Here is a 65,000-nt window from a genome sequence, read left to right as displayed (position 1 = left end):
TAAAGTTTTATTTACCTTTTTGATGGTCGTTGATGGCTTATGGAAGGAGAGTCACCTTCCATAAGGACTGTTGGTGCTGTTCGGTCGTGTGCTTCCGCCGAAGATCACTCCGCCAGCCGTGGTGCGTGTGTATTATGAAAATAGTGCTTATTATAAGGTTTAATTTTCATAAATTTGACGTTTGTAAGACGGAAAGTTTGTAAGTGAAGGTGTTTGTAAGTTGAGGTCTCACTGTATGTAGCTTTATTGCATCAAGCCATTTTTACAGTACAAGTGTCCATTTTTTTAACATGCGATTATTGAGAATTGAAAAGCCTGACAGCTGTTTCTGAAACTTTGCAAAAAGAAAAAGAGAGAGACATCATCAAGTCCCCCCCGCCCTTCTCTCAATGTCCATCCGTCTCCATTTGTTTCCCTGTCCGCCCACACCGTTTCCCCCCGCTGTCATTTTCTGAGCAAAGCACGAAATGCCGCGAAGCATTTTGGCAGTTTGACCTCAAAAAACTGCCGACACCTGTCCGCAGCTCATTTATAACTTTTACTCGCCCGCTTTTCCACAAGGCAGCGCCTGGACAGAGCGGAGCTTTTAACTTGTCGTTGAGTGATTTCCATCCGTATGCTGTGCACCGCTGATCAGATGTCGCAGCGTCGCAGCAGACATGAAGATGAATAGTCTCCAGATTTTACGAAGACTAATGACACAACTAAAATTAACGTCAAGAAAATGTATATTAAAATGTATATATAATAAATTTCTCAAAACTATATAAAATTAATTGTTACATTCATCTTTGGCAATGTATTTGACTTTTGGCTTGAATAGCATTGCTTGGCCACTTTCAAATCACCCCAAAATTAAAAAAAAATATTTAAAAAGCACATAAATAAATACAGTAAAGTCTCGTTATATCGATATTCAAGGGAGTCCGAAAAAATATCGATATAACCGGGACTATCGATATATCCGACCCTGTTTGCATGTAATTTTCTCCGCGTGTGCATAGAAATAGTATTGATATAACCGGGACTATCGATATATCTGATATCGATATAACGAGACTTTACTGTATGTCAGCAAATAAATGAATAAATGAATAAATAAATAGAAAGACAGATAAATAAATAAATGACTAAACAGACAAATAACTAACTAACTCACTAAATAATTATATGTGTAAATAAATAAATAAATAAATAAATAAATAGTTATATCCAAAAATAATAAAATGCATAAATAATTGCATACATAAATACATACATAAATAGATAAATGCATGACTACATTAATAAATAAAAACATGCATCAATCTACAAACGAACAAATAAATAAATACATAAATAGATATGTGTATAAATAAATAAATAAATAAATACATGAATGCATGAATGAATACATAAATAAATACACAAATAAATAAATGAGTAAATGAATAAATAAGCATATAAATAAATGAATAACCATACAAATAAATAAATAAATATATTCCTAAGTATATACAGAAATATATACCCAAATATATACATGAATAAATAAATAAATAAATACACGAACAAATAAATGCAAAAAACGAGTAAATGAATAAATAAGCATACAAATAAATGGAGAACTATACAAATAAATAAATACATAAATAAATATATTCATAAATATATATACATAAATAAATAAGTAAGCAAATAATTAGATGAATAGACAGAGATAAATACATAAATCTGCATAAATAAATAAAAACAAACATGAATAAATAAATAAATAAATAAATAAATAAATAAATAAATAATAAATACCTAAATTTTAAAAACGAGTAAATGAATAAATAAACATACAAATAAATGGACAACTATACAAATAAATAAATACATAAATAAATATATGTGTGAATAAATATATATATATATATATATATATATATATATATATATATAAATAAATAAATAAATAAATAAGCAAATAATTAAATGAATAGACAGAGATAAATACATAAATAAATCTGCATAAATAAATAAATATAAACATGAATAAATCCACATAAATAAATAAATAAATAAATAAATAAATACATACATACATACATACATACATACATACATACATACATACATACATAAATACCTTTTAAAAACGAGTAAATGAATAAATAAACATACAAATAAATGGACAACTATACAAATAAATAAATACTTAAATATATGTGTGGATAAATAAATATATTCATATATATATATATATATATATATATATATATATATATATATATATATATATATATATATATATAAGCAAATTTCCCCATTGCGGGACGAATAAAGGTATTCTGATTCTGATTCTGATAATTAAATGAATAGACAGAGATAAATACATAAATAAATCTGCATGAATAAATAAATACAAAAATGAATAAATAAATAAAAAAATAACAAAAAAATAACAAAATTTTAAAAACGAGTAAATGAATAAATAAACATACAAATAAATGGACAACTATACAAATAAATACTTAAATATATGTATGAATAAATAAATATATTCATAAATATATATATATATATATACATAAATAAATGAGCAAATAATTAAATGAATAGACAGAGATAAATACATAAATAAATCTGCATAAATAAATAAACACAAAAATGAATAAATAAATATGTAAGTAAATAAATACATGAATAAGTAAGTAAATAACGAAATACATAATGATAGTTACTCCATTCACAGCACTTTGTCTGCATCATTGTCTGTTTGAAAGTATTCTACAAATCCAATGGAGGAGAATCAATAAAAACTGCATGAGACACACAGTCGATGACACGCCACTCAAACCCAGAGACAGTCAAACGCCTTGCGCGAACACGCAAGGTGGCGAAAAGATCACGGCGAGCACAAAAAAGCTGAAAATGAGCCCTCTCTAAATAAATACCACAACGTGCTTTGACAAGCGAGAGGAGAGGAGAGGAGAGGAGAGCACCGGGCTGTTTTGCCAAAGGATATCGACCAAGGCGCATTCCAAAGTCTCTTTGATTACACTTTAGCTTCTCATTGAACTCCAGCCAACTTTGACAACTTTCACATTTTTTGATGACATTTATGGACAGAACTTTTATAGTAGTAAGAGCATTCTTTTAATCAGTTTCACCAGTGTAAACAAAACAAAAAACGTTCATTTAGTAGGAGAGAATCTGTTGACACAATGTTTCTCACTTAAGCTACCTAGCTAGCGAGCTATTTGCAATCTATTCGCTATCTAGCTAGCTAGCTAGCTATTTATTATTTATCTAGTAGCTGGCTAGCTAACTTTCTATCTATTTGATTTATTCCGAGTTGAGTGAACGCTGGCGCATGTGGCTGCCGCACCTTGAGAGTTTTGAAAGGCTGGCTACCTAGATAGCTATCTAGCTGGCTAACTTGCTAGCTATCTATTTGCTATCTATTCACTATCTAACTAGCTAGATGGCTACATAGCTAGCTATCTATTTGCTATCTATTTGCTATCTTTTCGCTCTCTAATTAGCTAGCTGGCTACCTAGCTAGTTATCTGTTTGCTATCTCTTTGCTATCTATTTGCTATCTAATTAGATAGCTGGGTACCTAGCTAGCTATCTATTTGCTATATATTCTCTATGTAACTAGCTAGCTGGCTACCTAGCTTATTATCTATTTGCCATCTATTTGCTTTGTATTCGCGATATAACTAGCTAGCTAGCTATCTAATAGCTAGTTAGCCAACTTTCTATCTATTTGATTTATTCCGAGTTGAGTGAACGCTGGCGCATGTGGCTTCCGCTGCTCACCCGCAGAAAAACGGAACCTGTGACTTTAAAGTGACCTTGAGAGTTTTGAAAGGCTGGCTACCGAGCTAGCTATCTAGCTGGCTACCTTGCTAGCTATCTAGTTGCTATCTATTTGCTATCCATTCGCTATCTAATGAGCTAGCTGGCTACCTAGATAGCTATCTATTTTGTATCGATTTGCTATCTATTTGCTGTCTAACTAGCTAGCTGGCTACCTAGCTAGTTTTCTATTTGCTATCTCTTTGCTATCTATTTGCTATCTATTCGCTATCTAACTAGATAGCTGGGTACCTAGCTAGCTATCTATTTGCTATCTATTCTCTATCTAACTTGCTAGCTGGCTACCTAGCTTGTTATTTATTTGCTATCTATTTGCTTTCTATTCGCTATCTAGCTAGCTAGCTATCTAATAGCTACTTAGCTAACTTTCCATTTCAGTTATTTGCTAGATATCTAGTTGCTATCTATTTGCTATCTATTCGCTATCTAACTAGCTAGCTGGCTACCTAGCTAGCTAGCTATTTGCTATTTATTAGCTATCTAACTAGCTAGCTGGCTACCGAGCTAGCTAGCTATTTGCTATCTATTCACTATCTAGCTATCTAGCTATATAATAGCTAGCTAGCTAACTTTCTATCTATTTGATTTATTCCGAGTTGAGTGAACGCTGGCGCATGTGGCTGCCGCTGCTCACCCACAGAAAAATGGATCCTGTGACTGTAAAGTGACCTTGAGAGTTTTGAAAGGCGCTTAGAAATGAAATGTATTACTATTATTATTTATATGTATCATGAAAGTTGACCTGTGTGATTATTTTTCCTGATTTATAATCGGGATGGTTTGCGTGAATGTACCCTTTGGTCCTTAAGACCCATTTCCGCCTTTTTTTTAGGGGGGGGGGGGGGGGGCTTTGCACAACTGATCGGGGTCTGTGGGAGGAGGGAAGAATTCGGACAGCTTACTGCAATTAAAATTTATTTAAGGCTCACAGGGAATCCTTTCACTCTCGGATAAATCCCAGTGAATTCCTCTTACTCTGACAAGGTTTTTCCCTCCCTTTAATTATCCTCCAGCGTAGCAACATCACCCCCGTTAAACCCCCCTTCAACCTTTCGCTATTTCTCACAGCTTTGCACTTGTAATTAAATCAGAAAACTACTACTGTGAAAAAAAGAGAAAAAAAAAAAAGATGGCGTTCCATCACTTGAGCAAACTGACTTGAAAATTATTATAACTCAATCGGCGGCCATTCTTGAAATAATTCGGGAAGTGAAAAGCATGAGGTGGAACGCTATTCCTGAATTTCTTTTGTTTTGATGGCGTGCGGTGCCGATAAAGCGCTGGTCAGACCTCTGGTAGTGTTTTTCCTGACATCAATGAAATAAAATCGTATAAACCATTTTGCCCGCTTTCCGTCGGAAATGGAAGTTTTGGTCTTCGTCCTTTTCATCTTTTCCTTGCTAATCAGTACAGCGATAAAGCATGTCCGTTCTCGCCGTCTTCTCAGTGAAAATGAAACTGAAAGGACAACCGACGTCTCCGGACAAGTTGTGTCCATAATTTGTAAAATGGCTTCAAATGACTTCTACTGAGCGTATTTTAACAAGATTGCACCGCATATAGCTATTTTTTACATTTTAAGACTCGCGCTGAATATTCAGGAAGTCTTGTTTTTGAGTTGGTGACGAATCCGTACGTGACGTCACTAAAGGAACGCCCCTGACCGAAAAAAAGACACATTGTAGCAGTCCTTCCATCGCGTCAATGGATTTTGCTGTACTTGTTTGGTCTGAAAACCTTGTGTTGCACCCAAAAGCCGCCAGAAGAGGGCGTCCAAGTTCCATATAAGGAATTTAGCAGCCTGTGGAAACAGAGTTGGCCACAGGAGGTCGCCATTTTGTGCCTCTTTTCTGGGACGCTACATTTCTCTCCAGATGCCTCAAAATGACATGGAAGGACTTCTTTAATCGATTGCAAACATGTATGCTTTCCTCTTCAGAACTATTTGAATCATATTCATAACTGGATGTGTAACAAGAAAGCATATTCTCCGAATCTGAAGCCATTGTTTGGATTCTCCAGCAATGCAAGACGTCTTGGCGTGATGTCACGAACTGGGGGCGGGGCTTTCTGAAAATGCCCAATTCGCAGCTAATTTTTTTGCAGATTTTGGACACTGTAAGTCAGGGGTGTCAAAGTCATTTTTTGCCGCGGGCCACATTGTAGTTATGGTTTCCTCTCGAGGGCCGTTATGAATTTGGGGAACCCATTAGAATGTTTAAATCCCTTCAAATATTACATATAGAGCACACAGCAAATTAATGAATAACTCGTTTTCAAATCTGAAGTCAAGAATAATGACTTTTATTGTGGTTGACATCCAAAAATATGAAATTTTGGCTCAGATTTTAGCAATCATCATGGAATTTAACAAGTTTGATTTGCTTTCCGGGCCGAAAAAAATGATGTGGCGGGCCAGATTTGGCCTGCGGGCCTTGACTTTGACACCTGTGCTTTAAGTCCTTTAAAGAAGTGCGGAAAGTAAAACCTCTACCGGAAGTGACAACAACCCAACGTAATGTCAAGAAAAATAAAGCACAGCCATCTGCTGGTCAACTATGGGATTGCAGTTATCAACAAATGTATCGGCAGCATTTACATTGTATATTACTACAGTAAAGTCTCGTTATATCGATATCGGATATATCGATAGTCCCGGTTATATCGATACTATTTCTATGCACGCACGGAGAAAATTACATGCAAACAGGGTCGGATATATCGATAGTCCCGGTTATATCGATATTTTTTCGGACTCCCTTGAATATCGATATAACGAGACTTTACTGTACTTCTTCTCAATGAGGTTCATGGGCACCACATGCCAATTGTGCAACAAGGCGAGCGTAGCCCAGTGTAACGCGACGCTAGCTTTGCACATGACAAGTTGGGACAAGCAGGCTTTTCTCATCAGATTCTCCTGATGGATCAGCAAAGCGCAACCCCCCCCCCCCCCCCCCCCTCGTACACACGAAGTTCTTTATGGACCATCGCCATTATCCGTTTCATATCTTTTTCGGATTTCTCCTTGGCCTTGTGGCCCGAATGCCTAATTTAACATGGCCCTTTTGTGGCCCGTTCTTTTGTCTGCAACCCCTTTGGAAGCGTCCGGCGGGTGCCGTCGCGTCGCTCGGGTCATCTCAGTCGTCTCCCATTGTGCCCTCGTGACACCAAGTCTTCGGGCGAGGCATCGGAGCTGTCAGTTCACGCCGTCACACTTTTCCCGCGGGCAGTTGTGGGCCAACCCCGCAGCGCGAGGCCCCCTAAAGCCCCCGCGCAGGAAAGAGCGCTCATCTCCAAACATGCCAACCTGGGTTGTTTAGCAACAGCGTTTGTTGGTCGGCGCTTTGGCGGGTTACAGCCACTGCTAAGCAAACAACACGACGGCTGTGCTTTTGTCACCGCCGCCAAGGGGAGGAGCTAGCGTGCCAAGTGTCCTTTTGATGGCGTCTCGTCATGGGAAGATGGAGCGTCTCACGCTGAGGAGTGGAACGCTGGTGTCACTGAAATCTGTTGGAATTCTCATTGATCACATCGGTCAACCTCTTCTCGCAAGCTAGTCACGTAGCCATGCTAATATTTGCCCCTATGAACTTTCCGCAAACAGATAGTGGATGCTTTTGAAATAGAGGTAACATCCGACTTACGACCGAGTTCCCTTCCGAACAAACGGTCGTAAGTCAAAATGGTCGTAAGTTGAAATCCATTCCAAATGTTGAATAGAGACTGAGAGGTGAAATGACTCCCAAACTCCCCCTCTTTAAATGTTAAAAATAGGGTCTGGAGGTCGTAAGTACGGGTGGTCGTAAGTCGAGCCCGTCGTAAGTCGCATGTTACCTGTATTTTGTTTTTGCGAGGCAGGTTATACAAAACCACCGCCACTTCAGCCATTGTAGTATATTGCTTTGCCTCCATTTTGTAGCATTTTGGTTCCAAGCGACTTTGTTGAAGTAAGTTGAAGCGCTTTTGTTAAGAACGCTTTGCCATCTAGATGTCAAGTAACTATGTTGAGGTTAGTTGTAGAACTCCAATTGTGGTGACGGCCTGTATTTTGTCGCATTTAGTTGCCAAGGAACCATTTTTTTAAAAGTGGAATAGCTTAACTATGAGTTTTGTAGTGCTGTGTAGAGATTTAAAAAAAACGTTACGTTAATTAACTCATTCACTGCCTGACAGTATGGAAAAATGTGTCCACTTCAGTGCCAGGGTTTTTGTCATCTTCACTCAAATTGCTGGACCCACAGAAAATTGAGTTTTAGGACTAGATAAACATTCAACTCAGGGTAAGAAACTTGAGATTCTTTTCTTTCAACGGGGAAAAAATAGTTAATTCCTAAATTATTTGGGTCTGGAGTTATCTGAGCTTGAAATGGGGGCGGCTGTACAAAATAGAATACAATACATACATATTGGTTGATATAGCAATTCATGGTTAGGGTTCCTTTTACATCATAAATTATGACAGTCGAGCTAGCTATCAAGCTACCTAACTAGCTATCTATTTTATAACCGCTAGTTATCTATTATCTAGCTATTAGCTATCTGTTAGTGGTCTAGCTGGCTGGCTAGCTATCTAGCGAGCTAGAACAAAATAGAATACAATACATATCTATGGGTTTATATAGCAATTCATGGTTAGGGTTCCTGTTACATCATAAATTATGACCGTCGAGCTAGCTATCAAGCTACCTACCTAGCTATCTATTTTTTATCTGTTAGTTATCTGTTAGTTCGTGGTCTAGCTGGCTGGCGAACTAATTCGCTAGCTATCAAGCTACCTACATAGCGATCTATTTTCTGTTTGTTATCTATTCGCTAGCTATTAGCTATCTGTTAGTAGTCTAGCTAGCTGGCTAACTATTTAGCTAGCTGGTACAAAATAGAATACAATACATACATATTGGTTTATATAGCGCTGAAGTTGGAACAAAGCGCTAATATGGGAAAAAAGGGACATCCTGCCCCCTAGTGGAAGGTGAAAAAATATTTCCAGGGGTCTGACCAGCGCTTTATCCAGCCCTTTTTTTACGGTTTTGATCATTTAAGTGAACACGTAGATTTTTTTTTTTTTTTTTTTTTTTTTGTGGGGGGGGGGGGGGGGTGAACCTGACTTTTGAATTAGAAATTCGTGAACAATGTTAGCCTGCGAACAGCAGTGAAAGAAAAGCCCAAGAGCGTTGGCTGGTAGCGACCTGCCGAGCGAGCTTCCACTTCCTTTCATCCGCTCTCTAATCTGATGTTTGCAAAGCTCTCCGTCTTGTCAACATAGTTTTCTTTCGCTTTTATACTCGTCAATACGGTTGCGGCGCTCCCGCTTAAGTTATCGGACGCATCTCAAAAGGTTCCCGTTGAACATTTGCACAGCCACGTTCCTTCGCTTTTGTCGGCAAAACAATTAAGGCCGCAATGAAAACGTGTTTTTGTTACTGCAAGTGGGAAAATTTGCTCTTCTTTTAACACGATTGAGATTTATTTATTTTTGGATGGAGGGAGGGGGGCGTGATGATGGAATATTTTTAATATTTTTTAAAATATAAAAATATAATTATTTTTAAAAAGTATATATTTTACTAAAAAAATTATCAGTTTTCTATTAAAAAAAATATATATATTTTTTTTTTTACAAAAAAAACATATATACATATGTGAAATGTTTTTGTTTGTTTTTTTGTTTTGTTTTTTGTGTGGGGGAAGGTTGATGTTCAGGTTCATGCTAAGGTTTGGAAAGTTGTTGAAAGTTTTGGAATATTTTGGAATATTTTTTAAAGTTTTAGAAATTTTTTTGAACGTTTTCCAATATTTTCGAATATTTTGGAAAGTTTTTGAAGGTTTGGGAAAGTTTTGGAAAGTTTTGTTTAGTTTTGTTAAGTTTGTTCGGGTTAGGGGTGACAGTTTGGGGTTAGGGGTTAGTTTTTGTGTTTATTTAGTGCAATTTTCTCAATTGAGACACATACAGACATAAAAAATATATATATAAAATATTAAAAAGTATATATTTTTCCAAAAAAATATGTTTCTATAAAAATATATACATATGTTTTTTAACAAAAAATATACACATATATGTATGTATAGAATGTAAAAAGTAAACGCATCTCTGTTTTTAATTGTTGTTAAGGTTTAGGAATGGGGTTAGTGTTAGGGGTTAGGAGTTAGGGTGAAGGTTGATGTTAAGGTTAATGCTAAGGTTTGGAATGTTTTGGAAAGTTTTGTTAAGTGTTAGAATCAGGGGTGAGGGTTTGGGGTTTGCATTCGGGGTTGGGGTTATGGTTAGGTGGTTAGGGTTTGGGGTTAGGGTTAAGAGGTTAGGGTTTGGGGTAAAGGTTAGGTTTAAGGTCAGGGGTAAGGGGTCAGGGGTTAGGGTTAGATTTGCAGTGAGGGTTAGGCACTCGGGGTTAGGGTTAGGTGGGTAGTGTTTGGTTTAGACCTAGGGTTTTGGGTTATGGTTAGGGTTAAGGTTTAGGAATAGGGTTTTGTGTTAGAGGTTAAGGGTTAGGGTTAAGGTTGATGTTAAGGTTAGTGCTAAGGTTTGGAAAGTTTTAGAATATTTTGGAAAGTTTTTGAAAGTTTTCGAATATTTTGGAAAGTTTTGAAAAGTTTTGTTAGGGTTAAGGTTGATGTTAAGGTTAGTGCTAAGGTTTGGAAAGTTTTAGAATATTTTGGAAAGTTTTTGAAAGTTTTAGAATATTTTGGAAATATTTGAAAAGTTTTGTTAAGTGTTAGAATTAGGGGTGAGGATTTGGGGTTTGCATTCGGGGTTGGGGTTATGGTTAGGTTGTTAGGGTTTGGGGTTGGGGATAGGGTTTGGGGTAAGGGTTAGGTTTAAGGTCAGGGGTAAGGGGTCAGGGGTTAGTGTTTGGTTTAGGTTTAGGGGTTTGGGTTATCGTTAGGGTTAAGGTTTAGGGATAGGGGTTAGTGTTAGGGGTTAGGAGTTAGGGTTAAGGTTGATTGTTAAGGTTAAGGTTAATGCTAAGGTTTGGAGAGTTTTTGAATAATTTGGAAAGTTTTGGAAAGTTATGGAAAGATTTGGAAAGTTATGAAAAGTGTTGGAAAGTTTAGGAAAATGTTAAGTGTTGGGGTTAGGGTTCGGGGTTGGAGTTAGGGTTAGGAGTTTAGGGTTTGGGGTTAGGGTTAGGTTTAAGGTCAGGGGTAAGGGGTTAGGGTTAGATTTATAGTGAGAGTTAAGGGGTTTGAGTTAGGGTTAGGGCGTTAGGTTAGTTTTATGGTTATGGTTGGGATAAGTTTTAGAGTTGTGGTTAGGGTTACTTTAGGGTTAGGGGTTAGTGTTTGTGTTTATTTGGTATTAGGGTTAGGGTTTATTTGCTTTTTTGTCACTGTAAATGTAATAATAATAATAATAATACATTGTATTTGAAGCGCCTTTCAAGGCTTTATTTTCATCAGTGCACTACAAGTATAACAACGTATAATTGTTATTTAAAAAAATAAATAAATAAAAAGCTCAACATCCCATAATAAAGTATGAATGCCATCATGAGACCAGACAGAACAGGAAAAGGAAAAGTCTTATTTTTTCTTCCAACTCGACATTCAAATGAGTCATGTCGGAGCGTGTCGCCATCATGTTTGACAGTCGAACATTAAACGCTGACGATTGCAAAGACTAACTCGGGGTAATTAGGGGGGAGGCCATTCCGGACAGATGTGGACGGGGCTGGGCGGGGGCCGCTACAAAAGGCTCTATTATTGAGCTGGAGTCATTCCCGTCACCTCTCGCATGACTACGTTAAAAGTCGTCGCCGAGTCGTTGGCAAAATTGTCTTTTTTTCAAGTTTATACAAGGCATGATGTCACTTTAGGGTGTGACATCACGTCAGGGTGTATTTAGTGCGGGGGCGGGTGGGGGTCCACGTCGTGTTGACTGCTAGGCAATTAGCCACAGCGCGTTCATTCCCAAACACTGTAAACAGACGTGGCTGAGTTCAACGTAGCAACTGGATATTTTGCCAACGGCGGGAATGTCAACATGAACAGGCCTCCTCGGGCCCATTGTTGTGACGTATATGTCATGTGAAAACAGGCTAACGTATTCTGTAGCGTGACTAACGCGCAGTGGCCAAAATAAATAACTACATAAATACATAAATTCATACATAATTAAAAAATAAATAAGCAAATAAATAGATATATACGATAAATACACAAGTAAATAAATAAATAAATAGATAAAAAACATAAATAATGTACACAAATATATAACGAACAAATAAATAAGTAAATGAACACATAAACACATACATAAATAAACAAATAAATAAGCAAAAAATAATTAGAAAATAAATAAATAAAGAAATAAATAAATTCATACATACGTACATACATTAATAAATTCATGAATAAACGCATACATGAATTCATACATAATAAAAAAAAATTAGGATAGTAAAAATGTATTAAATATAAAATAAATAAGGTAGATACATAGATAAATAAATAAATAAATAATATACACAAATATGTAACGAACAAATAAATAAGTAAATAAACAAAAATATAAGTAGAAAATAAATAAATAAATAAATAAATGCGCAAATACATTCATACATTAATAAATTAATCAATAAACACATACATACATTCAGACATAATTAAAACAATAAATAAGCAAATAATTAAATATAAAATAAATACACAAGTATAAAAATAAATAGATAGAAAGATAAATAATAGATAAATAAATAAATAATATACACAAATATATAACAAACAAATAAATAAGTAGATAAACACATACATAAATAAACAAATAAATAAGCAAAAAATAAGTAGAAAATAAATAAAATACATTCATACATACATACATACATTAATAAACTCATGAATAAACACATACATAAATTCATACATAATTTAAAAAAATAAATAATCAAATAAATAAATATAAAATAAATACACAAGTAAAGAAATAAATAAATAGATAGGTAGATAAATAAATAATATACACAAATACATAACAAACAAACAAATAAGTAAATAAACACATATATAAACATAAATAAACACATACATAAATAAACAAATAAATAAGAAAAAAATAAGTTGAGAATAAATGCACAAATAAATAAATAAATACACAAATACATAACAAACAAATAAATAACTGAATAAATACATAAATAAACAAAGAAATGAGCAAGAAATAAGCAGTAAATAAGTAGAAAATAAATACACAAATAAATAACTAAACAGATAAATAAATAAACCCACAAATACATAGCAAACAAATAAGTCAATAATCAAATAAAAACTACATAAACACACACATAAATAACCAAATAAATCAGCAAAAAAAATAAGTATAAAATAAAATACACAAGTGAATAAATACACAAACAAATAAATAGGTAGAAAAATAAATACAGAAATACAGTGTACATAAATAAATAAATAAATAAACAATAAATACATACATAAATAGTCACACATAATTACAGTGTACATAAATAAATAAGTAAATAAACAATAAATACATACATAAATAGTAACATACATAAATACATACATTGATAAACAAATCAATTAGCCAAAAATAAGTACAAAATAAATACATAAATAGATAAAAAAAAACAAATACATAAATACATAAACACATATATAATTTTTAAACAGAATTTTGAAAAGTCATATATTCTTTATCCTCTGTAATTCCCTAAAATAAATGGCAATCTAATTAACCCGAAAAGCATTTTTATCTCAGTCAGTGACGGGGCAGACCCCCTCCAGCGCCCTCTGCTGGCCACTGCTAACATTCTTGAACGGTTAGAACGGATCAGAGGTCAGGCACGAAAACAAGGTGAGGGCGTGGATTTTATCCCTTGAGGTGTCCGCCCCCATGAATGTTCAAGCCCCTATGGAACATGGAGGTCCCCGTGTTGTTCTGGAACAAATCTCGGGGCTTTGTGGCACTGATACCTCGCCCCCGATCCCCTTCACGCTCTGCTCCTGTTGCTTATGTGCTTTTTTTTTTTTTTTTTACAAAGCCTGCCTCCATCACCTCCCTCCTCTGTAGCTCGAGTGTTTTCCTAAGTTTTGAGCGGTTCGGGGGAGCAGAGGACTACTCCCTCCGGCTATACTGATTTCTTCTATTGTCCTGACTGATTATTGCTATTGTCCTCCCTGAGTATGAGGTCTGAGACTGGCCTGGTTGCCCCATTTGCTCTGGTATCACCTCATCAGCATAACTAAGCCTATGTTGCCTAAGAAGTCTGTTGTATGAACGATCCAAATTGAACCTCACCCCACCATGGCGATTTAGTGAAGGATTTTGCTGGTTTATGAAAATAGCTTCTTTTACTCCACTTTCAAACCATCTATTTTCTTTCGCTAAGATCAGGGACCAATCATAGCAGAGTCTGGCACCGCCACGTCTGGACAGTGGGGATGTATATAGGGCCGATACTACCGGAAAAAGAGTTTAGTTCGCTGACGAAAAGAAACGGCTGACAACTTCAAAGAAGTACACATAACGGCTGAAGAAACCTTTTCATCGATGGACCACTGAGAGCTTACACATACGAAAGAGAAAGTTCGATTAGAGGCCTTGAAATGTTTGTTATTTTGTTTTTTTTTCCTTCTTCAAAAGGGTTAAAAGACCCCCCCCCACCCCCATCGCCATTCCCCCAAACAAGTCAAGCATTTTGGAACCTTTATAAAAGTGCCAAATATGAATCACAGCCTCCGCGGATGCCAAACGGGCCTTTACCGTGTTGCTAGGAGAGCCCCCCACCACCTCGTACTGGAACCACCCGGGTGGCAACAGTGAGGGTGTGTTTTTTGGTGAGCACTACCATTTACACACTAGATATGACTTGATGCTCCCGTTCCCCTCCCCCGCAGCTTGGGTGGTCCACGTTGGATTTTATACTTACCCCCCCCCCCCCCCCCCCACACACCTCCCTCCACTATTAGCATGCTGAACCGTTGATTTATGCAGCTGTCAGCTTCAACTTCATCAGGCCTGTCAGCCAACGGTGAATTGCGGGCACGCTAGCGAGGCCTTCTGAGCCACCCCGGTAGAAGCTCGGGGAGGGGAGGAGCTGAGACAAATGCAATTTTGGGATAAATCACAAACGCGCTTAGCAGCGAGTGGCGCCATGTGGAGAAGGTCCAGTGTAAACATCTGGCCAGCTGCGAGCAAAAGGAAGACAGTGTTTGATTCAAATGCAAGGTGAGAAAGAAGTCATTCATGACGAAAAGCAATCACATTGCTATGGAAAAGCCAAGATATTTCCAAACGGGTTAGCTAAAGCTAGGCTAACAAGCTAACTGGTTTTCACGCCATGAAAACTGAAAAGCCAAAAAGTGAGATGTAACAAAAACGGACTTATCAAACAATCGTGGGAGCTGTTATGGCCGAAAGCGACAATCGGAGGAATCCATCTTGTGTTTCATAGCATAGCTTAGCATAGCGTAGCATGTTATAGGTGTGACGTTGTTTTCCATAGGGCGATGCTTATTCATACCTGTCAACCGGCCATATTTTGCCGTATTCTGTACGATTTTTACACATTTTTAGATGTGTACGGCATACAAGAAAGTTTGTACAGGAAATGCGAAAATATACAGTGATACCTCGGCTTACGAACGCTTCAGTTAACAAACTTTTCGCCTGACGAACGTTAAATCTGCGAGAATATAATCTTGGCATAAGAACTATTTTTCAGGAAGCACACGGAGCGCCACAATGAGTGATGTGTCATTCGCGAACGAGCCGGTTCTTTGATCTCCTAACAAGGAGCTCCTCATTCCCCGCCCCCTGTCTTCGGCCGCACGTGATTGGTCAAGATCTGTGGTAGAGGAGTTAGGAGACACGCAGCAGGACATGCGCAGCAGTGAGCGGGGGGAGGGGTTACAGAAACACACACACACACACACACGAAAGGGGGATGACAGAGCTTGAAAAAAAAAAAAACATAAGTGAAAAAAAAACAAAAGTGAAATGGTGAGAAAATAGAAAGCACAGTGAAATTTGGACTTGTTTCAACTTATTGATTATATTGACTTTATTGAGAGTAGACTGCAAGGTTAAAATATCCCATCAATCAGACTCCACAAATAACCCGCACAAGCCATCTGTACAATTTCAAGAGAGCATCGAAGCAAGGGAACCAGCTATTAATGAAGTTTCCAGTGTGTCTGCCTGCATTTGTTACTGTTGCAATATCACAACTTCTAATATGTACAACCCAGAGCTCCTTGAGACACTTGATGCAAAAAGCTATACATTCCATCAAGCCATCAACAACCATCACAAAGGTAAATAAAATGACTTTATTATGCAGTACGGTTTATTTCTTTAATTACAATACCATAGCACATTTATTATACATAAAATAAGGTCTATTGTCTGTAGTTTTAAGGTTTATTTCGTTGAAAATTATGTTTTATGGGGACCTGGGAACGGATTATTCTCATTTTAATGGTTTCCGATGAGAAATTAATTTTTGGGATACACATTTTTCACCTTACACACTCTGTCTGGGAACCAATTAAGTTCGTAAGCCAAGGTATCACTGTACTTGATTATTGCTAGAAATATGTTGTAACTTGTTCAAAGTATTCATAGTTACATGTGAAATTTTGTTCATAAAAATTGCGCCATGAAATACAGTAAAGTCTTGTTATATCGATATTCAAGGGAGTCCGAAAAAATATCGATATAACCGGGACTATCGATATATCCGACCCTGTTTGCATGTAATTTTCTCCGTGCGTGCATAGAAATAGTATCGATATAACCGGGACTATCGATATATCCGATATCGATATAACGAGACTTTACTGTATTACATATGCGTATGATTTTTTTTCTCAGCAAGCAAGGAAAAATTGATTCATTCGTAAGGTCTCAGTGTCTCGCAGTTTGACAATATGCGTATTTGTCTCAATCTGGCACAACGCTCACAAATACGTTTTTTTTTTTTTTTTGGGTGAGGCATCTGTAGTTCATAAAAGTACTCTCTTGAGTTTTTACTGCTGCGGAAAACCAATAGTTAAACTGCAGCACTTGTCAAAATAATAGTTGACAGTGTAACGATGTTGAAAGAGACAGCGCAGTTGGGTCGCGGTTAGCACGTCGGCCGCAAATCTTTCCCGAGGTACTCTCCAGGTACTTCGGGCTTCCTCCCGCATTCCATAAACATTCTTTGCGAAGACTTTAAATTATCCGGGGAGTGTGAATGGGAACGCTAATGGTTTGGATTGAATTAGCCTTTATTAGTCTCGCAGTGGAGAAATGTACAGTAAAGTCTCGTTATATCGATATCGGATATATCGATAGTACTGCTTATTACGATACTATTTCTATGCACGCACGGAGAAAATTACATGCAAACAGGGTCGGATATATCGATAGTCCCGGTTATATCGATATTTTTTCGGACTCCCTTGAATATCGATATAACGAGACTTTACTGTATATTTCACAGCAAGCAAAGTGATGAACGGAAAGGAAGAAGAAGGAAAAACAAAATACAGGAGCTGCCGTAAAGGCAGTCATTCTCAAAGTCAAAATAACAAAATAATATGAGAACATAAAGACACAGTCATTCAATCTTAAAGGACAACCGTTTGTTTCCTAACTAACATCAGAAAAAACATTTTATAGCATCTCAAATACCCAAAACACGCAGGATGATATTTTTAGTCAAATGCAAAACACCAATAAAAATGACTGAAAGTGTCCAAAAACGACTTCAAAATGAAACCGGAAATGGCCAGTTTCAGAAGGTCCCGCCCCCTTGTTCGTGATGTCACGGCAAGACGTCTTGCCTTGCTCAAGAATCAAAACACATTCGGAGAAGATGCTTTCTTGTTACTCATCCAGTTATGAATATGATTCAAATACAGTAAAGTCTCGTTATATGGATATTCTCGGGAGTCGGAAAAAATATCGATATAACCGGACTATCGATATATCCGATCCTGCGGCATGTAAATTTTCTCCTTGCGTTCATAGAAATAGTATCGTAATAAGCAGTACTATCGATATAACCGATATCGATAGAACGAGACTTTACTGTAGTTCTGAAGAGGAAAGCATAAATGTTTGCAATCGATTAAAGGAGTCCTACCATCTCAATTCGAGCCGTCAATGACAGCAATGTAGCAAAACAAGACTTCCTGAATATTCAGTGCGAGTCTTAAAAGGTAAAATATAGCTATATGAGGTGGAATCTTTGTAAAATACGCTCAGTAGAAGTCATTTGAAATGATTTTACAAATTATGGACACAACTTGTCCGGAGTCGTCGGGTGTCCTTTAAGCACTTAGTCCACCATCTTTGTTCTATGAAGCAATTCTAGATGAAAGAGAAGCGGATCAAAGCATCATTTTCACCAGTGGATCAGGGTGAAATATGCACGTCTGCTACAAGCTAAATGTCGAAAGCAAACACGAAGCTGTAGCATCCATTGATGAAAATTAATTATGATTAATTGAGCAGATGTGGGCAATCCATCAGCAATGCGTCTTCAGTTGACCTCATTCAAGATGTCTTGAAAATCTATTAGCTGGCTATCTTGTTATCTAACTGGATATCTAGCTATTTAGCTAGCTACTGTATCTGTTAGCTTTAAAGCTAGCTAACTATTAGCTATATATTCACTAGGTATTAGCTATCTATTCACTAGCTTTTAGCTATCTATTTGCTAGCCAATAGCTATATATTCGCTAGCTAATAGCTATCTATACGCTAGCTAATAGCTATATATTCGCTAGCTAATAGCTATCTATTCGCTAGCTATTGGCTATCTATTCTCTAGCTAGCTAGCTTGCTATCTATTTGAGTTACTTCCGGGTTGAGTGAATGCTGCCGCGTGTGGCTGCCGCTGCTCACTTACATAAAAAAATATTCTGTGACTGTAAAGTGACGTTGAGAGTTTTCAAAGGCGCTTATAAATGAAATGTATTATTATTATTATTATTATTATTATTAAAATATTTGCTGGTAGTTTTGGCCCTATATATATATATATATATATATATATATATATATATATATATATATATATATATATATATATATATGATTGGTTCCTGTTCTCCAGCCAAATCCATTTCTTCTCCTCCTTGAGCAAAACCCTCCACTAAATCACCATGGTGGGGTGAGGTTCAATTTGGATTGTTCCTACAACTGACGTCTTAGGCAACATAGGCTTAGTTATGCTGATGAGGTGATACCAGATCAAATGGGGCAATCAGGCCAGTCGTAGACCCCATACTCAGGCAGGACAATAGAAGTAATCAGTCAGGACAATAGAAGTAATCAGTGTAGCCGCATGGAGTAGTCCTCTGCTCCCTCCAACCTGAGAGCAGGGACCTATCATAGCAGAGTCTGGCACCACCACTTCTGGACAGTAGGGATATATATATATATATATATATAGGGTCAAAACTACCAGCAAATTTTAGTTTGCTGACGAAGCCTCTTGGATAAGAAGCGAAACGTCCGACACATTCAAATAAGTACAGATGACGGCTGCAGAAACCTTCTCATCGATGGACCACTCCTGTACGACTGAGACGTACACAGACGTACAGCTCACTTGTTGTTTTTTCAGCGCTTGATTGCTGTCTCATGAGCGCACCGTCGTTGTGTTGCACCTTGACATGATGCAGCTGTATTGCGTTTGTCGCTCCTCCAGACCTACATCATCGTCGTCCATTTTTTACGGGAAAATGTTATAGTTGGCCGTCTATGAGTAAAGCCTCTTCCCCCGCGTCAAGCGGTTAGCTTAATTTATGCCGCTACGTGAGCGCGTATATTTTAAAATGATGAAATTACATTGAGAAAAAAATCGAAACAAACTAAAAAAAAAAGGTTCAATACAGTATACAAAAATGTTTGATCAACTGAGTCCCAATTAGAAGCGTATAATTTGGCCACATCGCGATATTACAGACGGCGGCTCGGTTCGCCCGAGCTAAAGTCGCTGGCGGCTGACCATAATTTAGGGTTCGATTGTCGGGAAACTGTACGTGTACAGTGATACCTCGGTTTACGAACCCCTTGGCTTATGAACTTTTCGGTTTACGAACGTTAAATTTATGAAAATTTTACCTTGGCATACAAACTATTTTTCGGGATACGCACGGAGCTGCCACAATGAGTGATGTGTCGTTCGCGAACGAGCCGGTTCTTCTAACATCAAAATGGCAGCCGACTGTTTTTGTCCTCTATTCCCCGCCCCCAGTTAATTAAAGCCACGTGATTGGTCAAGAACGCAGCAGTGAGGGGGGTGATTTAAACATTAAAGAAACAGGCAGACGACAGTAAGAGAGTTTCAACGTTGATAGTTCAAAGGCAGAGTGTAGACTGCAAGGTTAAAATATCCCATCAACCAGGTTCCACAAACAACCCGCACTTGATGCAAGAAGCTATCAACCCAGATAAACAGAACACAATGGATGAGGAACTAGATAAAATTATCGCAGAGAAAGCACCTACAAGGGATCATTCCTCAAGATGGTGAAAGAAGAAGGTAACGTTCCTCATCAAATGTTTAATGCTGATGAAAGCGGCCACTCCATTCCATCAAGCCATCAATAGACCATCACAAAGGTAAATAAAACCACTTTATTATACAGTACAGTTTATTTCTTTAATTATAATACCACAGCACATTTATTATACATAAAATAAGGTAGATTTTGTGTAGTTTTAAGGCTTAGAAAATTAGAAAGAGGAAAATTGTTTTATGAAAAAAAATGTTTTATGGGGACTTGGGAACGGATTATTCTCATTTTAATGGTTTCCTATGGGGAATTAATTTTTGGGATACACACTTTCCCCCTTAGACACTCTGTCTGGGAACCAATTAAATTCGTAAACCAGGGTATCACGGTATTCATGTGTTGTGAATCGCCCAATGCATGGTCCAGATTCAAAAAGCAGAAGCAACATGAGTCTGGCATGAACTACGCAACGGTTTGTTTCAGTTGAGGCTTTTGGATGCCACTATGTGTGATTTATTGTATTTTTTTTTAATACCGTCTTTGGCCTACGTTACACACGCGGCGACTTTCCAAGCGGTTGCCATGGTGATGAAGAAAAACTTGAGCGCAACAACCGCAGAGGGGAAAAAACAGAGGCTGTCGAATGACACAGAGATTTACAGCTAAAAGGTTAGCATCTTGGAAAATGCAATTATCTCCTTTATGCTAGGTCGTTTACCAGAATCGCATTGAATTGGATTGGCCTTTATTTGTCTCGCAGTGGAGAAATGTACATTTCACAGTTGTAAAATGAGGAAAGGAAAGGAAGACGTAGAAAAACAAAATACAGGAGCTGCTGTAAAGGCAGCCATTCTCGCGGCGCCATCTTGGAAGTCAAAAAAAGTTAAATAATGTGACGCGACACAAAATACACAGACAGTCATTCAATCTTAAGCACTTAGTGCACCCTCGTTGTATGAAGCAGTTCTAGATGAAAGAGGAGAGGATAAAAGCATCTTTTTCACCAATGGATCAGGGACGTCATGGTGCATTTAGCTTGTAGGAAAGTGCACTTTTTCTACAAGCTAAATGTTGAAAGCAAGTACAAAGCTGTAGCATCCATTGACGAAAACAAATTGTCTCACATTTACTGTCCCACGTAAATCCGCTTCAATTCCAAGCCGCGACAATTCCAAATATGCATCAGCGGGCTCCTCGAGCCATGCGCTATGAAAATGCTTCCCATTACAGTTGCAAAAAAAAAGCACAATTGCCCCAGTGATGCCCAGAGTTTGCTATCTATTAGCTATCTATTAGCTGGCTAGCTATCTAGCTGGCTATATATTGCTATCTAGCTAGCTATTTGGCTGGCTATCTGATGGCTATATAATGTTTATCTATTGGCTGTCTGTCTGGCTAGCTATTTAGCTGGCTATCGAATAATAATAATACTAATAATAATAATAATAATACATTTCATTTATAAGCACCTTTCAAATCTCTCAAGGTCACTTTACAGTCACAGGATAAGTTTTTCTGTGGGTGAGTAGCGGCAGCCCCACACGCCAGCGTTCACTCAACCCAGAATAACTCAAAAAGATAGAACGGTAGCTAGTTAGCTAATAGATAGCTAGACAGCCAATAGCTAGCTAGCTAGCTAGCTAGATAGCTAATATGTTTCCTGACTCAAATTGCTAGCCAGCTATATAGCTAATAGATATCTAGATAATAGTTATCTAGCTGGCTATCTGATAGCTATGTAATGGCTATCTATTAGCTATGTATTAGCTAGCTAGCTTTCTATCTATTTGAGTTACTCACCCACAGAAAAAATTATCCTGTGACTGTAAAGTGACCTTGAGAGTTTTGAAAGGCGCTTATAAATGAAATGTATTATTATTATTTTTTTAAAGAAAACACAAAAACAACCCAAAAAAAAGCCAGGCTTGTAAATTATGTTTCTGTAACCCGCGCATGCTAATTAGCTTCGAACACGCATCCATCCATTTTACGACCCTGTTTATCCTCACAAACGATCCCAAATTATTATCCAAAACATCTTGGGCAGCAAAGCAAGACTCTTTATGTAAGTGAATGAAACGCGTCGACGGAGTTTCACCCGCCGCATCGTGTCAATGACAGGCCGCCGCGGAGGGACCACTTGAACGTGTGCAAATAAATCCACGCGAGGGAGGAGAAAGAGAAGTTTGCTCAACTCACTGGAGCGTTGTGACCCTTTCCACTTGGAGGCCTGACTGCCATTGAAGCATTCAAAGCCGATCCAACGGGGAGACTCCCGACTCCATCGCTGCCGTTCTGTCCACACTTTTCCAACTCCGCTTACTCTTTGATTAACCTTCCTCTTATTTATTTTATTTGTTTGTTCTTTTTTAACTCCGGAGTTTTGGTTCATGATAACCCCTGCAGTGATACCCGGTCCTTTTGTTCCCCCTAGTGGTGGGATTAGATACAGCAAAGGGAGGAGTGTCGTTCCAGGATTAGAGAACTAATCCAAATGACACAATATAACGGGAAATGGATTTCTAAATAGTGTTTAAAAATACCGCAAAACATAACTCGTCGTTCCCTTTTCATGGCCAATTTATTTTTATGATTTATAAAAATATGTTTTAAATCATTTGAATGTTTTCAGGATTTTGTGGACATCTTCTTTGTAATGACATTTTTGAAGAATGGCGCTTTTGAATCAGACACACTCACACACTAGAGCGACATGACTCAGCACAAATGGCATTATCAAGCTAGTTTTTGACCATGAGCTAATGTGTTTTTGTTTTTCACTCAAACCAATATCTTTATCTACCTACCTCTATCTCTATATCTATACATCCATATCTGTCTATGTATATATCTGTCTATACCTATCCATATCTATCTAGCCATCTCGCTATCTATCTAGCTTTTTAGCTATCTATCTACTGTATGTTCTTAAACCGTTAGCATAGCAGCTAACACTGTTGCTGTGAACTCGCACATCTAGAGCTGCATGACTCAGCGCAAATGACATTATCAAGCTAGTTGTTGACCATGGGCTAATGTGTTTTGTTTTTCGCTCAAACCTATATCTATATCTATATATCTATATATCTATATCTATATCTATCTAGCTATATCTATACCTATATCTATCTAGCTATCTTGCTATCTATCTAGCTTTTTAGCTATCTATCTACTGTATATTCTTGAACAGTTAGCATAGCGGCTAACACTGTTGCCGTGAACTTGCGCATCTAGAGCTACATGACTTAGCACAAATGACATTATCAAGCTAGTTGTTGACCATGGGCTAATGTGTTTTGTTTTTCGCTCAAACCTAGATCTATATCTATATATATCTATATCTATCTAGCAATCTCGCTATCTATCTAGCTTTGTAGCTATCTATCTACTGTATATTCTTGAACAGTTAGCATAGCGGCTAACGCTGTTGCCGTGAACTTGCACATCTAGAGCTACTTGACTCAGCTCAGCTTACATTATCAAGCTAGTTGTTGACCATGGGCTAATGTGTTTTGTTCTTCGCTCACACCAATATCTATATTTATCTATAGCTATCTCACTATCTATCTACCTATCTAGCTTTTTAGCTTTCTATCTATTTACTGTATATTCTTGAACAGTTAGCATAGCGGCTAACACTGTTGCCGTGAACTCGCGCATCTAGAGCTACATGACTCAGCACAAATGACATTATCAAGCTAGTTGTTGACCATGGGCTAATGTGTTTTTGTTTTTCATTCAAACCAATATATACTGCATATATAATAGCTATGTAGCTAGCTAGCTAGCTTTCTAGCTAGACATGTAACTGTAAAGTGACCTTGAGACTTGTAAAAGGCTTATAAATGAAATGCATTATTATTATTATATAGTATATTCTTTAACAGTTAGCATAGCTGCTAACACTATTGCCGTGAACGTCTGCGCAAAAATATGACCACTTTCATTTCATTTGCTGTTTAAGGAGTTAAAGTGACACTAAACTGAAATGAGAGGAAGTAATTGGAAATGTGTAAGAGTTATTTGTCTAGTGCCACTTGATATAATTTGTACTATATTGCTAGTAGTGTTTAGTGTGCAGTTCAATGGTAGGTGTGGGAATGGTAATATTTCGTAAATATTTTAGAAAAGTTATCTTAATGGAAATGCTTTTCAAATCATTTCCCCGTCATAAAAAAAAACAGAACACTCAGCATGAATTCCTGTGAAAAGTAACCGTGTGAAGCTTTATTTTTTTTTCTTCTACCCCCTCATAAAATTCAGTCTGACTTGACTTTTAACCAACTTTATTTGGTGCCGAAAACTTCCCCGAGGCCAACAACCGCTGTCAGCCTCTCTTAATTTTTAATCACCTGTAAGTGTCAGAACGGCCAAAATCAATGTTTGCCTTCGCCCACGCGCACTTAACGTATCACGTCCTCTTAAAAAATGTGAAAATCTATTTTACGACAACTTTAACTTCATGTGCTTACTTAAAACTAATGGGATGCATTTGCGGGAATTAAAGGGGATCGTTCCAAATAACACGGATTGGTGGCGGGTGGGGAGGGAGGGTCACATCGTGACGTCGGCAGCAGAGGCGATGGTTAATTTCATATTTTTATTATAGTAATAATAATACATTTCATTTATAAGCGCGTTTTGCAGTGGTTGTGGAGTAGATTTTGGTGTGAGGGAGTAGAAAGAGCGCCCACTGGTGGTGAGACCAAGTCCTACTGACGAATATGGTGGATGCAAAAAAACTGATTCATAGTAGTGATACCTCAGCTTACGAACTTAATTGGTTCCCAGAAAGTGTGTGTAAGGCTAAAAGTTCGTCTTCCGAAAATTTATTTCCCATAAGAAACCATTAAAAATTCGAATAATCCGTTCACAGGTCCCCATAAAACATAATTTTCTCCTAAATAAGCCTTAGCCATCTAGCTGGCTGGCTAGCTACCTAGCTACTAGCTATCTATTGACTAGCTAGCTGTCTATCTATTTGAGTTACTTAATATGACTTAACAATAATATAATTATATAAACACAAGCTCTCTGTTTGCTATCTAGCTGGCTATCTATCTCGCTATTAGCTAGCTACCGACAGAATGCTCGCGAGCTAGCTTTCTGTCTATTTGAGTTACTTCTGGGTTGAGTGAACGCTGCTATTATTATTACTATTAATATTATTATTAATAATATTGTTATTACTATTACTATTATTATCATCTATTATTAATTATTATCATTATTATTACTATCATTAATAGGATTATTATTATTAATTATTATTTATCATTATTATTATTATTAAAAGTGTGTTTTTTTTGTCTATAAACAGCACCGTAGATACTGTTTTTTTTTTTTTTTTTTATAAAGAGCCGCATCAGAAAATTTAAACGCACACACAAATCAAAGATAGATTTTTTTTTACATACCAAAATTGTAAATTATGTATAATTCCCTGAACCAATGAAGACATCATAAAGAAATCATCTAGACTATGAAATGCACAAAAAAAAAATACAGTTACAGTTGTAACATAAGAGACCAGGCATCAAATTACACATGATGGCACGCAGGTCACATGATCAATAAGAGAATGTATGTTGAAAAACTGTCATTTGGCTTCTTTTGAATTACAAAATAATAAAATAAAATAAAGCCAGAGCCCCCTTTTTTCCCCCCCTATCAATTGAGATGAAACCAAAACGTCTCAGAAGTCCTCCTCCGCGTTCCGACTCTTGGACGATTTGAGCTCTTTGAGACGCCGGATGCAATCGTCCACGCCGCGCTCGCCGTGAACTTTGTTATCCCGGGTGCGCACGTTCACGGTGTTGCTTGTCTTCTCTTTCTCTCCAACCACTGTTTCACAAGAACGACGAGTAAGAAAAGACATTTTGATCAGGAGAAGAAGTTAAAGTTAAAGGACAAGCGACACCATTTTTTTTGTTTCTTAACTGACATCAGAAAAACGTTTTATAGCATCTAAAATACCCAAAACACGCAGGCTGATATTTTTAGTCAAATGCAAAACACCGATAAAAATAACTTAAAGTGTCCCAAAACGACTTCAAAATGACCCCGGAAATGGTGAGTTTCAGAAGGTCCCGCCCCCTTGTTCGTGACGTCACGGCAGGACGACTTCACTTTGCTCTAGAATCAAAACAATGACTTCAAATTTGGAGAAGATGCTTTCTTGTTACTCATCCAGTTTTGAATATGATTCAAATAGTTCTGAAGAGGAAAGCATACATGTTTGACATTGATTAAAGAAGCCTTTCCGTCTCATTTTGAGGCGTCTGGACTCCAATGTAGCGTCCCAGAAAATGCATAAGATGGCGGCCAAGCTCTGTTGGAAATGAGTGGATTTGTCTACTGGGAATTTGTGTCAACCAGTATCAAATAGTAGTCTTGGTGCAACACACAACCATTCACCATCGCGTTATTTATGTGTTTTTCTTCTAATTCCGCCATCAACACGAAGTTTTCAGACCAAACAAAGTACCCAAAATGCATTGTGTGTCACTTTCTCGATCAGGGGCGTTCCAGATGTGACGTCACGTCAGGCGTCATCATCAACTCGAAAATAAGATTTCCTGAATATTCAGCGCGAGTCTTAAAAGGTAAAATATAGCGATATGTCGTGGAATCTTTGTAAAATACGCTCAGTAGAAGTGATTTGAAGCGATTTTACAAATTATGGACACAACTTCGTCGGGTGTCCTTTAAGAGGAGCGATCAAGTTACTAACCCAGGATGAAGTTGTACTGCGCTAGTTGGGCGTTACGGATTTTCTTGTTCAGGGTGCACCCGGGATCGAGATCCACGTCGCTCATGAAGCCGGCGTTGTGGAAGTCCTGTTGAACCTGGAAAGTTAAAAAAAAAAAAAAAATGAAAAAATTACTTTTCAAACGGACAATTTGCTGCTTGGTGGTCAAATGTGATTGCAGTAAGTCTCCAGTCCACTTGAGGGCAGTAATGCACCTCCAAGATGAGGAGACTGACCAGATCGTCACAGTTGATGTTCACTTAGTATTTTTTGCCTATCCTACTTTTGGACTACAGTACAGTGGTACCTCGGTTTACGAACCCCTTGGCTTACGAACCTTTCGGTTTACTAACAGTAAATTTATGAAAATTTTACCTTGGCATACGAACTATTTTTCAGGATACACACGAAGCTGCCACAATGAGTGATGTGTCGTTCGCGAACGGGCCGTTCTCCTAACAAGAAAATGGCAGCCGGCTTGTTTTGGTCCTCTATTCCCTGCCCCCAGTCGTCGGTTAAAGGCACGTGATTGGTCAAGAACACAGCAGTCCATAATCCAGTGAGTAAAATGAAGCATTTTTTTTATTCATGCGTTATTTAAAGGACAACCGACGTCACTTTTTTGTTTTTTAACTGACACCAGAAAAACGTTTTATAGCATCTAAAATACCCAAAACACGTAGTATGATATTTTTTATTCAAATGCAAAACACCAATAAAAATTACTTAGTGTCCAAAATCTGCAAAAAATTGAGCTGCGAATTGGGCATTTTCAGAAAGTCCCGCCCCCAATTCGTGACATCACGCCAAGACGTCTTGCATTGCTGGAGAATCAAAACAATGGCTTCAGATTCGGAGAATATGCTTTCTTGTTACACATCCAGTTGTGAATATGATTCAAATAGTTCTGAAGAGGAAAGCATACATGTTTGCAATCGAATAAAGAATTTATTCCGTGTCATTTTGAGGCATCTGGACTGCAATGTAGCGTCCCAGAAAAGAGGCAGAAAATGGCGACCTCTTGTAGACATGACAGTGTATTGCGTTTCCACAGGCTGATAAATTCCTTATATGGAGCTTGGACGCCCTCTTCTGGCGCAACATGAGGTTTTCAGACCAAACAAGCATTGACCTGATGGAAGGACTGCTAAAATGTGTCCTTTTTTTTAGTCAGGGGCGTTCCTTCAGTGACGTCATGTACAGACTCGTCACCAACTCAAAAACAAGACTTCCGGAATATTCAGCACGAGTCTTAAAACGTAAAATATAGCGATATGTGGTGGAATCTTAGTAAAATACGCTCAGTAGAAGTCATTTGAAGCCATTTTACAAATTATGGACACAACTTGTCCGGCGACGTCGGTTGTCCTTTAATGCATCTTCTAATGAATATTACAGTGCTTCATTTTGAGAGTGAGGTGCGCTATGAATAGGCCGCAGGATCCTTTTAGTTCCGGCGAAAGGTGCCAAGAACTAAAAGTTCTTTGAGCGACTTTGCTTATTTTACCTTCTGGGCGTACTCCTCACAGGTTGGTCCCACGGGTACGACCATAACTTGGCGAGGTGACAACCAGAGAGGCCTGCAGGGACATTTTAGGAGTGCGCATCTTTTTGCCATACAACCATATATGAATAAATGAAGGAATGCTTTGCAACGAACCATTTGCCTCCGTAGTTTTCGGTTAGGATGGCGATCATGCGCTCGACTGATCCCAGGATGGCTCTGTGGATGATCACCGGTCTCTTCTTGTCATCTCCGTCGGGGCTGTGAAGATAGAGGGTTGTGAAAATGGCAGAGATTGTCACAGTTGTAAACGTTCCATTTATTTACCCCCCCCCCCCCAAAAAAAAAAAAAAAACTGATTTCATAGAAATACAGTGGCATGCTCACTTATAAATGGCTGAATGTAACAGTTAAAAAAATACATAATTTACTTCCATATATATATATATATATATATATATATATATATATATATATATATATATATATATATATATATATATATATATATATACAGTAAAGTCTCGTTATATCCATATTCAAGGGAGTCCGAAAAAATATCGATATAACCAGGACTATCGATATATCCGACCCTGTTTGCATGTAATTTTCTCCGTGCGTGCATAGAAATAGTATCGATATAACCGGGACTATCGATATATCCGATATCGATATAACGAGACTTTACTGTATATACATATATACACATATATATATATACATATATACACACACACACACACATACATACATACATACATACATACATACATACATACATATATATATATATATATATATATATATATATATATATATATATATATATAAACTCTTTTTTTCTTTATACATATATTTTTAGTATATATGTATTTAGTATATTTATATAGACATATATTTTTTATTTAACCGATTGAAAAAAAATAAGGGGAAAAATATAAAACAAAAAACATTTGTCTTTGTACATATATATTTTAAGATATATATATATACAGTAAAGTCTCGTTATATCGATATCGGATATATCGATAGTCCCGGTTATATCGATACTATTTCTATGCACGCACTGAGAAAATTACATGCAAACAGGGTCGGATATATCGATAGTCCCGGTTATATCGATATAAAGAGACTTTACTGTATATATATATATATATATATATATATACATATACATATATATATATATAGCTATATTCTTTATTTAACCAATTGAAATATAAAACATTAAAAAAAAATTGATCCAAAAATGTGTTTTATATTTTTACATATTTTTAATATAAATATTTTTAATATATATATATATATATATATATAGTAAAGTCTCGTTATATCGATATCGGTTATATCGATAGTACTGCTTATTACGATACTATTTCTATGACCGCAAGGAGAAAATGTACATGCCGCAGGATCGGATATATCGATAGTCCGGTTATATCGCTATTTTTTCCGACTCCCGAGAATATCCATATAACGAGACTTTACTGTATATACAGTAAAGTCTCATTATATCGAAATCTTTTTTTTTTTGTTGCTTGGTTTTGTTTTTTTACTTCAACCAGCATATCTAATTTTTTTTTATGATTGGAAGTGAGCCATTTTCATTGAACACCCCAACTAAAATCTCCCTTCCCTTTGCAAGCTTGGCTATAAAAGAATGGAAACATAAAAAAAAAACACTACAAAGCATCCCTCAAAAGACATTTGTCTGGATTTTCCTCAGGCTTTGGATGAATCGTTGCCAATCGAGTCGTCCGGATAAGCACCTCACAAAGGAGAGATTGAAGCGAATGGGGAGCTGGAAGTCCAACTGGATGGTGGCGCATTGATGGTATCGGCCGATGGCGTCCTTGATCTGAATGTCGATCTGCGTAGAAACGAGACAAGTTAATCGAACCACCTGCTTGCTGATTGGCTGTTCGGTGCCTTGTTCGAAAGTTCACCTTTGGCCCGTAGAAAGCTCCATCCCCCGGGTTGAGAAGCCATTTTTCCCCAAAGTCATTCAAGCTGTTCTCCAGTTGCTGGCAAAGAAGCAGAACACATGCACGATCGTCATAGCCTGCAATGTGACGTGGTAGCGGCTACGCTAGCCGATCATCTGAATTCTGCGACCAATCGTTGTATATCAATGATATCATGTTCAATTGGGTAGCATGAAAACAGGAGAGCTTTGTGACAGCTTCAGCTATTGTTAAAGCGCTATATGAATCAATATGTATGGATTGTATTGTAGTTTGGACAGCCGCCCCCATTTCAAGCTCAGATAACTAGACCCATATAACTTAGGAATTAACTATTTTTTTATGAAATCCAAATTTGACCCATTTCTAAATATTTTCATTGTGTATTTTGGACAACTTAATGCAATTTATTCCACTCATTTAATGCCATTCCCGAATTGATATCCGATAAAGCGCTGGTCAGACCTCTGGCAATGTTTTTTCCCTTCCATGAGGGGGCAGCATTTTCTTTTTGTCCATTTGAGTGCTTTGTAACAGCTCAAGCTTTTGTTAACGCGCTATATAAATCGATATGTATGTATTGTATTTTGTACTGCCGACCCCATTTCAAGCTCAGATAACTAGACCCATATAACTTAGGAATTAACTATTTTTTTATGAAAGCCAAATTTGACCCAATTCTAAATATTTTCATTGTGTATTTTGGACAACTTAATGCAATTTATTTCACTCATTTAATGCCATTCCCGAATTGATATCCGATAAAGCGCTGGTCAGACCTCTGGCAATGTTTTTTCCCTTCCATGAGGGGGCAGCATTTTCTTTTTGTCCATTTGAGTGCTTTGTAACAGCTTTAGCTTTTGTTAACGCGCTATATAAATCGATATGTATGTATTGTATTTTGTACTGCCGACCCCATTTCAAGCTCAGATAAGTCCAGACCCATATAATTTAGGAACTAACTCTATTTTTTTTAATGAAAGCCAAATTTGACCCATTTCTAAATATTTTCATTGTGTATTTTGGACAACTTAATGCAATTTATTTCACTCATTTAATGCCATTCCCGAATTGATATCCGATAAAGTTACAGCTTTGTTACAGCTTCAGTTAATGTTAAAATGCTATATAAATCAATATGTATCAGATTTTCTTACAGCCGCCCCCATTTCAAGCTAAAATAACTCCAGACCCATATAATTTAGGAATTAACTTTTTTTTCTGATGAGAGAAGAGAGTAAGTTTTCTTACGCTGTATTGAATGTTTATAGGTTTTTGCTTGCTTCAGCTGTTGTTGAAATGGTATATGAATCAACATAACCCTCTGCACCCTGCCCACCACCTTTTCCAGGTACTTCCCTCCAGACCCATATAATTTAGAAATTAACTTTTTTTTCTGATGAAAGAGTCTAAGTTTTCTTACGTCACATTGAATGTTTATGTAGTCCTAAAACTCAATATTCTGTGTGTTGTGCAATTTGAGTGAAAATGACAAAAACCCTGGCACTGGAGTGGACACATTGAGTTAATTTAGCATTATCCTTCATTTGGTGGAGGCATCCAATGGTATCTGGATGATCTTTCGCAGCAGGCTGACAAATGTTGGAAAATCTCGGCACCGTGATAAAATCTCTGGAGAACAAAAGCCCATTTTTTTTTTTCCCGCTGACAGCAGACGTACGCAACGCCGCCCCATTTGTTTTAAATATAGATGTTGTCTTCGCACAAGCGCGTTCGTTCCATTTGCGAGCGAAGCTCTTTCATTTCTATCTTGATAACATGGCGGCTCGGCCATCTTTGCTTCCCCCACGAGAGATTTTGCGCGGGCGAGCGGTTGACATTTTCGACTAAGCAAGAAAAACAAGGAGGCGCGTTGATTACCTTCTCCGCTTGCTCCCAGACGGCCGGTTCTCCAAGGAATTTCTCAGGTCGGGTGGAGAGATTTAGCTTGAACGAGAAACCGAACACGTCGTACACCGTGCGGAGAAAATCCAGGCAGCCTTTAATCTCGTCCTCGATCTGAGCGGTAAAAGCAGTTTTGGAGTCGGTCGTCGACAGAGGGGATGGGGGGGGGGGTTGTTGGGCTTCACTCACCTGATCCATGGAACAAAAAATATGAGCGTCGTCCTGCTGGAAGCGGCGGACGCGGGTCAGGCCGGTCAGCGCTCCGGACAGCTCGTTGCGGTGTAGGACGCCAAAGTCGGCCATGCGGAGGGGAAGTTCTCTCCACGAGCGCGGACGGTGATCGAACATCAGGCTGGAAATTTCACACCGGGGAAAATGACCTTTTTTTTTTTTTTAAATCTCATTCACTGTCAGATGATGTGCAAATAGGTGTCCACTCCTGTGCCAGGGTTGTTGTCATTTTCACTGAAATTGCAGGACCCAAAGAATTTGAGATTTTTGAAAGGCGCTTATAAATCTATCTATCTATTGCCTGTCTAGCTGGCTATATATTAGCTATCTGGCTAGCTATCTACCTGGCTAGCTATTAGCTATATATAAGCTAGCTTTCTATCTATTTGAGTTACTTCCGGGTTGAGTGAACACTGGCGCGTGTGGTTGCCGCTGCTCACCCACAGAAAAACTGATCCTGTGACTGTAAAGTGACCTTGAGAGTTTTGAAAGGCGCTTAGAAATCTAGCTAGATACCTCGTTAGCTATCTATTTGCTATCTATTATCTGTCTAGCTGGCTATATATTAGCGCTCTAGATAGCTATTGGCTATCCATCTGGCTAGCTATCTACCTGGCTAGCTATTAGCTATATATAAGCTAGCTTTCTATCTATTTGAGTTACTTCCGGGTTGAGTGAACACTGGCGCGTGTGGCTGCCGCTGCTCACCCACAGAAAAACTGATCCTGTGACTGTAAAGTGACCTTGAGAGTTTTGAAAGGCGCTTAGAAATCTAGCTAGATACCTCGTTAGCTATCTATTTGCTATCTATTATCTGTCTAGCTGGCTATATATTAGCGCTCTAGATAGCTATTGGCTATCCATCTGGCTAGCTATCTACCTGGCTAGCTATTAGCTATATATAAGCTAGCTTTCTATCTATTTGAGTTACTTCCGGGTTGAGTGAACACTGGCGCGTGTGGCTGCCGCTGCTCACCCACAGAAAAACTGATCCTGTGACTGTAAAGTGACCTTGAGAGTTTTGAAAGGCGCTTAGAAATCTAGCTAGATACCTAGTTAGTTATCTATTTGCTATCTATTATCTGTCTAGCTGGCTATATATTAGCGCTCTAGATAGCTATTGGGTATCCATCTGGCTAGCTATCTAGTTGGCTAGCTATTAGCTATATATTATCTAGCTTTCTATCTATTTGAGTTACACTCAACCCGGAGTGAACGCTGGCGCCTGTGGCTGCCGCAGCTCACCCACAGAAAAACTGATCTCGTGACTGTAAAGTGACCTTGACAGTTTTGAAAGGCGCTTAGAAATGAAATGTATTATTATTATTATTATTATTATTATTATTATTATAAATGAAATGTATTATTATTATTATTAATTTTGAGTTTTAGGACTACATAAACATTCAATACAGTGTTGAAAACCTTATCCTCTCCTTTTATCAGGACAAAAAAAAAAGAGTTAATTCCTAAGTTATATGGGTCCGAAGTTATCTGACATTGAAATGGGGGCAGCTGTACAAAATACAATACATATATATTGTTTTATATGATTAACATGGACAAATGCTGCCCCCTCATGGAAGGGAAAAGCATTGCCAGAGGTCTGACCAGCGCTTTATCGGCATCCGCTCGCAAGAAAAAAACCCAGAACAAATTGAAGAATGGCGCTTCACGTCATGCTTTTGAATTCCCGAATAAATTTGGGAATGGCAGTAAATGAGTTAATTTTTAGAGCCGATTTGGTGGACTATATTTATTTATTTGTGTATTTATTTTACGGAGTGTTTCCTTATAATTTTTAATAATTTTAATAATAAGTTTTAGTGTTCGTTTTAATTTTATTTTTTTGGGGGGGAGGGTTGGAGTATTTGTCGAGGGCCAGATAATAATAATAATAATAATAATAATAATAATAATAATAATAATAATAATAATAATAAATAATAATAATAATAATAATAATAATAATTTGTATTTATAAGCGCCTTTCAAAACTGTCAAGGACACTTTACAGGCACAGGATATGAAAAAGTATAAAACTATTACGTATGTACTTTGGTTTTTATTGTATATTTTATTGTACCCGGCAGTTTTAATTGTAGTTAATTTGGTCGATTTTTTTCCATAAATTAATAAATTTGGGGATGGCAGTGAATGAGTTAAAAAAAGGAGAAAATAAAATGAAATGGAAAAAAAGGGGGTGTCCTCACCAGTGACCGGGACAGTTCATGGGTTTGAGGGCGAAAATTTCCTTCTCCACCTCAAAGGAGAACATGTTTTCGCTGTAGTGCTGCCAGTGACCGGAGGTCTGCCATAGTTTGCTGTTGTAGATGTTGGGCGTCACCACTTCCTGGAAGCCCCTTTTTCTGTACTCACTCTGACAAAGGGGGGGGGGATAAATAAATAAATACATAAATACATAAATATATAAGTAGATAAAGAAATAAGTAAATAAATAAATACACGAAAAAACTTTTTTTGGAATAGAAGCTCATCAAGTGGAGTTTAGCCTCGACCACTTGATTGCCAGAATTATTTCGTTAAAGCGAATCAAATGAATGAAAAACGTTTTTGTCTGACGTGAACCAAATCAGTCAGCGAATCATAATTCAGTTTTCATGGCGTCATTTTGAGACCTTGCATTTTCAATTTTACATCCCGCTTTTAACTCATTCACTGCCATTCCCGAAATTGAAAATATGACGTACAGCGCCATTCGATAAATATGTTCGGGTTTTGTGTGTTCATACTTGGGTGCCGACAAAGCGCTGGTCAGACCTCTGGCAATGTTTTTCCCATCCACGAGGTGTCAGAAGTTGCCTTTTTTCCATGTTAGCACTTTGTTACAGCTTCAGCTGTTGTTAAAGCGCTATATAAATCATTATGTATGGATTGTATTGTAGTTTGGACAGCTGCCCTAATTTCACGCTCAGATAACTCCAGACCCATACAATTTAGGAATTAACTTTTTTTCTGATGAAAGAAGTGCCTAAGGTTTCTAACGGTGTATTGAATGTTTATAGGCTTTTGCTTGCTTCAGCTGTTGTTGAAGTGGTATATAAATCAATATAACCCTCCGCACCCTGCCCACCACCTTTTCCAGTGACTCGCCTCCAGACCCATATAATTTAGGAATTAACCCTTTCTTCTGATGAAAGAAGATTGTCTCAGGTTTCATACTCTGTATTGGATGTTTACGTAGTCCTAAAACTCAATATTCCGTGGGTCCTGCAATTTGAGTGAAAATGACAAAAACCCTGGCACTGGAGTGGACACATTTTAGCACATTGTCTAGCAGTGAATGAGTTAAATAAGAGGACGTAAAAAAAATTATAAATCGGAGCCAATTCATCCATGTGATATTGCCAACCGCCACCCTTTTCACATAATAATAATACATTTCATTTATAAGCGCCATTCAAAACTCTCAAGGTCAGTTTATGGTCAATGGATAAGTTTTTCTGTGGGTGAGCTGTGGCAGCCACATGCGCCAGCGTTCTCTCAACCCGGAATAACTCAAATAGATAACTAGCTAGCTGGATAGATAGCTAATAGATAGCCAGATACCTAGCTAATAGATAGCCAGCTAACTAGCTAGCTGGATAGATAGCCAGCTAACTAGCCAGATAACTAATAGATAGCCATCTTACCAGCTAGCTAGGTAATAGTTAGCTAGCCAGCCGGATAGATAGCTAATAGATAGCCAGCTACACTCGGTTAAACTTTGAAGCGCAGCCGCCCAAAACTGACATTTTTGTATCCGACTTACTCTGATGAACTCGATCAAGGTGTTGTAGATGAAGGCGCCTTTGGGCAGAAAGAAGCAACTTCCCGGACTCAAATCGTGGAAGAAGAACAGGTCTTGTTCCTGAAAAGGATACGTTTCAATTGAGGTCAAACCGGATTTTAGTTGGACCGACTCGTTACGTGCTCGATTTATCGATGAGAAGGTTTCTTCAGCCGTCATCTGTACTTCTGTTAAGGTGTCGGACGTTTCGCTTCTTATCCAAGAGGCTTCGTCAGCAAACTAAACATTTTTGCTGGTAGTTTTGACCCTATTTCTATATAGCCCTACTGCCCAGACGTGGTGGTGCTGGACTCTGCTGTGATAGGTCCCTGCTCTCATGTTGGGGGGAGCAGAGTACTATTCCCTGAGGCTACACTGATTACTTCTATTGTCCTGCCTGATTGCCCCATTTGCTCTGGTATCACCTCATCAGCATAACTAAGCCTATGTTGCCTAAGAAGTCTATTGTACGAACGATCCAAATTAACATATGCACCTAAAAGCTAGCAACCATACATTTGACGACAATGAGGTTAAAATCTTAGCAAAAGAAAATAGATGGTTTGAAAGGGGAGTAACAGAAGCTATTTTCATAAAACCCTTCAGTAAATCGCCATGGTGGGGTGAGGTTTAATTTGGATCGAACAGACTTCTTCGTGACTACTTTGTGAATTCATACCCGTCCCAGTTTGCGATGATCTCTGTTCTTGGCCTCTTCCTGAAACTTCTCCCACTCTTTCAACATTTTGGGGTCCGGGAAGGAGATTCCGTAGATCCTCTGGAGGGTCTCCATGTCCGCTTTACCCTCCCAGTATGTGGACGAATTCTACACGGCCAAAATGTTTCAAAATATATATTCAGAATCGTCAAATTTCGATGAATTCCAACACGAACGAACACGAGGTGGCTCACCTTGTGGATCTTTAGCGCTTTGATTTTTCCCGTGTGCCTCACGTGGGGACCTCGACATAAATCGATTAAAGGGCCACACCTGAAACGTTGACAAATAAAAGAGACGCCGAGAGCGCTCACCCGCCGCGACGAATATTTGGCTCACCTGTAAACCGTCGTGGTGGGAGTGGTGACCTTCTCGTTTCAATATGCGACACTTGAACTTGTTGTACTGTTAAAACGAAGAGGATCTATTGAACGGCGAGCTGTCGCATTGTAGCGGTTTGCCGTTCGCTAATTTTTTTTTTTTTTTTAACATATCCTGTTATTTGTTGAGCACTTTTGTTGTTTTTGTGTGCAGGCTCTTTGGCTCTGACTTTCTCTCTGGCTCTCTCTTTGGCTCTGGCTCTCTGATTCTCTCTGGAACTGGATTTCTCTCTGATTCTGGCTTTAATCTGGCTCTCTCTAACTCTGGCTTTCTGAATCTCGCTGGCTTCGCTTTATGACTCTCTCTCTGGCTCGAGCTTTCTCTGGCTCGCTGGCTGTGGTTCTCTCTTTGGATCTCTCTGACTCTGGCTCGCTCTCTGTTTAGCTCTCTGGCTCTCTCTCTCTGGCTCTCTCTGGCTGTCTCTCTGACTCTGGCTCTCTCTCTCTCTGGGTCTCTCTCTCGTTCTCTCGGGCTCTCTGAGTCTGGCTTTGGCTCTCTGTGTGGCTCTCTCTCTCTCAGGTTCTCGCTGGCTTGCTCTCTGGCTCTCTTTAGGTCTGGCTCTCTTTCTGGCTCTAATATGGCTCCCTCTTTGACTCTCACTCTCTCACTGGCTCTCTCTCGCTCTCTCATTGGCTCTGGCTCTCGCTGGATCGCTCTCTGATTCTCTCTCTGGCACTCTCTGGAACTGGATCTCTCTCTGATTCTGGCTTTAATCTGGCTCTCTCTAACTCTGGCTTTCTGAATTTCGCTGGCTCACTCTATGACTCTCTCTCTGGCTCGAGCGTTCTCTGGCTCCCTCTCTCTGTGTCTCTCTCTCTCTCTGGCTGTCTCTCTGACTCTGGCTCTCTCTCTGGCTCTCTCTCTCTCTCTCTCTCTCTCTCTCTCTCTCTCTCTCTCTCTCTCTCTCTTGTTCTCTCTGAGTCTCTCTCTCTCTCTCTCTCTCTCTTCTCTCTCTCTCTCTCTCTCTCTCTCTCTCTCTCTCTCTCTCTCTCTCTCTCTCTCTCTCTCTCTCTCTCTCTCTCTCTCTCTCATTCTCTCTGGCTCTCTGAGTCTGGCTCTCTGTGTGGCTCTCTCTCTCTCTTAAAGTTTTTGTAGCCATCGCGTGGCATCTGTAAGAAACTACAAGCTTCCTTTTGGATTGGATTGGATTGGATTGGATATGCCTTTATTAGTCTCACAGTGGAGAAATTTACATTTCACAGCATCAAGCAGCTTTTGCATCAATTCTTTACATCATTTCACAGCCCGGCACGGTCCCAATACGGTACGAATAGCAAGGGTTCACTCTGGCGAGGTTTTTCTGGTGGAATACCTTAAACATTTCCAGCAGTGTTTCCTTTTTGATCTCAAGTCTCTCAAACGGTTGCTTCTCCTTGATGATTTTCTTGCACAAGCCCTCCAGACACGGAAAGTCATTGCTAGACACCCCCCTGCAAATTCCACAAAGTAGAAATGCCAACACTGCATCTCGCATTGATATTCAAACTACCTCGAAAGCGCGGCTAAAATTAGCGAGTGCGTCGGCGTCGAAAGGGCAACAGTGTCAGCGCCGTTGTGATTAGCGAAGGAACCTTTTGAGAAATCTGGACTAATAGCCGGCGAGTAATTGGCTGTGAGGGTCCTGCAATGTCGAAAAAAAATCTCCCTTGTAAGACTCAGTTAGTCAAGGAAGGCCATTAGCATAACATGACTTCATTAAGAGGGTTATGGAATTAATTAGATCGCACTCCTTCCTCCTCACCGCAGCCTAGGGAAAATTATGGGGCAGGCGGGGTGCTTGTTAAAAAAAAACAACGATATTTTCTGCACTATAAGGCGCACCTTAAAGAAAAGTTTTTTTTTTTCAAAAGCTTATAATGCTGTGCACCTTATGTATAGGAAAGCTTTTTCAAATGTCATTCGTTGAAGGTGCGCCTTATAATGCGGTGCACCTTATGCATGGAAAAAGTTTTATTAAAATATGTCATTCGTTGAATATGCCCCTTATAATGCGGTGCGCCTTATGTATGGTAAACATTTTAAAATATGGTAAAGTCTTGTTATATCGATATTCTCGGGAGTCCGAAAAATATCGATATAACCGGGACTATCGATATATCCGACCCTGCGCGCATGTAATCTTCTCCTTGCGTGCATAGAAATAGTATCGTAATAAGCGGGACTATCGATATAACCGATATCGATATAACGAGACTTTACTGTATGTCATTCGTTGAATATGCCCCTTTTAATGCGGTGCACCTTATGCATGGAAAAAGTTTTATTAAAATATGTCATTCGTTGAATATGCCCTTCATAATGCGGTGCGCCTTATGTATGGTAAACATTTTAAAATATGTCATTCATTGAAGGTACGCCTTATGTTCCAAAAAAAGACGGTAATTCAAAAAGCTGATTTCATCGCCGAGAGTTTGTAGAAAAGCGAAGGCTCAGCCTGCGCTACTCACTCGTTGCCGTCGAGGAACATGTCGTAGTAGAAGCCGTTCTCGATGGGCGGACCGTAGCACAGGCAGCCCCCGTATACTCGTTCCATGGCTTCACCCAAGATATGAGCGCTGGAATGCCAGTAAACCTTCAAAGGCATGGAAAACATGTCTTTTTTTAATTGTTTGGGATTGATTTCCCCCCGCTATAGAAACATTTCACTCTTTACGATCAATCACCTGGCGACCGACTCACACAACGAAAATGTCTTCACAGCCCACGGTTACCAAAATATGATTGGCGGCTTTAAACTTACAGCTTGAGCGTCGTCATGGTCAAACTTGAGTAACTCGAGGCTGCAGTCGTCCTCCAAAGGCCGATCCAGATCCCACACGTCTTGGTTGACCTTGGCGATCACCGTGTTGTCGGCCAGACCTTGACTTGTATGCCAACGCGGGACACGTTCATCAAAATATGCGACAACGCCTTTGAGTTATGCTGACAAGTCCACTTTAAAGTGACGGGCGAGAGTTCAAAAGTGCTCGGACGTGTTGAAAATAATAGTACGGCGTAATAATAACTGGCAAGTTTGACAATGCCGATCATGCATACTATTGAAAAAAAAAAGAGCCTTCATGTGTAGTACGTGTTTACTGCATTTTCCAGTGTATAAGGCGCACTGGAGTATCAGGCGCACCCCCAACAAATAGTGAATTTTCAACCTCTTTTCCCTATAGAAGGCGGACCTTCATTGAATGAAAAATATTTTCCAAATACAGTGAGACCTCAACTTACGAACTTAATTGGTTCCCAGACAGAGTGTGTAAGGCGAAAAGTGTGTATCTAAAAAAAAAATTCCCATAGGAAACCATTAAAATGGGAATAATCCGTTCCCGGGTTTCCATAAAATATACTTTTCAACTAAATAAGCCTTAAAACTACACACAACATATCTTATTCTATGTATACTAAATGTGCTATTGTATTGCAATAAAAGAAATACACTGCATTGTATCATAAAGTCACTTTATTTACATTTGCGATGGTCATTTATGGCTTGATGGAATGGCGTTGGAGGTCGAAGGTCAAAGGGAATTGCATGAGGACTGTAATTGAAGAAATAAACTGTGCTGTAAAATAAAGTTTTATTTACCTTTTTGATGGTCGTTGATGGCTTATGGAAGGAGTCACCTTCCATAAGGACTGTTGGTGCCATTCGCCGAAGATCACTCAGCCAGCCGTGGTGGGTGTGTATTATGAAAATAGTGCTTATTATAAGGTTTCATTTTCATAAATTTGACGTTTGTAAGACGAAAAGTTTGTAAGTTAAGGTGTTTGTAAATTGAGGTCTCACTGTATAATACAGGTAACATCCGACTTAAGACCGAGTTCCGTTCCGACCAAATGGTCGTAAGTGGAAATGGTCATAAGTCAAAATCCATTCAAAATGTTGAATCGAGACTCGGAGGCTAAATGACAAGCAAAAACTCCCCCTCTGGTGCCATCACACGGTCGATTGCTGGGCGAGAGTGAAATGCTGGCTGGCCAAAATTGTCGTACATAGAATTATTATGATTTTTTTATAGGGTCTGGAAGTCCTGGTCGTAAGTACAGGTGGTCGTAAGTTGAGCGGGTCGTAAATTGGACATTACCTGTATTTAAATATACAAAAGTTTTCCAAATATAAGGCACACCACATTATTGGTCGCTACGGTAGAGGTTGTTACGCACTACTTCTTGTTGTGGCTCGATATGACTTTACATATAAGGCGCACCTATGTATAAGGCGCATCTCATCTTTTGAAGAAAATCAAGGCTTTTGGGTGCGCCTTATACACCAGAAAATACGGTATTTGGCACAAGTCGGGAAACGATATTCGCCCATTCTTAACTCATTTACAGATAGCCAGCTAGCTAACAGCTAGCTAGCTGTATAAATAGCTAATATTAATAAGAATAATGCATTTAATTTCTAAGCGGGCAGCTATCTAGTTATATATCTAATAGAGAGCTAATAGATAGCCAGTTAACTAGCTAGCTAACTAATAGCTAGATAGAGAGCCAGCAAGCTAGCTGGTAGATACTGTTATAAGGGCAGCTATTAGCCAAGGTTGACAGGTTGGTTATGATTGAGATTTTTTTGGGGGGATTGCTTTCCCAGCACATTGAACAGTTTGCTTACATACTGCTCACAGCTTCAAGCGCCGTGAATATTTCCCCATTTAAGTAATTTAAAAAAGTAAACAGACCTGATTCCACAAGCCACTTGGTAGGGCGTGGTCTTCCAAGACTCCGCATCTACCACCTTGCCGTCAGGCAAAGTGACTTTAATGGCACGGGACTCTTTTGCGGCTCTCTCTGCCATGAGGGCATCGTGCTCAGCTTTGAGCTTCGCGTACAATGTCAAGCGCTTGTCGATGTACTCGGGCGCTGGTGAAAGCTATGGGGAGTAAAAAAATATAACACATTTTGAAGCGTACTGATGTGTTTGACATGAAAACATGTTTTTTTTTTTGCTCACCTCAGATCTGCCTCCAGTATCTCCGGCATTATTTTTGACCTTCTTCTTTCCTTCATCTTTCCCATTTAACGCTCCCTCCTGTCCAAAAGTCACACAGATATTATCTTGTGCTTACTCAAAGTAACATAAATGTTAAGTTTCATAAATCATAAATCGGGAGATTTTCCTACTCGCGACTCTGTGTTGCGTGTTAAAATAACGTGAGCGTTACAAAAGTGTAAATTAGAAGTTAATAAAACACAAAAATGCTTTTATTGTTTATTTATACATTCATTGCATAAGTACAATACAGAACCGCTAAACGATGATTTGACGTCCCGAATTAATGACATGGGAGTGCTTATTGTAGGTACGCTACAGTGACCTATAATGCACCACGATTGTTTCTGTCCAGTGAACGTGAAAGTCGTGTATCATTGCATTTTTGTGAAGTACGTAATAGTTTTTCGTGGGATTTTCCAAGCTATGCATCTTATGATGACGTATTACACATGTTTCCCCCCCATGTCGGTTCCTGAAATTTCCAAATACGACAACAATGGGAAAAAAATTGATTGAAGTTTACGCACTTTTTTGCTAACACTACAGTTTATAAAGGTGAGTAAATTGTATTTTTATATGTCATAGAATTGGTAGAATATATATTTTCCTCCATAACTGCCTACTTTCAAGCAAAAAGAAGCATTAGCATATATATTTCTAGAGCTCGCAATTCTCTTTCCTAGTATTAAGTGACAACCAGTTTTGATTTCTGACGAAAATCTGCCTGCATTCGATTGTTGATATTCGCCAATTTATACTTTGAATCTTTTATTGTTGTCTGTTCTTTTTCAGAATTTCAAAAGCTTTCCAATGGTACCTTACTCGTTAAGATTTGCCAAAAATTAAGAAAGTTATGAGAGTTTAAACTGTAAGAAAGAACTGGGCCACAGATTGTCATTTTCAACTGTGTAATTACCGGCAGAAAATCCCCTCATATTTCGAAAATTAAAAATTCCCTTTTTCCTTATTATTTGTCATAGAACAATAATATATACATCATTTGAAAACTATTTGAATGCACTTTGATATGGTATGAGAAAATGTGTGATGAAATATTGAAATTTTTCGTCACATCTGTACTTATTGGCATATTACAAAGTTCATAGCAGTGAAATACTTGTTAAAAACAAGTACAAAGGGAAACAAATCAAATGTACCTTGAAGGATACTTTCGTGTCAAGTTGACTGTTAAAAAGTACACTTTAAAATATTTTTTTATTTGATTTTTTTCCTCGAGAATCGAAACGCATTGCCAGTTGCCGTCAATGTGAACGAAGCGGCGGCTAACCGGCTAAGCTAATCGGCTACATTGAACGAGTCTTGCTAAAAATGAAGGCGAATCGATACCTTTTGGCCATCGGCTACGTTGAGGTGGCTCATTGTTTCCACGATAGGCAGTTCGGCCATAACAAGTGACAAGCTGGCCAACTTTGAGCGACTTGATCGCGGTTTTCGGGAGCTGTTGTGCTGTCACGATGAGAACCGAGTAGCGATGACGCCTGATGACGTCTCCGGAAATCTGATGCAACATTTTAAGCGGACACTCTGACGAAAGCGGAAGTATACGGCGAAACATGTCAGGTATTTGAACACCTACAACACACTGTAAGAAAAGAATCCGTTTTAAATTAGATATCAAGTAGACAGGATGAACTTAATACAACTAACATTTTAAGCGTTTGAGGAGGGGGTGGGGTTGTTCTTCGGTTTTATTTGACTTACAACATGTATAATTTTCTCCAAGTTGGAATTTTTCTTTTTGATAGTAAGATGAATTGATATTTTCAACGAGTATTTTATTTTAAATATGACACATTTATTCGATTTAGATTCCTGATTATGACTGTTTTTGTAACACTTCGAAATATGTAGAAATTGTTGTTTGAAAATATAAGCACCTTAGGAGCTTTATGTTTATGTATTTTTATTATTATTATTATTACTATTATTATTATTATTATTATTATTATTATTATTATTATTATTATTACTATTATTATTATTATTATTATCCGTGAGACAAAATCCAGCGGCTCATTGGTCGCTGTGTCATTCCACTTCGATTTAAAATTACATTGTGTAGGTTTATCTCTTCTTTTATTATTTATAATTTTATCTGTGGTTTTATTGTGCTTGTCTTGTGACTGGAAGGTGACCTTGAGTGTTTTGAAAGGTGCTTATGAATAAATTATTATTATTATTATTATTATAGTTTTTTTTATTATTATTATTATTATATATCAATATGTATATATTGCATTGTATTTTGGACAGGTGCCCTCATTTTAAGATCAGCTAACTCCAGAACCCTGTAATTTAGGATTGAACAACTCTTTTTTTCTGATAAAAGAAGAGCGTCTAAGGTTTCTAATGCTACATTGAATGTTTATGTAGTCCTAAAACTCAATATTCTGTGGATCCTGGAATTCGAGTGACAATGACAAAAACCCTGGCACTGGAGTAGACACATTTTTTGCACATCGTCTGGCAGCGAATGAGTAAACCACTCAGTGCTATTTCGTTAGGACTCGATTCATTTCATCATTCCCATTGAAGGACAACCGACGTCTCCGGACAAGTTGTGTCCGTAATTTGTAAAATGTCTTCAAATGACTTCTACTGAACGTATTTTACAAAGATTCCACCGCATATAGCTATATTTTACGTTTTAAGACTCACGCTGAATATTCCGGAAGTTTTGTTTTTGAGTTGGTGACGAGTCCTCACCCTACGTCACTGAAGGAACGCCCCTAACCGAGAAAGGGCATACCTTTCATCACCTCATTGCATTTTACGGTACTTTGTTTGGTCTGAAAACTTGGTGTTGATCCGTGTTGATGGCGAAATTAGAAGGAAAACACAAATAACGCGATGGTGAATCGTTGTGTGTTGCGCCAAGACTTCTAAAGTGTATTTGATGTTCGCTTACAAAACGTCCCAGGAGACAATTTACACGGAGCTTTGTCGCCATCTTCTGCCTTTTTTTGGGCACTGTGAGTACTAAAGAGTTTGTCACTACATTTCTCTCCAGATGCATCAAAATAACCGGAATAAATTCTTTAATCGATTGCAAGCCTGTATGCTTTCCTCTTCAGAACTACAGTAAAGTCTCGTTATATCGATATTCAAGGGAGTCCGAAAAAATATCGATATAACCGGGACTATCGATATATCCGACCCTGTTTGCATGTAATTTTCTCCGTGCGTGCATAGAAATAGTAGCGATATAACCGGGACTATCGATATATCCGATATCGATATAACAAGACTTTACTGTATTTGAATCATATTCATAACTGGAAGAGTAACAAGAAAGCATCTTTTCCGAATCTGAAGTAATTGTTTTGATTCTCGAGCAAGGCAAGACGTCTTGGCGTTACACCACGAACAAGGGGGCGGGACCTTCTGAAACTGGCCACTTCCGGGATCAATTTGAAGTCGTTTTTTGGACACTTTAACTCATTTTATTGGTGTTTTGCATTTGACTAAAATATATATGTTTGTTTTGTTTATTTTATTTGATATAAAATGTTTTTCTGATGTCAGTTAGGAAACAAAAAAATGCTGTCTGTTGTCCTTTAAGCCCCAAAAGTCATGTCGGTAGTTCGGGAGCCGCTCATGCTTGTTACAAACACAAAGTGATTGACAGGTGAGCATTCGGCATTGGGGCAGAGTCGACCCCGCCGTAACCCCGAACGAAAAGCGTCCGTATGTAAAATCAAGGGAACATGCTGCAAAAACCGAGAGCAGAGATGATTTAAAATCAAAGTAGATCCTTCAGTTCAATCTTGAATTGCAGATTGTCTTTGTCTTACGTTTGGATCAGAACCGCCGAGCGCCTGACAAGCCTTTCAAACAAACTTTGAAGCCCAAAAACAGAGGCGAGGATTCGACAGAGCCATCAACATACTCTGTGCGCGTGTTTGATATTTTTTTTTGTTGCAGCGTTTGAAGGTGAATTATTCAACGCTTCCCTCTGTGGCCCCTCCCACCCAGAAAAAAAAACATCATGGAAGCTCACAGTGCGCTTCATCTTCCCCACTAATTCCCACAGAGGGTGTCAGGAGTTTAAAAACTGCTGTCAAACAGAAACCGCAACGTGTACTGTACTTCGTCTGCGGACGAAAAGGAAGGAAAGACGAAAAAAAAAAAAAATGGAGGCCAAAAATCATCTCAGCTGCCAACGTAGCAACTCTGCTATCAACGGGGATGATTGCAATCATCTGCTCTTTGTTGGTTTAATTGAGGCCTTCTTTGGGAGGGCGCTCACCCTACCCGGAAGTAACACAGCAGCAAAGTTATGAGAGGAAAGGAAAGAAAGAAGTAGAAAAACAAAATACAAGTGCTGCTGGGTGCAGCCACTCTCGCGGCGCCATCTTGAAGTAAAATAAAAATAATAATAATATGAAGACACAGAAAGGCATTCATTCTTCAGCACTTGCTGTATTCCCTTTGTGACATGAAGCAGTTCTAGATGACAGAACAGGATCAAAGGATCCTTTTCAGCAGTGGAAGCATATCAGTGGAATGTGCGCGTCTACTACAAGCTAAACGTTGAAAGCAAACATGAAGCTGTAGCATCCATTGACGAAAAGAGATTGTCTCACATCTCCCGTCCCTAATAAATCCGCTTCAATTCCAAGCCGCGACAGTTCCGGTATATAGCGCTTTAACAACTGCTGAAGCAGGAAGAAAAAGACAAAAGGAAAATGCTGCCCCCTTGTGGAAGGGAAAACATTGACAGAGTCCATGGCCAGCGCTTTATCAGCACCCAAACAAGAAAAAAATCAGTGATGTAGAGTTATATATATATATATATATATATTCCACCTGTTTAAACTTGCTTTCGTGGTCTAGTTTAGTCTGCTGTTTTATTATTTATTGTTTTATTCACGATTTTATTGTTTTATGTATTGTTTTTATTGTAAAGTGTCCTTGGGTGTTCAGAAAGGCGCTTGTAAATGAAATGTATTGTAAATTATTATTATTATTATTATTATTATTATTATTATTATTATTATTATTATTATTATTATTGTTATTATTATTATTATTATTTTATTTTATTATTATTATTTTAATTATCATTTTTACATAAAATTAATAAACCACGTAATGAGACAGGTGCTGGGTAGGGCTGGTCCCCATTAACAGCGTAAAATGAGGGATTACTGTATATTCTTTTTCTTAATTTTTTTTTTTACTAAAATAAAAGATGAAGATGGCGTTTTGATGGAGAATGCTTATTATTTACTGCAAAGATTTAAAAAAAACACAGAGTGGATCAAACCCTGTGGTTGTGGAATTATTTAGGGGGGAGTCCTGCTGTTGAGAGGATGTCACTTTGCATGTCTATAAATAAGTCAGCTTTCATTATTTGCCGCAACTTTGAATATTTCATGACTGACTTGTCCTGTAGGTGTCAGTAGAGAGTTTTTTTTTAACTCATTCACTGCCAGCTGATGTGCAAAAAAAATGTGTCTACTCCAGTGCCAGGGTTTTTGTCATTTTCATTCGAATTGCCGGACCCACAGAATATTCACTTTTAGGACTACATAAACATTTAATTCAGCGTAAGAAACCCTAAACTCACTTCTTTCATCAGAAAAAAAAATAGTTAATGGCTAAATTATATGGGTCTGGAGTTATATGAGCTTGAAATGAGGGCGGCTGACCAAAATACAATGCAATACATTCATATTGATTTATATAGTGCTTTAACAACAGCTGAAGCTATAATAAAGCACTAACATGGACAAAAGGCAAATTCTGCCCCCTGGTGGAAGGGAAAAACATTGGCAGAGGTCTGACCAGCGGTTTATCGCCACCCCTGAAAAAAAAAAAACCAAATGGTGCTCAACGTCACACTTTTCTATTCCCATTTACATTTGAAAATGGCAGCGAATGGGTTGGTTATTTATTTATTTATTTATTCGTTCATTCGTTTATTTGTTCATTCGTTTATTCATTTATTCATCCATTCGTCCATGTGTCTATTCATTTATTCTTCTGTTCATTTATTTATTTGTTTGTTTGTTTATTCGTTTATACGTTTATGTTTTAGTTCGTTCATTCATTTATTCATCTATTCATTTATTCATCTGTTTATTTATTTATTTTTATTTATTTATTCAATCATTTATTTAATCATTTATTCATTTATTCGTTCATTCGTTTATTCATTTATTCATCTATTCACCTATTCATTTATCTGTTTATTTGTTTATTCATTTATTTATTTATTTATTTATTCATTTATTTGTTCATTTATTTTTTTATTTATTTGTTTGTGTTTGTTTATTTGTTTATTTGTTCATTCATTTATTCATCTATTCATCTATTCATTTATTTATTTATTTTTATTTGTTTAGTTAGTGAATTGGTTAGTTGTATATTTATTTATTTGTGTATTTATTCATGTGTTTATTTATTTATTTATTTATTCGTTCATTCGTTTATTTGTTCATTCGTTTATTCATTTATTCATCTATTCGTCCATTTGTCTATTCATTTATTCTGCTGTTCATTTATTTGTTTGTTTGTTTGTTTATTCGTTTATACGTTTATGTTTTCATTCGTTCATTCATTTATTCATCTATTCATTTATTCATCTGTTTATTTATTTATCCATTTATTTATTTATTTATTTATTCATTTATTCGTTCATTCGTTTATTCATTTATTCATCTATTCAGCTATTCATTTATTTATCTGTTCATTTGTTTGTTTATTTATTCATTTATTTGTTTGTGTGTTTGTTTATTCATTTATTTGTTCCATTCGTTCATTCATTTATTCATCTATTCATCTATTCATTTATTTATTTATTTTTATTTGTTTAGTTAGTTAGTGAGTTGGTTAGTTGTATATTTATTTATTTGTGTATTTATTTTTGTATTTATTCATGTGTTTATTTATTGATTTATTTATTCATTTATTTGTTTGTGTGTTTGTTTCTTCATTTATTTGTTTATTCGTTCATTCGTTCATTCATTTATTCATCTAGTCATCTATTCATTTATTTATTTATTCTTATTTGTTTAGTTAGTTAGTGAGTTGGTTAGTTGTATATTTATTTATTTGTGTATTTATTTTTGTATTTATTCATGTGTTTATTTATTGATTTATTTATTCATTTATTTGGTTGTGTGTTTGTTTCTTCATTTATTTGTTTATTCGTTCATTCGTTCATTCATTTATTCATCTATTCATCTATTCATTTATTTATTTATTCTTATTTGTTTAGTTAGTGAGTTGGTTAGTTGTATATTTATTTATTTGTGTATTTATTTTTGTATTTATGCATGTGTTTATTTATTGATTTATTTATTCATTTATTTGTTTGTGTGTTTGTTTCTTCATTTATTTGTTTATTCGTTCATTCGTTCATTCATTTATTCATCTATTCATCTATTCATTTATTTATTTATTCTTATTTGTTTAGTTAGTTAGTGAGTTGGTTAGTTGTATATTTATTTATTTGTGTATTTATTTATGTATGTATTTAGTTATGTATTTATTCATGTGTTTATTTCTTTATGTATTCATTCATTCATTCATTCATTCATTCATTTATTTATGTATTTATTTATTTATTACTGCCTACACTTTGCACTCTGTCATTTGCTCGTCGCATCCATCACCAAAGCTTCGGCGAGCGGCCTGCTCCTTCACTTCCTGCGAGGAAATCGCACAGAAGACATGATGGGATTTGCTTCCATCCAAACACTTGATGAATATTTAATACTTCTTTTTTTTTCCCCCCCCGACGTCCGTGTCTCTTGGGCGTATTATTAGACCATCGCTCACCTCGGTCGTCTGCCACAAATCATTTTTTTTTAAATAGCGCCGGGCACTCACCTGACTTATTCAACAATTTCTATCAGTCACACTCAAAGAAGATGGTACGTTCATGATGCGGGGGAAAAAAAAAGGCACGCCGACGAATTAATGGGGATAAAAAGGGAAATACGGCGGCGGGGTGCGTTCGGAAAAGGATTTTATAGCCTCAACTCTAACCTGGGTTGCAATCAAGCGCATCTGAAAGCTTTTCTTATGAAAAACACTGGCCTTCAGCCGCCCTTCACGCTGGGCGAGGATGACGGATGACATCGGGTCAGTCGTAGGGGGTGGGAGGGGTCATTGTGCTACCGTTAGCGTGCACTCAACCATCTGCTAAGAAGTCCATCATGAAATGCTTGACACTTCCTCCGCTAGCTAGCGACAGCCGTGGCATAATTAGCTGGATAATGGCCAATAGCTGCTGTATCGTACGCACATGTGAAAAATATGACGTCGGGCGCCATTCCAGAAGTTGTTCGGGTTTTGTTTTTTCATGCTTGGGTGTCGATAAAGCTTCAGTTGTGTCATGATCTGGTTGGCGACCAACGGGGGGCGCTGTTGGCCCCGCCTGCACCTGCACAGGTGCTGGTCGTCCCGATCAGATTGGCGACCAGCGGATAGCGACGTCAGCCCTGCCGGCAGCCTCGCAGGTGCTGGTCGTTATAATCAATGACACTTAAAAGGACACCTGGCACGATCATCCGGTGCCGATTCATTGTTTGTTTGCTGCTTGGTTGCAGCATGCATCGGGTACGTGTTTGTTTAACCTTGGCGGGCTTTTACTTTTACTTTGGTCTTCTTTTGCTACTTTGTATTTTTTCCATTCAGATCATTTTGATGTTTTACATTTTGTTCCTGCTGACGTTATTTTAATACAATTTGTCAAACAACCTCCTGCTCCCTCCTGCCTGCTTTTTGGGATCCGAACCCGCCATCACCATCTCGCAAATCTTGACAAGTTGTTGTTAAAGCGCTATATAAATATTTTTTTTACTCATTCACTGCCATTCACGAATGAATTCGCAAATTGAAAATAGGACGTAGAGCGCCATTCCCGGATTTGTTCAAGTTTTGGTTTTTCATGCTTGGGTGCAGATAAGGCGCTGGTCATGGCCTCTGACAATGTTGTATCCCTTCCACAAGGGGGTAGTATTTTCCCTTTTTCCATGTTAGCGCTTTGTTTCAGCGTCAGCTATTGTCAAAGCGCTATATAAACCAATATGTCTGAATTGCCTTATATTTTGCACAGCCACCCTCATTTCAATCTTAGATAACTCCAGACAGATATAATTTAGGAATTAACAGTTTTTTTTTTGTTTTTCAAGGGTCTTATCCCACTTTGGAAGGAGCGAGCAAACAATGCGTATGTTTGGAATTGAAAATGAGTGAGGTTCGTATGTGTGTGTGTCATTAGGTGTCCTTTGTTACAGTGTGAGGGGGCAGGGAAGGGGTTAGGGGAGGCACTTTAGACGACAACCGGCATGTTGTGACAAATTATTTATGTTGCCGCCAACTTCCATCGCGAAAATGACACCACGCGCCACGCCAGTTATTCAAATGAAGTGTAAATCATGAGTGGTGAAAAGCAACCCCCAGCCGCTTCCCCCCACCGCGACACGTTTACAGTCCAAATCACACACGCAGCACTATCCTAATGGATAACCAAAGTCGACGGTGGCACAATAGCATCCTCGTCCCATCCATATTTCTACCTTGCACTTCCGAGGAGATGGATTTTCATATTAACAAATGCTGAAAGTGATTTTTGTGTGTGTGTGTGTGTTTCGGGGACGGCAACACGAAGGCTAATCCTTTAATGGCTGCCTTATTACGACGAAGAGGTAGTCGCTACGGCAGATCCTGTTAGCTTCAATTTTCTTCCCGTTGCTGAGCCAGCACACTGAAACCAATGATAAGGGGTCTAATCCCTCTACCGAAAGCCCCCGTGCCCCAACCGCTTCATCTGCCGTCACCCCTGACTGGGGTGGTGGATTGCCAATAAAGTCTTCTTAATAATAATAATACATTTAATTTAAAAGCGCCTTTCAAAACTCTCAAGGCTACCTAGCTAGCTAGCTATTTGCTATCTATTAGCTGTCTAACTAGTTATCTAGATAGCTAGCTATTAGTTATCTATTAGATAGGTAGCTAACTTGATCTATTTGAGTTATTCCGGGTTGAGTGAACGCTGGCGCGTGTGGCTGCCGCTGCTCACCCGCAGAAAAACTGATCCTGTGACTGTAAAGTGACCTTGAGAGTTTTGAAGGAAATTTGTTTGGGTTTTGGTTTTTCATGCTTTGGTGCCGATAAAGCGCTGGTCAGACCTCTGGCAATGTTTTTTTTTTTTTTTTTTTTTTTTTGCATCGCATTTTGTACATCCGCCCCCATTTCAAGCTCAGGTAACTCCAGACCCATATAATTTAGGAATTAACTCTTTCTTTTGTAATGAAAGAAGAGAGTCTAAAGTTTCTTACGCAGAATTGAATGTTTGTGTAAAAGTGCTACATAAATCAATATGTATTGTATTTTGCACAGCCGCCCCCATTTCAAGGTAATATAACTCCAGACCCATATAATTTAGGAAGATAACTATTTTTTTATGAAGAAAGAATAGAATCTAAGGTTGTTTTATGCTGAATTGAATGTGGGTGTAAAAGTGCGATATAAATCAATCTGAATTGTATTTTGCACAGCCGCCCCATTTCAAGCTCAGATAACTCCAGACCGATATAATTTAGGAATTAACTCTTTTTTTTGTAATGAAAGAAGAGAGTCTAAAGTTTCTTACGCAGAATTGAATGTTTCTGTAAAAGTGCTACATAAATCATAATATGTATTTTATTTTGTACAGCCGCCCCCATTTCAAGGTTATATAACTCCAGACCCATATAAGGGAATATATAGGAATTAACTATTTTTTATGATAATAATAATAATAATATTAATAATAATAATAATAATAATACTAACACATTTAATTTCTAAGCCCCTTTCAAAACTCTCAAGGACACTTTACAGTCATGGGATAGGAACTTTTTTTTTGTCTAGGTGAGCAGCGGCAGCCATTCGCGCCAGCATTCACTCTACCCGGAAGTAACACAGCAGCAAAGTTATGAAAGGAAGAGGAAAGGAAAGAAAGAAGTAGAAAAACAAAATACAAGAGCTGCTCGAAAGGCAGCCGCTCTCGTGGCGCCATCTTGAGGTGAAAAAAAAAATTTAAAAATAATATGACAACACAAAGACGCATAGAGTCATTCATTCTTCAGCACTTGCTGTACCGTCTTTGTGACATGAAGCTATTCTAGATTTTAGGGGAATTGGAATAACGCCGCTGGGGGACGGGAAGCTGAGCAAAAAGGCACGGTGCCACGTCGCACATGAATAAAGGGAGACAGATGCGCCTCCCCCTCTCCCCCTCCCAACCCTCCTGACTCCCCCCAATCCCCTAACTGCCTCCCATCTGAGCGAGTCGGTAGACATCCTTGCTTTTAATCAGAATCCCCTTAGTGTACCTCGGCGCTGTCGCGGTACTCTGATGGATGACCCGGAGCGCGACATCCAAGGGCAAAGTCTTCACTCGGCTTGTTGTCGCCCCCCTCCCCGCTGGGCCTGATTTGAGTCTCAGGGAGTGTGTTAACATGCAAGGCCTTCAAGTGAAGGCCCAGTATGCTTCCAGTGGGGGCTTGCTTCCCTGACAGGCTTTAGGACTATAGAAATATTCAATGCCGTGTAAGAAACCTTCGACTCTCTTCTTTCATTCGAAAAAAAAAGAGTTAATTCCTAAATTATATCGGTCTGGAGTTATATGAGCTTGAAATGAGGGCAGATGTCTAAAATCCAATGCAACACATACATATTGATTTATATAGCGCTTGAACAACAGCTGAGGCAATAACAAAGCGCTAACATGGACAAAAGTGAAATGCTGCCGCCTTGTGGAAAAGAAAAAAAAAAACATTAAAAGAGGCCATGGCCAGCGCTTTATCGGCACCCAAGCATGAAAAAAAAAACCTGTAAACGTTTGGGAATGGCGCTCTACGTCATATTTTCAATTCCTGAATAAATTTGTGAATGGCAGTGAATGAGTTGAAGTGATCAGTTACCGTATTGGTAGTAAAACAAATGTGCAATTATGCAGATGTCCGAGCCACAGTAAAAAAATCAATTAACGGAAGAAATCTGCATGATTCTCCAATTTTTCCACCATGTGGACCGCACGCCTCGCCTGTCTTGAATTTAAAGGAAATCAGGGGAGTTTCTTTCATTTTACTGGGATATAAAAAGAATCTACTGTGTTCACTCCCACAACGGCGCAATCGCCCTTTTGTCAAAAATTAGCTGTTCTGGTAGAACCACCCACGACTGAAAATCAATTCCTGCCGTTGCCCCCTAGGGGCTGAGCTACCGAGCTACTGAGTTAGCGCTGCGCGTGTGTCATTCGTTGTAAAAATAATAATAATAATAATAATAATAATAATAATAATAATAATTATCATCATCATCATCATCATAATAATAATAATAATAATACATTTCATTTATAAGCACCTTTCAAAACTCTCAAGGTCACTTTTCAGTCACAGGATAAGTTTTTTTCCATGGGTGAGCAGCGGCAACCACACGCGCCAGCGTTCAGTCAACCCAGATGTAACTCAAATAGATAAAAAGCTAGCTAGCTAATAGATAGCCTATAGATAGCCAGTTAGACAGCTAGCCAGCTAGCTATATAACTAACAGATAGCCAGCCAGATAGCTAATAGATATCAAATAGAAACCCTAACACTAGGCTAATAAATAGATAGCCAGCTAGGTAGTTAGCTAGCTAGCCGGCTAATCACGTCTCAATGTACAGTTATAAAGTGTTGAATTATTAAAGTCCAGAATACTGGCAATAAATAATGTATAATTAATACGGCTGATTAAACAGTAGGGGAGGCGGGCTGAGGGGGTTAGCCGGTGAGCTAGTCGGCTCCTTGCCGAACAAGCGACGTTTACCCGCTAGCTTTTTCGCGCCTCTTGTCACGCCGTCGTCTTATCAGGACTTTGACAGCCGCTGCGGATCAAAGAGCGCAGTTTGGAAGTGGGCCGCTGTATTACAATTACAGCCCCGAAAGTTTCAAGTCGGCTGCGAGGAAAAAAAAAAATAAAGGCGCAGCTAATTTTCTTTCCCGGAATAAGTTACCTGCCGGGATGTCAGTGTGTGAGAACAGAATGCGAGATTTAATTAACTGCTCCGAGCAAATGTTAGCGCGCTTTGGAGAGTCACCGGTTAAGGTCGGTGAAGGATAGGCTTCGCATTTTATTGTGTAAAAAAAAAAAAGGGTTTGAAATTGTGTGAATAATTTGACTTCCCTTATGGAGGCTTTGGTTGCAAAGTCAAAGTTTGGGGGGAGAAAAACTTCTCAAAGTGGCCATTTACTTCCGGGTTGTGTGAAGGCCTAGATAGCTATCTGTTAGCTATCTATTAGCTAGCTAGCTTTCTATCCGAGTTACTTAGCTATCCATTAGCTGTCTATTAGCTAGCTAGCTTTCTATCTGAGTTACACTTCCAGGTTGATTGAAGGCCAAGCTAGCTATCTGTTAGCTATCTATTAGCTAGCTAGCTTTCTATCAGAGTTACTAAGCTATCTATTAGCTGTCTATTAGCTAGCTAGCTTTCTATCTGAGTTACACTTCCGTGTTGATTGAAGGCCAAGCTAGCTATCTGTTAGCTATCTATTAGCTAGCTAGCTTTCTATTCAAGTTACTTCACTATCTAGTAGCTGTCTATTAGCTAGCTAGCTTTCTATCTGAGTTACACTTCCGTGTTGATTGAAGGCCAAGCTAGCTATCTGTTAGCTATCTATTAGCTAGCTAGCTTTCTATCTGAGTTACTTAGCTATCTATTAGCGGTCTATTAGCTATCTAGCTTTCTATCTGAGTTACTTCCGGGTTGATTGAAGGCCTAGCTAGCTATCTGTTAGCTCTCTATTAGCTAGCTAGCTTTCTATCCGAGTTACTTAGCTATCCATTAGCTGTCTATTAGCTAGCTAGCTTTCTAACTGAGTTACTTCCGGGTTGATTGAAGGCCAAGCTAGCTAACTGTTAGCTATCTATTAGCTAGCTAGCTTTCTATTCAAGTTACTTCACTATCTAGTAGCTGTCTATTAGCTAGCTAGCTTTCTATCTGAGTTACACTTCCAGGTTGATTGAAAGCCAAGCTAGCTATCTGTTAGCTATCTATTAGCTAGCTAGCTTTCTATCAGAGTTACTAAGCTATCTATTAGCTGTCTATTAGCTAGCTAGCTTTCTATCTGAGTTACACTTCCGTGTTGATTGAAGGCCAAGCTAGCTATCTGTTAGCTATCTATTAGCTAGCTAGCTTTCTATTCAAGTTACTTCACTATCTAGTAGCTGTCTATTAGCTAGCTAGCTTTCTATCTGAGTTACACTTCCAGGTTGATTGAAGGCCAAGCTAGCTATCTGTTAGCTATCTATTAGCTAGCTAGCTTTCTATCAGAGTTACTAAGCTATCAATTAGCTGTCTATTAGCTAGCTAGCTTTCTAACTGAGTTACTTCCGGGTTGATTGAAGGCCAAGCTAGCTAACTGTTAGCTATCTATTAGCTAGCTAGCTTTCTATTCAAGTTACTTCACTATCTAGTAGCTGTCTATTAGCTAGCTAGCTTTCTATCTGAGTTACTTAGCTATCTATTAGCGGTTTATTAGCTATCTAGTTTTCTATCTGAGTTACTTCCGGGTTGATTGAAATCCTATCTAGCTATCTAGCTATCTGTTAGCTATATATTAGCTAGCTAGCTTTCTATACGCGTTACTTAGCTATCTGTTAGCTGTCTATTAGCTAGCTAGCTTTCTATATGAGTTACTTGATTGACGGCCTAGCTAGCTATCTGTTAGCTAGACAGACTAAGAAGTTAACACATTTAAAAGTTTCATGCTTAGCTGGCCAACCAAACAAAAGGCGCAGATGGCCTGAGGTCAATCTGAGGTCAACAGACACAGCAAGTTAAACTGTCATCTTCATCTAGATCTGGAGACCTTGGACAGAATTTAGGACTTGGGAAACTCCTTTATCACAGGAGTAATTTATGACTTGAAACTCCTTCACAGGAAGAGCTCATTAGCCAGGTTACAAATTCATTAGTTCATGGAAAAGACAATGTTTTATTGCTTCCAGTTGTTTGTGCTTAGAATGCCCAAGGGCGTGGTATTCTAATCAAGAAAACTATCACTCAAATTTGCATATACTCTCAATAAATAGCTTGGCAGAAGGCTGCAGAATTTAGGCGTCTGTCATGAATGGCTACGTCCCCTACCGGCAGTAAAAGACAATCTTTCTGTGTTCGAGCCTTCGTCCACAGTGTCCGACCGACCATCTCTGACACTCATACATTTCTACCGTCCATTGTCAGACCGTCGGGCTTGGTGCCCGGTATTAGTACAAAAGTAAAACGGCGCCGCTATCAATCCATCGGGGAAAAGGTCATCGTAATACTCCGTGAATGGACCAAATTGATGAAATGCTCTTAAAAAAACTCCACTCGGCTTGTGGAGGAATCGCAGGAAAATATGTCCAATATCCTTGATGGGACGACGAGGCCACCACGAGTGCTCAAGCGGGAAAAAGCGTCTTTCTAAATCTTCGGCAGACGCTGACCTTTCGCAGACAGAAGGCACCTCCATGCTTTTTTCCGGGTTTTGTGGAGGGAAGGGGGTGGAAGTCATTTAAGCTAATGTCCGCCCTGGATGAGGCCGTCCTCAAATCCAATAATGTGGGAGGTTAGAAACTGTCCGTTCAAGTCTCCCACTGAGCCATTGAGCCTTCCCGGCTAGCGAGGCGGTTTGTCAGGATCCGGCGAAAGTCAAACCGAGCCGACGGGGTCAATAACGGCAATTAGCTTGACGGTTGAGAAAACCGCGGTGCCACACTTGACGCTGTACAATTGCCGGATAAATTATGCCAAAAACTCTACCCTCTACTCTGTAGCTAGCTAGCTGTTTGAGTCAGGAAACATATTAGCTATTTAGCTAGCTTGCTATCTATTAGCTACACACACTTGACGCTGTACAATTTCCGGATAAATTATGCCAAAAGCTCGACCCTCTACTAGCTAGCTAGCTGTTTGAGTCAGGAAACATATTAGCTATTTAGCTAGCTTGCTATCTATTAGCTACACACACTTGACGCTGTACAATTTCCGGATAAATTATGCCAAAAGCTCTACCCTCTACTCTGTAGCTAGCTAGCTGTTTGAGTCAGGAAACATATTAGCTATTTAGCTAGCTTGCTATCTATTAGCTACACACACTTGACGCTGTACAATTGCCGGATAAATTATGCCAAAAACTCTACTCTCTACCCTTTAGCTAGCTAGCTGTTTGAGTCAGGAAACATATTAGCTATTTAGCTAGCTTGCTATCTATTAGCTACACACACTTGACGCTGTACAATTTCCGGATAAATTATGCCAAAAACTCTACTCTCTACCCTTTAGCCAGCTAGCTGTTTGAGTCAGGAAACATATTAGCTATTTAGCTAGCTTGCTATCTATTAGCTACACACACTTGACGCTGTACAATTTCCGGATAAATTATGCCAAAAGCTCTACCCTCTACTCTGTAGCTAGCTAGCTGTTTGAGTCAGGAAACATATTAGCTATTTAGCTAGCTTGCTATCTATTAGCTACACACACTTGACGCTGTACAATTTCCGGATAAATTATGCCAAAAACTCTACTCTCTACCCTTTAGCCAGCTAGCTGTTTGAGTCAGGAAACATATTAGCTATTTAGCTAGCTTGCTATCTATTAGCTACACACACTTGACGCTGTACAATTTCCGGATAAATTATGCCAAAAGCTCTACCCTCTACTCTGTAGCTAGCTAGCTGTTTGAGTCAGGAAACATATTAGCTATTTAGCTAGCTTGCTATCTATTAGCTACACACACTTGACGCTGTACAATTTCCGGATAAATTATGCCAAAAGCTCGACCCTCTACTCTGTAGCTAGCTATCTGTTTGAGTCAGGAAACATATTAGCCATTTAGCTAGCTTGCTATCTATTAGCTACACACACTTGACGCTGTACAATTTCCGGATAAATTATGCCAAAAGCTCGACCCTCTACTAGCTAGCTAGCTGTTTGAGTCAGGAAACATATTAGCTATTTAGCTAGCTTGCTATCTATTAGCTACACACACTTGACGCTGTACAATTTCCGGATAAATTATGCCAAAAACTCTACTCTCTACCCTTTAGCTAGCTAGCTGTTTGAGTTAGGAAACATATTAGCTATTTAGCTAGCTTGCTATCTATTAGCTACACACACTTGACGCTGTACAATTTCCGGATAAATTATGCCAAAAGCTCTACCCTCTACTCTGTAGCTAGCTAGCTGTTTGAGTCAGGAAACATATTAGCTATTTAGCTAGCTTGCTATCTATTAGCTATCGATTAGCTAGCTAGCTGGCTTTCTATCTATTTGAGTTATTCCGGGTTAAGTGAACGCTGGCGCGTGTGGCTGCCGCTGCTCACCCACAGAAAAACTATAATGTGACTGTAAAGTGACCTTGAGAGTTTTGAAAGGCGCTTATAAATGAGATGTATTATTATTATTATAATTATCATTATTATTATTATTATTATTATTTTTATTATTATTATTATTATTATTATTATTATTATTATTATTATTACTATAATCACTATTGTTATTATTATTATTATTAACTCATTCACTGCCAGATGATGTGCAAGTTTTAATAGGAGGTTATAAATGAAATGTATTATTATTATTATTATTATTATTATTATTATTATTATTATTATTATTATTATTATTATTGTTGTTGTTGTTGTTGTTATTATTATTATTATTATTAACTCATTCACTGCCAGATGATGTGCAAGTTTTAAAAGGTGCTTATAAATGAAATTTATTATTATTATTATTATTATTATTATTATTATTATTATTATTATTGTTATTATTATTATTATTGTTATTATTATTATTAACTCATTCACTGCCAGATGATGTGCAAGTTTTAAAAGGTGCTTATAAATGAAATTTATTTTATTATTATTATTATTATTATTATTTATAATTATCTTGAAATGGGGGTGGCTGTATAAAATACAATATAATACAATATAATATACAATACATACATATTAGTTCATATAGCATATATATAGCGCTTTAACAACAGCTGAAGCTGTCACAAAGCGCTATCATGGACAAAATACAAATGCTGCCCACTCGTTCAAGGGAAACATTGCCAGAGGTCTGACCAGTGCTTTATCGGCACCCATCGCAAGGAAAAAAACAAAACCCGAGCAAATTGGGGAATGGCGCTCATCGTCATCTTTTCCAATTGCCCAATAAATTCAGGAATGGCAGTGAATGAGTTAATAACCATTTTAATTGATTTTACGAAAGTAACTCCGAACAAAAAAGACACCACCACCAAAGGAGTCAAAGCAAAGTCCCGATCCCATCCCGCAAGCATATAAAACCGCTTGACATGCCAAAAGAAGGACGGCCACAAGGTTAATAGCCTAGCACGCCTTGAAACTGGGGAGGATGATCACTTTGGCTGCTAATTTGCCGTTTCTCTAAAAAAAAAAATTACAAATAACAAATAGCGGCGCCTCGGCAGAATGACAATGTGATTAAAGCTTTGGCGACTCCCGATAAGCAAATCGCGTTGCTCAAAGTAAAAAGCCTCTCCGGGATTCACTTTCTGTGACCTAGAAAGTCCCCAAGCTCACACTCAGCCACATTCTTATCCCCCCCCCCCCCCCCAACCCCATCCCCCGACTCAAAATGTTTGAACAAGTCGGTTCCGCTCCATAAGAAGCAGGTCCTCCGCTGTCCGCAAATAGCCTGTCCTCATTTCCTCCCCGCCTCGTTCAAATGTTGACAAGATACGCAAAAGAAAACAGAGACTGCTAGCTTCATGATGCTATTAGAACGTTAGCCACTTGTTGGTTACTTTAAAAGGAATTTGCGCAGACATTGAAAAACGTGTCAGCAGAATTGAAGCAATCCCTTTAGCGTAGGTGCTAATCGCTAGCGGACGAGCTAGCGCACGAGCTAGCGGATGTTAGGAAAATGCAGTGGTTTGTTGACATTCACACTTAGCTTGACGCTAACATGAGTGGCGTCTTCGTACGCTGTTACTGAAGACACTGAAAATATTTTGAATATTTTTTTTTGGGGGGGGAGTGGGTTTAAATAATAATAATAATAATAATAATAATAATAATAATAATAATAATAATAATAATAATAATAATACATTTCATTTATACGCGCCTTTCGAAACTCTCAAGGGTACTTTACAGTCACAGGATACGTTTTTCTGTGGGTGAGCAGAGGCAGCCACGTGTGCCAGCGTTCACTCAACCCGGAAGTAACTCAAATAGATAGAAAGCTAGCCAATATGTAGCTAATAGCTAGCCAATATGTTTGCTATCTATTAGCTATATAACTGACTGGCTGGCTATCTAGCTGGCTACCTCTTAGCTATCTAGCTGGCTTTCTATCTATTTGAGTTACTTCCAGGATGAGTGAATGCTTGCGCGTGTGGCTGCCGCTGCTCACGCACAGAAAAAATTATCCTGTGACTGTAAAGTGACCTTGAGAGTTTTGAAAGGCGCTTACAAATGAAATGTATTATTATAGATAGCTAATAGCTAGGCAAATAGATAGCTAATAGCTAGCTAGATAGCTAATATATAGCCAGCTAGACAGATAGCAAATAGATAGATAGCTAGTTAGCTAGCAAGAGAGCAAATAGGTAGCTAGCTAGCTAGCTAGAGTTGCTTCCTATTGGCTGACAACCGCTCAGATAGACAGCTAGATAGCTAGATGAATAAAAAGAAGTGAAGAGAGGAAAAAATAAAAAATAAAAAATTTAATTCATTAAAAAAAGTTGTGCGAAAAAAAAAGACTTCCCCTCAATCCTGTCCAATCAAAATCAAGAAAAGGCTGATTATGTAGCATATATCTCCAATTTAAATCTTGTTCAAGCCATTCCCTGTGGAATTATCCAACCTGACAACCTCAATGTCGCGCCGACTATCTATTTCCATTGTTCCCGAAAAGGTAAAATTGTCTTTTGCCCCTCGAAACGGCCCTTAAAACAAGCCTCGCGTGCTGTCAGCTATAAATAATGAATTTGTACAATGTGTGCAAAATCCAGAAGAACACTTACGCGAGCGCCAGCGCAAAGACGCTTTTACCGATGAGCTTTTTTCGCGTTGTGACAGGTTACGATGATGCGATTGGATCCGATGGGTATATGTGAGCCATATGTAGCCATATTTCCTCCCTTTGGAATTCTCTGCGGTTGCGTCGCTATCTGACACAAAGTATGGAAGGGCCAATTTTACATGTGTCCAAGGTTTTTGTTTTGATCTGTCACGTTTTTAAAGATCTATTTAATAATTTAAAATAAAGTTGTGCTGCATCGCCCGCGCTATTCATTAAATAAATACATAGATACATAGATGCATAGATACATAGGTAGGATGGAAAGATCAATGGATGGATAGATCAATGGATGGATAGATTGATGGATATATGGATCGATGGATAGATCGATAGATCGATGGATAGATCGATGGATAAATGGATAGATCGATATATCGATGGATAGATTGATGGATAGATGGATCGATGGATAGATCGATGGATAGATCGATAGATCGATGGATAGATCGATGGATAAATGGATAGATCGATGTATCGATGGATAGATAGAAGGATAGATCCATAGATCTGGATGGATAGAGCGATGGATGGATGGATGGATGGATGGATGGATGGATGGATGGATCGATCGATGGATAGATCAATGGATAGATCAATGGATCGATAGACGGATGGATGGGTGGATGGATGGAAAGATCGATCGATCGATCGATGATAGATCGATGGATAGATGGATGGATAGGTGGATGGATAGATGGATAGATGAATGGATCGATCGATGGATAGATCAATGGATAGATCAATGGATCGATAGACGGATGGATGGGTGGATGGATGGAAAAATCGATCGATCGATGATAGATCGATGGATAGATGGATGGATAGGTGGATCGATCGATGGATAGATCAATGGATCGATAGATCAATGGATCGATAGATGGGTGGATGGATGGATGGATCGATAGATGGATAGATGGATGGATGGATGGGTGAATGGGTGGGTGGATGGATGGATAGATCAATGGATATATCCATCGATCAATGGATAGATCGATGGATAGATGGATCAATGGATGGATCGATAGATAGGTCGATGGATTGATTGATAGATCAATGGATCGATATGCTACACAAGTAGTATGCTAACACACGACCGGCACAGTTGAAGTTTTCTGCCAAACTAAACCTAAAACTAAGTGTTTCGAGTTGTGTTTGTGAAACAACCACATAGCTATGCCTCGGGAAAGTTAGCCTCATGCTAACAATGCAAAACAGTATAGACCAGCGGGAGAAATTTACTGATCGTAAAATAGGGGAAACTATTTTTATATCTTGAAATTTCCGAGTAGGTTTTTAAATTTGGGTTATGGTTATCAATTAGGGTTTTAAACTAGGATTAGGGTTCCAAATTAAGATTTTTGGACTAGGGATGGGGTTTCCAAGTAGGGTTTTAAACTCAGGTTATGGTTTAAAATTATGGGTTTAAACTGGGATTAGGGTTTCAAATGAAGAGTTTAGCCTAGATTAGGGTTTCTGAGTAGGGTTAGGGGTTATGGGTTCAGGGTTAGGGGTGAGGGGTTAGGTTTAGATTTGGGGTTAAGGGGTTCGTGTTAGGCGTCAGGGTTACCAATTTGGTCTTTAAACTGGGATTAGGGTTTCAAATCAAGATTTTAGCCTAGGTTAGGGTTTCTGAGTAGGGTTAGGGGTCAGGGTTAGGGTTAGGGGTTAGGGGTTAGGATTAGGTTAGGGATTAGGAGTTAGGGTTTAGTGTTTAGGGTTTGGGGTTAGGGTTAGGAGCTAGGGTTAGGGTTAGGGGTTAGGGGTTAGGATTAGGTTAGGGATTAGGAGTTAGGGTTTAGTGTTTAGGGTTTGGGGTTAGGGTTAGGAGCTAGGGTTAGGGTTTGTTTTAGTTTTAGGGTTAGGTGGTTTGTGTTAGGGTTACCAATTTGGGTTTTAAACTGGGATTAAGGTTTCAAATTAAAAATTTAGCCTAGGTTAGGGTTCTGTGTAGGGTTAGGGTTAGGTTAGAGATTAGGAGTTAGGGTTTAGTGTTTAGGGTTAGGGGTAGGGTTAGGGTTTGGTTTTTAGGGTTAGGGGTTAGAGTTAGGGTTAGGGTTTGTTTTAGTTTTAAGGTTAGGGGGTTTGTGTTAGGGTTACCAATTTGGGTTTTAAACTGGGATTAAGGTTTCAAATTAAGATTTTAGCCTAGGTTAGGGTTTCTGTGTAGGGTTAGGGTTAGGTTAGAGATTAGGAGTTAGGGTTTAGTGTTTAGGGTTAGGGGTAGGGTTAGGGTTTGTTTTAGTTTTAGGGTTAGGGGGTTCGTGTTAGGGTCACCAATTAGGGTTTTAAACGAGGATTAGGGTTTCAAATGAAGATTTT

The 65,000-nt window shown here is 38.3% G+C and overlaps 1 protein-coding gene across 1 annotated transcript; it reads right to left on the bottom strand.

The window, feature by feature from the left end:
* Positions 1 to 25,673: 25,673 nt before the first annotated feature.
* tars1 (threonyl-tRNA synthetase 1) lies at positions 25,674 to 44,067 on the bottom strand. The gene is given in 20 exon segments (XM_088993554.1): positions 25,674 to 26,172; positions 27,062 to 27,176; positions 28,587 to 28,659; positions 28,740 to 28,844; positions 30,353 to 30,453; positions 30,530 to 30,607; positions 32,429 to 32,566; positions 32,642 to 32,804; positions 34,897 to 35,063; positions 36,456 to 36,554; positions 37,153 to 37,299; positions 37,386 to 37,464; positions 37,531 to 37,568; positions 37,570 to 37,596; positions 38,885 to 39,002; positions 40,020 to 40,144; positions 40,313 to 40,436; positions 42,246 to 42,436; positions 42,518 to 42,595; positions 43,907 to 44,067. Coding segments are annotated over 20 exon segments (2,175 nt in total). The 5' UTR covers positions 43,967 to 44,067; the 3' UTR covers positions 25,674 to 26,023.
* Between the last annotated feature and the right edge of the window lie 20,933 nt (positions 44,068 to 65,000).

The sequence above is a fragment of the Hippocampus bargibanti genome, linkage group LG04 (assembly GCF_051943395.1).
Source record: "Hippocampus bargibanti isolate YZ-2025 linkage group LG04, ASM5194339v1, whole genome shotgun sequence".
Lineage (NCBI taxonomy): Eukaryota > Metazoa > Chordata > Actinopteri > Syngnathiformes > Syngnathidae > Hippocampus > Hippocampus bargibanti.
Note: the sequence above shows the minus strand (reverse complement) of the source record. Positions and strands in the feature narration are given on the sequence as shown.